This window comes from Mus musculus, chromosome 18 (assembly GCF_000001635.26).
Source record: "Mus musculus strain C57BL/6J chromosome 18, GRCm38.p6 C57BL/6J".
Taxonomy (NCBI): domain Eukaryota; kingdom Metazoa; phylum Chordata; class Mammalia; order Rodentia; family Muridae; genus Mus; species Mus musculus.
The window spans coordinates 44231493-44303581 of record NC_000084.6 but is presented as its reverse complement, the minus strand read 5'-3'; the positions used below and the strand labels follow the sequence as shown (position 1 = coordinate 44303581).

Below are 72089 nucleotides of genomic sequence, written 5' to 3'. Positions count from 1 at the left end.
ACTGCCCCCGATAAGTATACGTCTCACAGATATGGTATTCTCATAAAGCACCACGCAGGGTACCCAAGAGATTAAAAGATGATTTTTTGCTCTCAGACTGGTAAAGATTGTGAAATTCAAGCAACAAACCATAGCACATGATCTATTACAAGTGTTTGAATCTAAATACACAGTGTTATGGAACCAACACTCGAAGTGTGTGTTTGTGTGTGTGTGTGTGTGTGTGTGTGTGTGTGTGTGTGTGCATGCACATGCACATGTGTGTAGAGAAGGAAGGCAGGAGAGGTGGGGAGAGGAGAGACAGAATAGAATGAATTCAGGCTTAGAAGAATTGATATTTCACAATGTATTTGAGGACCTATCTTGAGAAGTTTGGAAGTTGTGATTGAGTTTGCACTTATTAAACACCCACACCCAAACCCACCCACTCACACCTATGCACATACATGTGCACACACATACACACACAAACACACACACACGTTTGAAGTGGTTCATTCTTTGCCTATCAGTACTCTTTTATTACTGTCACCCTGTGAAGAAATCCTTGCATCTAACAATCATTTATCTGCTGGATGGAGTATGCTTTCTGTACCAAACACTTAGTGTAACAGGCTTCTGAAGGCCTAATGGAGACATTAGCACAACTCATCCATGTCAGAGGCACCATCCTGACTTTAAAACCCTGCATGTAGGCCTCAACACCTGCCAAAATGAGAATAAAAAACCCAAACCATCAAAGACTTGATCTATGCTTCCAGAATCCAGCAAAGTCCCTAAATGTGCTAATCTTGCCTTTTGGTGTCTGTCATTGTGCTTCTTTCTAACTGTTCTTGCTAACAGAAGCATCTCAACTAGAATGTTGTTCTTTTGTACAAGGGACAAAGAACTATAAGGATTAGGGCTGTATAATTTGGGTGTAGCTACTAACATGCAATATAGACTTCCCATTTGAATTTAAGAGGTTCTTTGTGCGTTCTATGGTGGATTTAACTCATAACTTTCTGGTGGCCTCAAGGAGATTCCCAGAGACTGAAATGCTAGGATACTGGGGGTCTTGGATCCCTTTGGGATGGTAGTGCTGGGGAAATGGACAGTTCCTAAGAGGTGTGCACACTGAGATGTTCCAGGCCCTCAGAAACTTCTTCCACCTTTGCCTCTGTTGACCTAGAGGCTCCTGATGCCTCTTCACTAAACAGTAAACTACAGAAAGTTGTCTGGATTGTTCTCTTCAATAGGTGATTCTGTTTCCGGCACATTCAGCATAGTATAGTTAGGAAAGGCTGAATGTAACCCAAATTCCAGTGTCCAGGACCGACATGAGATATCACTAATCCTTGGTTTGTATCTGTGTGGTGTCCATGCCTGGTTTTCTGTTGTTACTTGACTGTGAGTCTCTGTGTCTCTGTCAGTTGGAAAAACAGATCTAAAATGATGGTGGGCAGGATGTCCAAGACACCAAGACAAGACACCATTGAGGTACATCTTAAATACTTCGAGGGGTTGTGCAGTCAAGGATGGATATTATGGCAAATGGCTTCCTTTGGTGTGAGGTCATCCTCCAGGATTTAAAACCCTTTTGTTGCAGACCTGAGTACTCTTGGCTGGTTCAAATTGCCCAGAGAATCCCAAACCTCACCCTTTCTCTTGGCCTCACCAAAGGAACTTGGTATTCCCTTCCATATTCCCTAGAGTGGCTCTCTAGAAAGAGGAAAATAGTTCTGCTGGATATACTCAGGGGAATGGAAGGTAGTGTCTTTTATCTTGGGCCCCCTTCCCCCACCACAACCATCCATGGCCAACCACAGCTATCCACGGCCAACCATGGCTGTCCATGACCACCACCAACTGTAAAGCTCTTCCATTTCCTTTGACAGTCTCAACATGCTTACTCCTGGCTATGTTTTGCTGCTTGAGGTCTCATTTCATCCCTTGCTTTTCTCCCTGGAACAGCATTGCTCTTCCTTGTCTCAACCCTGGGAGTGCCTCCTCCCATCCTTAGAGTGGGCGAATCACCTCTGTTCATCATGGCCTTGACCCCTTCCTAGTTTGGCCCCTCTCTGCATCCACAAGGACTCTCTTGCTGTCTGTCTTCTTGCATCCGTGTGCTTCTAAGTGGAGTACTCTGATGGAAGGGAAATAGTTTTCTTTATTGTGCTGGGGTTTAGGGAAGTAGTCTCCTCTATTTTGAGCCCTTTGCCCCCACCATACATATGGAGTGGCTCTGGTTATGGGGACTCCTGGAGAAATTTCTTTGTTGCACAGACAACCTCACAGTTTTTTTTTTTTTGTTTGCTTGTTTGTTTTTTTTTTAAGGGGAGCACTTTCAGCAGGCCCAAGACACAAAGGTCCTTCCTCTTCTTCTTTCATAGTTTTTATCTCCTTTTCAACCAGTGGTCTGTATAATTGGAAAACACTTAACCTACCTTTCTTTGAAAAAACCTCAGGCTTTCATTAGCCTCCTTGAGAATGCTTTTTAAATCCACCAGTGGACCTGGGATGATTGTCTGAAGTTCTTGGAAACTCCCTCTTCACAGCCGGGAAGTGGACAGGATCTGCTTGAGAGTAGAAAGCTGCTCTTGGACTGAGCAGGGGAATCACTGCCAAGCTGTGCACCCTGGATCCTTTGATTTTCTCCTTTGCCTAACCTGACTGGACCTTAACACCAACCAGGGTTAGGAGGCCCTCAACAGTTTTCACCAGAGGTTTTATCAGGATTGAAGGCAGGTGCTAGAGAACCCACCAATCTGTCTAAGGTGAATGAGGTAATCAAAGAGCCTCAAGAATCTCTCACTGGGGCTTACTGGGAATTCAACTATCAGAGATCCAGATGTTCCAGAAAACCAAAGAGCAACTAATATTGCTTTTGTTATTCCTTCAACCTCAGATATTAGAAAAAACATTTCAGATAGTATTAGGACTTGAATTGATCCCAATTATTGGATATTTCTCAAAAGGGTTACAACAACCATGACTCTCTAGATGAGAATTGGATCACAAGAATGACTAGACTAATAATGGTAGTGCTCAGGGAGACTGATAAAAACGATCTCAGAGATCTGGAGATCTGGAGTGGAAGAGGCTAGAGTAGGGCCAATGTGCTTATTGGGGGGGGGGTGGGGGGAAGACAGTGGAAAAATAAATGACCAAAGTGGAAGAGGAAAACAGATGTAGTATCCTCCATTTTGAAGAGGACTAATGGGGCCAGGGCTCTATTTCACTGAGCTCACAAGAACACAGGGTAACATCAAAGGTAGTGGAAAGTTTTCTGGTTGATGTCAAACTGCCAATATCCTCTAACTGGGAAAGTCCAGACATTAGGACCCTGAAAGGGATCAGTGGTCTAAAGACTTGATCCTGTTTCTTCCAGTTGGCTGGCTTGTTTATGGAAAGTGGCTGCTCCAGCCGTGATAGTAAAAGAAGCTGGTAAACTGACTTTGGTACAGATATTGTTGGCTCTGCTGCAGTTGGAACCTCAGCTCTAGTTAGAGGGGCTGGGGGAGCAAACTATTTAAGGAACTCCGTGCTATGTAGACACAGACCTGAGCAATCTGAAAATTCTGTTTCTTATCTGGAAACCCAGAAAGACTCCTTCGCTGAGGCTGTCCTTCAGAATCAAAGAATATGGAGATTCTCTTTATGAAGTAAGAAGGTCTCTATAGAGCACTGGGAGGAAGTGGGTGCTTCTATGCCAACCAGTCAGGGGTAATTGGAGAAAGTTTAGCCATGGTCAGGAGCAGAGCTGGGGGCAGGGGAAGGTTATAGGGACTTTCCGGATAGTATTTGAAATGTAAATGAAGAAAATATCTAATAAAAGAAAAAAGAAATAACCTTCAGGAAAGAGAAAGGAGACGCTGAGAATCTAAACAACTGGTATCCATCCTTGTTACCTTTCCCCCTTAGTTATCTACTTTACTTAGAGCCATGGTTGGGCCATTAACTCTTTTGCTTCTAGTCCTCACCATAGGACCCTGCTTAATTGCCTACTTAACAATGTAAATCCTAAAGTAAACTCTATTGAATTATTAGTGCATATAACATTCTGCCCCGTGATGAGTTCACTTGATTCATGCCTATAGAACCAGTGGGAAAATGTAACACCCTCCCAGACCTTAGCACAACGTATGCCAAGTTGGAAGCACCATTTTGTTCAAAACCCAGCCTATAGGCCATATCTGTCAAAGGAGAAGAAAGACCTAATCCATTAACCTGATCTGTACTTCCAGGGATTTAGGCAAGTCCCTAAATCAACTAATGTTACTCTTTTGGCTTCTGTACTTCTGCTTCTTGCTAAATGCTCTTGTTAAGTGAAGTGTGTGGGTTTTGTGCATACAAGACAAAGAAGTGTAAGGATTGGGGCGGCATGATTTGGGCAAGTTTTCCATGCAGCCTCCAGCTGGCAACAAAAACAAAAATATAATAAAAGTTAAAAACTTGTGGGGTTTTAAGGTGAAGAGGTGTAAAAGTGCTAGAGTTCAAGGCCAGCTTAGGCTCCGTAATGAACTCAAGCCAGCCTGACAAGTCCTGAAGCCCTGTCTCCAAAAGGGAGGAGGAGGGGCTAAAAGTGTAGCTCCATTGCTTAGTATTTGTAAGGCCCGAGTTGATGCCAAGCACAGAAAAACCAAAGCCGAAGTCCCCCTCTCACTCCTGGTCAAAGCAATCATCCTGAGTACTTTGCTAGGAGCATGAACTTCAAAAACAACTTTGCCTTGCTCCGAAAGAGTCCAGGTCTCAGGGTCCGATGAGAAGACTAACTCTTGCTCTAAAAAGAGTTACATACTGAGGGACCATTTTATTTGAGGCCACCCTGGAAAAGAACAGACTTGGCTGAGCTGTTTTTAGCCCTTGGGAGCAACCTCAGGATGTGTGGCATTCCAGGAGAGCAGCTGCATACTATACTACGAAAGTGACGCAAGCGGCGACTGTTTTTCCTACCCACAGCAGTGACTCTCTCTGGGAAGGGGAGCCAAGCTTTTTCTCGCCAGCTTGTGCTGTCAGGAGTGTTGGCCCATAGGTTTTTGGAGGGGAAGTTTCAGATTTTCTTGCTTTTTGGAAAACAACAAAAATGGATGGATGTGGTAGAAAAGGACAAGAGACAACACTGTGCACTGTAGAGAACTCTCGATTTCATCACATATGCAGTATCCATCTACTGGCATTTCTTAGTTACAGCTGGAGACAGGAATAATGATGATAGAAATGTTTATTGAGCCATTTGTGCAACATCCAGTATACAGATTTCAATATACAACTAATTTGACAAACACTACAATCTTAAGCGTAACACTAATTTCCTCTTTTTCCAGAGAAGGAAAATGAAACTGTAGTCTTGGGCACCTATAATCCCATCACTCAGGAGGAAGGAAGTCTGAGACCAGCCTGGATGACACAGACAAACTCTTAAAATAGCCAAAATTAGTTAACGTTCTTATGTTATACGGCTCATAAGTGAATGCCATGTAATGGAAAGGGTGTTAGAATGTGTTTGATATTTCATGTTTTATAGAGAAATGTGAGACCAAGGAAGAGATAATTATTTCATAGACTGGGAGCAGAGAAACGTCAGAACCAGACTGAGAACTCGTGTCTCAGTTTTATGACTCTTTAAAAAATTGTTACAATAAAAATTTTCAGGTATAAATATCTGTATTTTTATATACACACTGGCTTCTCAATTGCATATTCATGGCCAATTTATATCATTTGTACTTGTACATTTTTTACTCTCAATATATTATTTTGAAGCAAATAGTAACCATATATTATCTAACCTATACTAGTATGTTTCTCTTTTGGAAAAACATAATAACAGAAAAGTATAATAACAATAGTGCTGACATCTCACCTAAACAGGATAACTTCTTAATAGCATTAAATATAAAATATGAGTTGAAATCTCCATGGCATAATATTGTCTTGTATTTTGTTTGACTCAGGATCCAGAGAAGGTCTGCACATTTGAATAGATTTTCATATCTTTAAAAAAAGGTCTCTTCTAATCCATAGTCTTCCTGTCATTTTGTTAGCTTATAGTTTCATTATTGAGGAAACTGTTTATTTTTTAATATCTTTTAAAAATTTTAACGGATTTTCAAGATAGGGTTCCTCTGTGTAGCCGTGGCTGTCCTGGAACTCACTCTGCAGACCAGGCTGGCTCTGAACTCAGAGATTCACCTGCCTCTGCCTCCCAAGTGCTGGAACCAGGGTTGTGTGCTACCACCACCTGGAAACTAATTGTTTATTACATGGAGTTTGCTGCAGTATTGATTCTGTTTATTGCATCCTGTGGCACAATATGAGATATTCCTGTATGTTGACTACTGGGTTTAATTCATGGACCAGATTCAAGTTTGAATTTCTGTTCTCCTTTCCATGACTGCTTCACAGGCAGTATAATGTTGTCCCACTAGGAGGCAAGTGGTGGCTGGCTATCTTTTCGTGGTAACAATCAATGTTATGTAATGGATAAGGCATAAACTCTGATAGAGTATGCAGGGCCTTCCATTGCTATCTATAGGATATTAGGGACAGAGTTTATTATCTGACCTTAAACAATGAAAAACCCAAGAAATCTTACAAACCAATGCTTTTTATACCTTGGGCAACAAACATCACTGGCTTATTGACCTCATCGGAAGGAAGACAATATAAAGTCTGCCATCCAGGGAAGAGTTTGGAAACTCCAAAGAGGTAGGACCATGTAACCCACAGCATGAATAGAATTTAATAGAATTAATAGAGATAGAATTCAGGAGGGACACAGATTATAGTTAGGAGAAAATGGCATTGCGACATCAAACAGAAACATGCTTTCAAAAAGGCAAAACAGAATATGAGCTGAACAAGAGAAAAGGATGGGAGGTATACAAAAGCTAAAGCCATAATTTTAGAGATGAGAATATATCAAATGGAACATATGTTGGGTGGGATAAACATCAGATTAGAGACAGTAAAAGGCACGGTCAATACATATGAAGATGTAATAACAAACTACCCAGGATAAAGTTCTGAGAATGAAGACTGGGGACAAAAGTACACCATATCAGCAGGCTATGGGGCAATATCACGCCATGTGTGGGATGTGTCACTGGAGTTGTAAGTGGGCAGAGACACCAGGGAAACATTTGAGAAAATAATGGCTGGAAAAGTTGTAATTGTATTCCCAGGGCCTGAAAGTATCTTTTATATTGGATCGAACAACTCTGTAGACAATGAGTACAGTCTCATAATGAGCAGAGATGAAGCCTTCGTCCATACACCAACACTTTTTTTTTAAATTTTTTATTAGGTATTTAGCTCATTTACATTTCCAATGCTATACCAAAAGTCCCCATACCCACCCACCCGAACTCCCCTACCCACCCACTCCCCCTTTTTGGCCCTGGCGTTCCCCTGTACTGGGGCATATAAATTTTGCGTGTCCAATGGGCCTCTCTTTCCAGTGATGGCCGACTAGGCCATCTTTTGATACATATGCAGCTAGAGTCAAGAGCTCCGGGTTACTGGTTAGTTCATAATGTTGTTCCACCTATAGGGTTGCAGATCCCTTTAGCTCCTTGGGTACTTTCTTTAGCTCCTCCTTTGGGAGCCCTGTGATTCATCCATTAGCTGACTGTGAGCATCCACTTCTGTGTTTGCTAGGCCCCGGCATAGTCTCACAAGAGACAGCTACATCTAGGTCCTTTCGATAAAATCTTGCTAGTGTATGCAATGGTGTCAGCGTTTGGATGCTGATTATGGGGTGGATCCCTGGATATGGCAGTCTCTACATGGTCCATCCTTTCATCTCAGCTCCAAACTTTGTCTCTGTAACTCCTTCCAAGGGTGTTTTGTTCCCACTTCTAAGGAGGGGCATAGTGTCCACACTTCAGTCTTCATTTTTCTTGAGTTTCATGTGTTTCAGAAATTGTATTTTATATCTTGGGTATCCTAGGTTTTGGGCTAATATCCACTTATCAGTGAGTACATATTGTGTGAGTTCCTTTGTGAATGTGTTACCTCACTCAGGATGATGCCCTCCAGGTCCATCCATTTGGCTAGGAATTTCATAAATTCATTCTTTTTAATAGCTGAGTAGTACTCCATTGTGTAGATGTACCACATTTTCTGTATCCATTCCTCTGTTGAGGGGCATCTGGGTTCTTTCCAGCTTCTGGCTATTATAAATAAGGCTGCTATGAACATAGTGGAGCATGTGTCCTTCTTACCAGTTGGGGCATCTTCTGGATATATGCCCAGGAGAGGTATTGCTGGATCCTCCGGTAGTACTATGTCCAATTTTCTGAGGAGCCGCCAGACTGATTTCCAGAGTGGTTGTACAAGCCTGCAATCCCACCAACAATGGAGGAGTGTTCCTCTTTCTCCACATCCATGCCAGCATCTGCTGTCACCTGAATTTTTGATCTTAGCCATTCTGACTGGTGTGAGGTGGGATCTCAGGGTTGTTTTGATTTGCATTTCCCTGATGATTAAGGATGTTGAACATTTTTTCAGGTGCTTCTCTGCCATTCGGTATTCCTCAGGTGAGAATTCTTTGTTCAGTTCTGAGCCCCATTTTTTAATGGGGTTATTTGATTTTCTGAAGTCCACCTTCTTGAGTTCTTTATATATGTTGGATATTAGTCCCCTATCTGATTTAGGATAGGTAAAGATCCTTTCCCAATCTGTTGGTGGTCTTTTTGTCTTATTGACGGTGTCTTTTGCCTTGCAGAAACTTTGGAGTTTCATTAGGTCCCATTTGTCAATTCTCGATCTTACAGCACAAGCCATTGCTGTTCTGTTCAGGAATTTTTCCCCTGTGCCCATATCTTCAAGGCTTTTCCCCACTTTCTCCTCTATAAGTTTCAGTGTCTCTGGTTTTAAGTGAAGTTCCTTGATCCACTTAGATTTGACCTTAGTACAAGGAGATAAGTATGGATCGATTCCCATTCTTCTACATGATAACAACCAGTTGTGCCAGCACCAATTGTTGAAAATGCTGTCTTTCTTCCACTGGATGGTTTTAGCTCCCTTGTCGAAGATCAAGTGACCATAGGTGTGTGGGTTCATTTCTGGGTCTTCAATTCTATTCCATTGGTCTACTTGTCTGTCTCTATACCAGTACCATGCAGTTTTTATCACAATTGCTCTGTAGTAAAGCTTTAGGTCAGGCATGGTGATTCCACCAGAGGTTCTTTTATCCTTGAGAAGAGTTTTTGCTATCCTAGGTTTTTTGTTATTCCAGATGAATTTGCAAATTGCTCCTTCTAATTCGTTGAAGAATTGAGTTGGAATTTTGATGGGGATTGCATTGAATCTGTAGATTGCTTTTGGCAAGATAGCCATTTTTACAATGTTGATCCTGCCAATCCATGAGCATGGGAGATCCTTCCATCTTCTGAGATCTTCTGAGATCTTCTTTAATTTCTTTCTTCAGAGACTTGAAGATTTTATCATACAGATCTTTCACCTCCTTAGTCAGAGTCACGCCAAGATATTTTATATTATTTGTGACTATTGAGAAGGGTGTTGTTTCCCTAATTTCTTTCTCAGCCTGTTTATTCTTTGTATAGAGAAAGGCCATTGACTTGTTTGTGTTAATTTTATATCCAGCTACTTCACCGAAGCTGTTTATCAGGTTTAGGAGTTCTCTGATGGAATTTTTGGGGTCACTTATATATACTATCATATCATCTGCAAAAAGTGATATTTTGACTTCCTCTTTTCCAATTTGTATCCCCTTGATCTCCTTTTGTTGTCGAATTGCTCTGGCTAATACTTCAAGTACTATGTTGAAAAGGTAGGAAGAAAGTGGGCAGCCTTGTCTAGTCCCTGATCTTAGTGGGATTGCTTCCAGCTTCTCTCCATTTACTTTGATGTTGGATACTGGTTTGCTGTAGATTGCTTTTATCATGTTTAGGTATGGGCCTTGAATTCCTGATCTTTCCAACACTTTTATCATGAATGGGTGTTGGATCTTGTCAAATGCTTTTTCTGCATCTAACGAGATGATCATGTGGTTTTTGTCTTTGAGTTTGTTTATATAATGGATTACATTGATGGATTTTCGTATATTAAACCATCCCTGCATCCCTGGAATAAAACCTACTTGGTCAGGATGGATGATTGCTTTAATGTGTTCTTGGATTCGGTTAGCGAGAATTTTATTGAGGATTTTTGCATCGATATTCATAAGAGAAATTGGTCTGAAGTTCTCTATCTTTGTTGGGTCTTTCTGTGGTTTAGGTATCAGAGTAATAGTGGCTTCATAAAATGAGTTGGGTAGAGTACCTTCTACTTCTATCTTGTGAAAAAGTTTGTGCAGAACTGGAATTAGATCTTCTTTGAAGGTCTGATAGAACTCTGCACTAAACCCGTCTGGTCCTGGGCTTTTTTTGGCTGGGAGACTATTTATAACTGCTTCTATTTCTTTAGGGGATATGGGACTGTTTAGAAGGTCAACTTGATCCTGATTCAACTTTGGTACCTGGTATCTGTCCAGAAATTTGTCCATTTTGTCCAGGTTTTCCAGTTTTGTTGAGTATAGCCTTTTGTAGAAGGATCTGATGGTGTTTTGGATTTCTTCAGGATCTGTTGTTATGTCTCCCTTTTCAGTTCTGATTTTGTTAATTAGGATTTTGTCTCTGTGCCCTCTAGTGAGTCTAGCTAAGGGTTTATCTATCTTGTTGATTTTCTCAAAGAACCAACTCCTCGTTTGGTTAATTCTTTGAATAGTTCTTCTTGTTTCCACTTGGTTGATTTCACCCCTGAGTTTGATTATTTCCTGCTGTCTACTCCTCTTGGGTGAATTTGCTTCCTTTTTTCTAGAGCTTTTAGATGTGTTTTCAAGCTGCTAGTATGTGCTCTCTCCCGTTTCTTCTTGGAGGCACTCAGAGCTATGAGTTTCCCTCTTAGAAATGCTTTCATTGTGTCCCAAAGGTTTGGGTACGTTGTGGCTTCATTTTCATTAAACTCTAAAAAGTCTTTAATTTCTTTCTTTATTCCTTCCTTGACCAAGGTATCATTGAGAAGAGTATTGTTCAGTTTCCACGTGAGTGTTGGCTTTCTATTATTTTTTTTTGTTATTGAAGATCAGCCTTAGTGCATGGTGATCTGATAGGATACATGGGACAATTTCAATATTTTTGAATCTGTTGAGGCCTGTTTTGTGACCTATTATGTGGTCAATTTTGGAGAAGGTACCATGAGGTGCTGAGAAGAAGGTATATCCTTTTGTTTTAGGATAAAATATTCTGTAGATATCTGTCAGATCCATTTGTTTCATCACTTCTGTTAGTTTCAGTGTGTCCCTGTTTAGTTTCTGTTTCCATGATCTGTCCATTGGTGAAAGTGGTGTGTTGAAGTCTCCCACTATTATTGTGTGAAGTGCAATGTGTGGTTTGAGCTTTACTAAAGTTTCTTTAATGAATGTGGCTGCCCTTGCATTTGGAGCATAGATATTCAGGATTGAGAGTTCCTCTTGGAGGATTTTACCTTTGATGAGAACGAAGTGCCCCTCCTTATCTTTTTTGATGACTTTGGGTTGGAAGTCAATCTTATCAGATATTAGGATGGCTACTCCAGCTTGTTTCTTCATACCATTTGCTTGGAAAATTGTTTTCCAGCCTTTCATTCTGAGGTAGTGTCTATCTTTTTCTCTGAGATGTGTCTCCTGTAAGCAGCAAAATGTTGGGTCTTGTTTGTGTAGCCAGTTTGTTAGTCTATATCTTTTTATTGGGGAGTTGAGACCATTGATGTTAAGAGATATTAAGGAAAAGTAATTGTTGCTTCCTGTTATTTGCTGTTAAAGTTGGCATTCTGTTCTTGTGGCTGTCTTCTTTTAGGTTTGTTGAGGGATTACCTTCCTGTTTTTTCTAGGGTGTTGTTCCCGTTCTTGTATTGGTTTTTTTCTGTTATTATCCTTTGAAGGGCTGGATTTGTGGAGAGATAATGTGTGAATTTGGTTTTGTCGTGGAATACTTTGGTTTCTCCATCTATGGTAATTGAGAGTTTGGCTGGGTATAGTAGCCTGGGCTGGAATTTGTGTTCTCTTAGTGTCTGTATAACCTCTGTCCAGGCTCTTCTGGCTTTCATAGTCTCTGGTGAAAAATCTGGTGTAATTCTGATAGGCTTGCCTTTATATGTTACTTGACCTTTTTCCCTTACTGCTTTTAGTATTCTATCTTTATTTAGTGCATTTGGTGTTCTGATTATTATGTGTGGGGAGGAATTTCTTTTCTGGTCCAGTCTATTTGGAGTTCTGTAGGCTTCTTGTATGTTCATAGGTATCTCTTTCTTTATATTTGGGAAGTTTTCTTCAATAATTTTGTTGAAGATGTTTGCTGGTCCTTTGAGTTGAAAATCTTCATTCTCATCCACTCCTATTATCCGCAGGTTTGGTCTTCTCATTGTGTCCTGGATTTCCTGGATATTTTGAGTTAGGATCTTTTTGCATTTTCCATTTTCTTTGATTGTTGTGCCGATGTTCTCTATGGAATCTTCTGCACCTGAGATTCTCTCTTCCATCTCTTGTATTCTGTTGCTGATGCTCAAATCTATGGTTCCAGATTTCTTTCCTAGGGTTTCTATCTCCAGTGTTGCCTCACTTTGAGTTTTCTTTATTGTGTCTACTTCCCTTTTTAGGTCTTGTATGGTTTTGTTCATTTCCATCACCTGTTTCTATGTTTTTTCCTCTTTTTCTGTAAGGACTTCTACCTGTTTGATTGTGTTTTCCTGTTTTTCTTTAAGGACTTGTAACTCTTTAGCAGTGTTCTCCTGTATTTCTTTAAGTGATTTATTAAAGTCCTTCTTGATGTCCTCTACTATCATCATGAGATATGCTTTTAAATCTAGGTCTAGGTTTTCGGGTATGTTGGGGGTGTCCTGGACTGGACGAAGTGGGAGTGCTGGATTCTGATGATGGTGAGTGGTCTTGGTTCCTGTTAGTAAGATTCCTACGTTTACCTTTCGCCATCTGGTAATCTCTGGAGTTAGTAGTTATAGTTGACTCTGTTTAGAGATTGTTCTTCTGGTGATTCTGTTACCGTCTCTCAGCAGACCTGGGAGACAGATTCTCTCCTCTGAGTTTCAGTGCTCAGAGCACTCTCTGCTGGCAAGCTCTCTTACAGGGAAGGTGCGCAGATACCTTGTTTTTGGACCTCCTCCTGGCGGAAGAAGAAGGCCCAAAACAGGGCCTTTCCCAGAAGCTGTGTTGCTTTGGCAGTTCCCAGAAGCTGTCAGCTTCTGTGGTGCAGACTCTCACCTGTGCAGACTAAATTCCTAAGTTCCAGGGAGTCCCGTAACCAAGATGGCGACCGCTGCTGCTGAGGCTGAGGCTGCCTCCCAAGCCAGGCGGACACCTGTCCTCTGGTCCGGAAGGTGGCCGGCTGTCTGCGGCCCGCCAAGGGTGCTGCCCCAGCGGCTCTGTGCTTCCGCCTGTCCCAGAAGCTGTCTGGTTCCCGGGCGCACCCTCTCACCTGCTCAGACTAACTTCCTAAGTTCTGCTGAGTCCCAGAACCAGGATGGCGACCACTGCTCCTGAGGCTGAGGCCACCTCCCAAGCCAGGCGGACACCTGTCCTCTGGTCCGGACGGTGGCCGGCTGTCTGTGGCCCGCCAAGGGTGCTGCCTCAGTGGCTCTGTGCTTCCGCCTGTCCCAGAAGCTGTCCGGTTCTCCAGCGCACCCTCTCACCCGTTCAGACTAATTTCCTAAGTTCTGCTGTGTCCACACCAACACTTTTAAGTCTCTTGTGCATTTTAATACAATGTATAGTGTTCTTTCCCCTTTGGAACCACCCCTGAACATTTTAGATTTTTTTCTTTCTGTTTTCCCCTTCTTCTGTTTGGCCTTAAAGTAGTGTCCATTCTTCTTTTAATAAAACATTCATTTAATTTTTATTTTATGCATTTGGGTGTTTTGTCTGTATGCACACCTGCACCATTTGTTGGGTAGTACCTGTGGAGGCTGGAAGAGGGCACTGGATCGCCAGGAGCAGTCACAGACAGTTGTGAGCTGCCATATAGGTGTTGAGAATGGAACCTGGGTCCTCTGGGAGAGCAGTCACTGCTCTTAGCATCTGAGCCATCCATCCTTCCAGTCCCCTGGTGACCATTTTAAAGTGAATACATTTCCTACACCACATATATTCAACATGGCCCTGGCTGTTGGAGGAAGTCCTATACCAATTTCTGAGCTGCCTCAGAGCTCTAGGCTCCTATTTGTATGCATATCTACCCCCTAGTTACCAACAGTTACAAGACTGTCTGTAGTCTTGTAACTCAATTCATCCTTTTCAATGGATTCTACAGGAGTCAATGGATTAATGGACAATATTACCAGGTTAGCATTTATGTTAAAAAGGTTTTTAGAATCATGTTGTATTTTCGTTCCCCACCTCCTCAGGCCCAGTTACAATTTTATTCCTTAACCAATCACTTCTCTATTGGTACTTCAAATCATTTTGTGCTAAGTAGTAGGGCAGAATGAATACGTTGTATCTCTTGCCTTGCCTGAAGCACAGCAAAGCAGAGCAGAGTGGAAACTTACAGAGAAATACAAATTGCTAAGTCACAGGGCAGCATGGGGTATGTGAACAGAGGTAATGATGCCCAGTGAGGGATTTGGCACTAGGATGGACAGAAATTTAAAAGTGGAACACAGGGAGGAGGTGAAGGAGACAGCAGGCAAGTGGAGAATGGGTGAACCACAGGGATAACAAGATAAAGTGCCATTTGATCGCCTTTAGTATCTTTCAACGTACGTATAACTCTGTGCATCCTGTTTCACTGGATTCACACATATGCATAAACCTTTTATTTTATTTTTATTTTATTTTATTTTATTTTATTTTATTTTATTTTATTTTATTTTCAGACAGGGTTTCTCTGTGTAGCCCTGGCTGTCCTGGAACTCACTCTGTAGACCAGGCTGGCCTCGAACTCAGAAATCTGTCTGCCTCTGTCTCTGCCTCCCAAGTGCTGGGATTAAAGGAGTGCGCCACCACTGCCCGGCGGCATAAACCTTTTAATATGAATATTCTGAGTTTTTTTGGTGTGGTCACAGGATATCTCATGGGAATTGTAGCTTAACCATATAGGTCCAAGGAATTGAACTCAAGTCTTTAGGTTTGGCAGCCATCACTTCTAATCACTGAGAAATCTCATGAGTTCTAAATGAATGTTTTTATAAGGCCTTATTTATAGGTCTAGTAACTGAGGCTGGTGTGTGTGTGTGTGTGTGTATCCATAACTTTCTCATGTTGTCTAAAATATCAGAGATTGGATTTGGAGCAAGGCCTACATATTTCAAAGCCCATTCTCTCTTTTAAATTCTTGGAAAAAACCTTACATTTAGAGTGAGATGAAGAAGGAATTGGAGGAGGACCTGTAAAGGCGTGACTTCGGAGGGGACTTAATGTGCTAACTGCATAAGGACTCTTCTTTATCTACCTTCAAGACCTGAACCCTAACCACCAAACCAGAGGGATCCTCGCTCTCTTCTCAGCCACTTAACACCCAATTTACACCTTACATGTGTTTATATTTTGTCTTTCCCTTAACCAAAGGATTTTAAAAAAACTATCTACAACTTAATTATTTCATATACATGCACCATACTGGCTGGTTTTGTGTCAACTTGACACAAGCTGGAGTTATCACAGAGAAAGGAACCTCCCTTGAGGAAACGCCTCCATGAGATCCAGCTGTAAGGCATTTTCTCAATTAGTGATCAAGGGAGGAGGGTCCCTTATGGGTGGTACCATCTTTGGGCTGGTAGTTTTGGGTTTTGTAAGAAAGCAAGCTGAGCAAGCCAGGAGAAGCAAGCCAGTAAGTAACATCCCTCCATGGCCTCTGCATCAGCTCCTGCTTCCTGACCTGCTTGAGTTCCAGCCTGACATCCTTTGGTGATCAACAGCAATGTGGAAAGTGTAAGCTGAATAAACCCTTTCCTCCCCAATTTTCTTCTTGGTCATGATGTTTGTGCAGGAATAGAAACCTGACTAAGACATGCACACTGTGAAATAGTCACCATGATCAAGGTTCTGGAAGTATAAGCTGAAATTACCCCTTTCCTCTCGAAGGGTTGCTTTTGGCCATGGTGTTTTTATCACAGCAATAGAAATTGTAACTGAGATGGTAGATTAAAGTAGGGAATCTCTGCTATTGGTCTTGTACATCTCTGATGATACTCTTAGCTATGCGATTGGTGAGGGGAAGGTGTCTACATATTTCAAAGAATTTACCTAATGTCACAAAGATGTTAGCTCACATACAAAAAGGGCTATTAAGAGGGATTGAGGTTATCCAAATAATTTGGTTCTGGACTTGTAACCTTCCAAAGTTTCTGCAGTCACTGAGGTGCTAACCAGTTAACCAGCCTTATAGAAGGTTCAATGGAAGGCACAGATATTTTCAGAGAACTTTTGTTCACAGTATTCTTTCTGAGCTTTGGTTTCTTCTACAACATTAAATTGTTAAGAAAGTAAAATGAAAGAATAAAGTTAAGAGTGTGCTATGAGTTACAGAGCCCAGTGCCAAAGTAGTACAGGGATGAGTTTGATGAGTTTGATTCCCACAGAGCCATTTAGGTTGTCCAGCTATGGTTCTTTCAATGCTTCTCAATTCTGTCACCAGGTGGCAGCAGAGTCCCATCTTTGCTCTTGTCTTTAGTGGTGGCTTGAAAGCAAAGACACTGGAAAAGGGTTGTTAGGTACCTTAATTCCTGACTTACAACTTCTTCTTCTTCTTCTTCTTCTTCTTCTTCTTCTTCTTCTTCTTCTTCTTCTTCTTCTTCTTCTTCTTCTTCTTCTTCTTCTTCTTCTTCTTCTTCCTCCTCCTCCTCCTCCTCCTCCTCCTCCTCCTCCTCCTCCTCCTCCTCCTCCTCCTTCTTTTTTATTAGGTATTTATTTCATTTGCATTTCCAATGCTATCCCAAAAGTCCTACACACCCTCCCCCATCCACTCCCCCACCCACCCACTCCCACTTCTTGACCCTGGCATTCCCCTGTACTGAGGCATATAAAGTTTGCACAACCAATGGGCCTCTCTTTCCACTGATGGCCGACTAGGCCATCTTCTGATACATATGCAGCTAGAGACATGAGCTCTGGGGGGTACTGGGTAGTTCATATCGTTGTTCCACCTATAGGGTTGCAGATCTCTTTAGCTCCTTGGGTACTTTCTCTAGCTCCTCCATTGGGGGCCCAGTGATCCATCCAATAGCTGACTGTGAGCATCCACTTCTGTGTCCATATTCTCTACCTAGACTCAGAATACTTTCTCTACTATTAAAATGTAAAAACTTGGAATTAATTCTTCCAAGTTTAAGTAATCAGTTCACTCAATAGTTAAGGCTTTGTTGGGCATGGTAGCACATGTCACCCTGAAGGCTGAGACTGCAACTCCATGTTCTACGCCTGCTTGGGCTACATAGTGAGCTCTAGGTCAGTTCAGGATGCACAGTGATATTTATCTTTAAACTAACCAACTAACCAACTAACTAAAATTCTAACCAGATTCTTTCTTGAGGAACTGCTCATTTAAATTATGCTTTTTAAGGTAGTTTAGGAGAGGGTATGTTGAAGTAGTTTTGATTTTTTCCACTGAAGATGATTTTGAGGACTGTGTGAGCCATAAGAAAATGGGAGAGGCCTCTGTCATTGGTTAGATAAGAGGGGTCATTTCGCTAGTTAAGGAGGTACTAAGTGTCTGAAAGGCAAATAAGGAATAAATAAGACCATTGCAGTGGGAAGAGCGCAGCAGCTGCCCCAGGAAAGTGTGTGCTGCTTCAGAACTCCAGGATTCGGTGTTCACCTGTCCATTCTGATGCCTTCCCTTTGAAGGCACCTGCTCAGATAAAGCCATTGTCAGAATACAAAAGGGGGTAAAAATGAAGGAACTGACTGTGAATATTTGCTATTGACAATTCATGCCAAGATTGAATAAGACTCAAATAAATGAATATACTTCAGAATCCAACAGATGCGGACTTAAAGTCAAACCCACTTACTTCTAGTCATCTTTCATGGGTTTAATTGTCTGGTTTATGTAATGGAGATGACAAAATCCACCCTTGGAGCTGGCAATCTCTGAACAGGTTAGTTAGCCTTTCTGAACCTCAGTTATACTGTCTGTGTAATGTCAGTAAAAATAAGTAAAAGGTGCTATTGTTAAGGACTAGGTGAAATATTAGGACCTATTTGTAATGTTAAGACCAAGGTAAAATGTTAAGGCCTGGGTAACATTGGCTAGACTGACATTATAAGGAAACCTTTTCATATATTTCTGCTGTTATCAGGAAACCTTGTAATGCCAAAATTGATTATATTCTGTTACGTTCTGTACTCTTGGAAACCAATCATGATAGAAGTCAGCAGAACTGTTTTGTATAGATACCCATAGTAAGCTTGGACACGAACCAACTATCCACTGCTTAGTTTGATCCCCCTTTCAAAACCAGCTAAGTGTAGGAGCATGGATAATTTGTGAAAGTTCTCAATTCTATTCCTTTGATCAATGTGTCTGTTTTTATACAAGTACCATTCTGTTTTGATTACCATGGCACTATATTATAATTTAAAATCCAGAATGGCGATACTATCAACAGTGTTTTCCTTGTTCAGGATAATTTTGGTTATTGCATATCTTTGGGTATTTTATATGATTTTTCCCTATTTCCGTGAAGCATTGAATTGGGATTTTGATGAGGACTGTGGTCAATCTTTAGGTTACTCTTGGCATGATATTTATTTTCCCAGAGTTAATCTCGACAATCCATGAGGATGGAAGGTCTTCCCATCAGTATCTTCTGCAAAGTCTTTCCTTCGTGTCTTAAGGTTTTCATTGCATAGGTTTTTACTTCATTAGCCAGAGGTATTGCAAGATATATTTGCTTTGAGGCTATTGTGAATGAGGTTGCTTCTCTAATTTTTTCTCGCTTCATTTGTCACTGATATATATGAAGGGACTTGCTGATTTTTGCTTGTTAATTTTGTTTCTGCTACTTTGCTGAGTATGTTCATCAGTTGCAGGAGTTTTCTGATTGCTTTTAAAAAACCTTTTATATAGAGAATCATGTCACCTTCAAATAATGATTATTTGACCCCCCTTTTCCTATTTACACCCTCTTTACCTTTCTCATTTGTTTTATTTCTCTAGCTAAGTCTTTAAGCACAATAGTGAACAGAAGTGGAGAGAGTAAATAACCTTGTCTTATTTCTGACTTGGTGAGAAATACTTCAAATTTCTTTCAATTTAACATGATGTTGGCTATATGTTTGTTTTATATTGCCTTTGCTATGATGAGATATGCCCACTGCACTCTTGGAATCTCCAGGACTTTTATCATGAAGGAATGTTGGATTCTGTAGTTTCTGTCCTGGAGTCAATTTATGTGGTCAATTACATTGATTGATTTTCACGTGTTAAAACATCCCTGCAATTTTGGGATGAAGGTGACTTGCATGTGCCAAATACTCTTGTGTATGTGTTCTTGATTTCAATCTGCAAGGGTTTTAGTGTCTCTGTTCACTATGGAAATTGGCCTCAATTATTCCTTTTATTGTCTCTTTATTTGTTTTTGGTAATGCTTTTTATCTGGTTTTGGGTAATTCTTGCTTTGCCTTACCCAATTTGAAAAGTGTTTCTTTCTTTTCTGTTATGGAATAATTGAGGGGTGTTGGTGTTAGTTCTGCTTTGAAGATTATGTATATGTGTTTTTGATGGCGTGTTTTATGTTTTTTTCTCCACTCTTAGAAGCAACACCACAAAAAATTCTATTCCATGGACAAAGACAAGGGTGTGGGTGTGGGTATTAAATGTCCTGCTTAGGGCTCCAAAACAAGTCTATGAAGAATTCCGATAAAAATGACAGATTCATGGATTCAAAAGGATTTTTTTTTCAAAAGGATCTTAATAGTTCCCATTCCTGTCAACAATAGATACAATTACACTGTAGTTCTGAAATAATAAGATTATTAGTTACTTTTCTCATTGCTGTGATTAATAGCTGACAAAAACATTTAAAGAAAAGATGATTTATTTTGTCTCCTAGATTGAGTGTAAAGTTTGTCATGGTGAAGAAGTACACACACACACACACACACACACACACACACACACACACACACACAAGCACATGTGCACCCACCTGCACATGCAGAGAAAGTGTGTGAGAAAGAGACAGAGAAACAGAAACACACAGACACACAGAGTGTAAGAAAGAGATTGAGTCAGAGACAGACACACATCCACATGTACACACACAGTGTGTATATGAGAGACAGACACACAGAGAGAAATACACATCCCATATTCAGTATGTGTTTTCTCATTCAGTTAAACCTTTCCAGAAATGCCCTCATAAACACACACTGATGTATGTTTTCATTTCAATTCTCAATCTAAACAAGTTGGTGATATTAACAACAGTGGGCAAGTTAATATTTCATGTGGCTTCTCAGAAGGATGAGAAAGTCTGTGAGATCCATCCAGTGCTTTCTGTTCCTTGCTACATGAGAAACGAAGGTCTCTTTACAATTATTGTAGGACTAGGTCCTGCTGAATTTTTGTCTTATAAGCCATATTTCAAATTCTTCCACTAATCCAGGTATCCAACATTTCTCTTAGGCTCTAAACCCACACCCACTATTTAATTCTGAAAGACCTGGGTTCATAATTTCCAGCAGGAGTGCAGAAGTCCAGTTTTTTTTTTCTAACTTTAGGGACTGTGGACATGCTTTCTAGAAGATGTATGGATGAGGAGTGGCTTTGCCTAGAAATGGTCCTCAAGTGTTCCATGGATCTCTGAGGCTTGACTTCACTTAAATGTGTCTGGCTAAACGTTCAGGAGCTTGGTGCTGACATTCTTCTCATTTGTATAAAAAGCATGGCCATTTTACTGTAAGAGTAATGTGTACCATCTGGACATCAATTCCCCTTGAAGTTATTTATCTGAACAGACTGGCAGGTCACATGTACCCCGTGTTACTATTGCTAGCAGACAGGAATGCTGGTCAGGACCAGTCAGGATACTAGGTTTTAATCCCATTTTTTGCAAATTTATCCAAATGCATAATTGTTCTGAATGACCATTGGTTTCCTGTAGGATCTGAAGATGTAGGTTCTAGTGAGAAGACTTTATCCTACTTTCCCTTTTAATTCCTACCCTTGTAATTGTCTGGATTATGGGCATTCTTCTTTTATATAGCTTATTCTTCCAAATCAGATGCTAGATTTACCTCTGCCTGACTCAGGGAGACATGCCTAACCAGCAGTTTCCTTATTTCTGAAGTGGAGTGGGTTCATTTACCTTCAATATCCTTGTTAGGATTGATTGAGATACGAGTCGAGAGATAAGATGTGTGTTGTCCCTTTGCTCTCTGGAATTCACAAAGCAGCTAAGAGAACTCTAGCCCCACATCATTCCAGCTTAACTTCTATTCATCCTCTGCATCTTCCAGAAAGACTCTCCACTTCTTAGATAAAGATAATTGAAGTGGAAAATTTTGGTTTCTTTGGAGAGTCACTTGTATCATATGATGCTTTTCTGGAAATTGTCTTATGAGAGGATATTTTTGTTGAAGCAGATTTGTGGGAGGATGTTTTTCTGAAAACAGACACATGATGGTTTTCTGGAAGCTACCTTAAAAAAAAAAGACATGTACTGTTTTGCTTGAGTGGATGCTTGAGAGAACACATGATGTTTAAAAAGAGTAAATATAACCCAACAGATAATAGATGTTGCTGTGTGGTATTGGTTCGCCTTGCCACTCTTTGCAGGTCATTTTTTTGTGACCTTGTACAAAACAAAACAAAAAACTTCTGGTGATGTCTTGGTGGCTTCTTGCCACTTCTGCAGATTAGGGCCAATTGGCAGAGCCTCATAGTTTCTTCTGGATTAAACTGCTGTTGCTGACTCATATGGTGTTTGCGAGTGGATGGAGCTACTGTTGCTGATTCATGCAAACTAAACTACTGATATCCTGATAATGCAGATTGGATTCGACTGAAAGAACTATTTCTAAACGAGTCCACATCCTCCTTTGCCTTATTACCCTTTTCTTTCCAGTACCACTGGTGGGTGGAGGGCTAGAAGGGAGGTTAAAGCCTTTAAGTACACTTATTAAAGTAGGTTTAAAAATATAAGCCTACAGAAAATTCTTGATAAATATATTTGTGATATACTTTTTCTATTATATCTTTGTTCACTTTACTACTGTTCTACTCTGTTTCCTCCTCCTCTGCCATTGTTTCATCTCCCCCACCTTCTCTACTCTTTCTTCCCTTCTTCTCCTCAAAGTCCTTCTTCTGCTTCTTATTCTGCAGTACCAGGGATTAAGCCTTAAATATTCTAAACAGCTATTCTACCACTGAGCTATAACCCCCAATTTTCAGTTTATTTTTTCCATATTTTTTAAAAAAGCTATAATTTATGATAGACCTTAAATCAATGAGAACATAGTTTATGCCTCCCTTGCTGCCTGTTGCATTTCAGCACATAGTAGATGATTATTAAGCATTTTATTTGATTGAATGGGTGGATAGATGATTTGCCCAAATCTCAAGCTAAATTTCTGATTTGCCTCTGTATGCCAAAACTTCTTATAGGCTTTGGATTCTTTGGTCTTAACTCCAGAACTTTTGTTTTTAGCATCATTGTTTCCTTGTTAAAGAAGAATTTCATTCTCCGAAAGAATAGAGCTCTCTTGTTTTTCACATTATAGAAAATCTAGTTTCTCTCACAGAACACTAATTGTATTGTGAGACCCCGACTTAGAGCATTTCTCCCTGGAAGGTAAAGCCCCTGGATGTTCCCCAAGCTTGTTTTCCCTGATCTTTAAAAATACAGCTAAAAAGAAGCTCTTTGTTTTCTATAGCCAGCAAAAGCCTTTTTGTTTCTATACTGTACAACCAGAGATGCCTGCCTTCCTGTGCCGAGGACATGGAGATAAAAATTCAGAAAGAACTCACTCCCCACTCCTGCCTTGTAAATTTCACCAAGGATGCCTGGAAGAGATGAACTCTTCCCAACTCCTCCCAACTCTCCTCCCAACTCCTCCCAACTCTCCTCCCAACTCCTCCCAACCCCTCAGCTAGCTGTTAAAAGCCCCCTACTGTCACTGCTTGGGGACGAACTCCCCTGCCCTGCATGGCGGAGGGACTTTGTCCACAGCTAGCTGATAATAAAACCTCTTGCAGTTTGCATCAGGTGTGGTTTTCTCTTGAGATGTTGGGGTGTTGGCCAGCTCATCCCGGGACATGAGCAGAGGCCCAGCATCAGGGGTCTTACAGTATCATTCTTCTAGAGACCAGGTGTCCTGGAAGTCTTTTTATTTTAAAAGCTTTTTGCTTCAGGAATCTTCCAGTACAGCAAAATAGGTGCTTCTAGAGGATTTCTACTAAGTTCCAAGACATGTCAGTTAGCTATCTCTCATTACCAAATGGCATTCGAGCCATTGTGGTGGTTTGGATGAGAATGATTGATCCCCACAGGCAAGAATACTTTCATGTGTAGTTGCTAGTTGGTGAACTGTTTGGAAGGATCAAGGGGCATGGTCTTGTTGAAGGAGGCATGTCACAGGGGGTGAGCTTTAAAGTTTCAAAAGCCCTTGCTAGGCCCAGTGTCTCTATTGCTGATCAGGATGTAACATTCTCTGCTACTGCAGCACCTGCTATGTGTTGCCACACTTTCCACCATGATGATCCTGAACTAACTTTCTGAAATTGTAAGCAAGCTTTTTTCTTTTTAAATTAAATTTAGAGTTGCCCTGGTCATGGTGTCTGTTCATAGCAATACAACAGAGACTAAGACAGCCAAAAAAGTCTACTTTGTTCTTAAATCCTCCTAGGAGGTAGAGTGGTTTTGTTTGTATTCCTGTCATCAAAAATGTTATAAGTGTTGATATTTCAATAGCTTTTTAGCATCTACTCTGCCAGACACTAAGTCTTTATATTTAGGTCTATATACCACTTTCAAGCAAAGATTTGTTATTATCATGTATGTATGTATTTATAAATATGTATAAACATAAAAGGATTTATTGGATTGATTTATAGGACTGGATATAATTCCAAATTATTTTGAGAAACTAATATCAAGATATTCTTCAGTTTCCAAAGCACTTTTTCTTTGCCTAGTTCTATCTTATATTCATGGGTGGGGATGGTAAGAAGCTTCTATAGAAAGAATTAAAAACAAGGTCTTCAAAAGTTTGGAGGCTAGCCTGAAAGAACATTTTTAGCTATGTACAATAGAGAAAAACACAGAATAGTCTATCACCAAGTTTTAGAGGTCCTGTTACCACTATCTACCATTTAGCTTTTCTCTCAGGAGAAACATCAACTTCAACTACAAGTTTGATTTGAAGAGCACATAAATGGGGGAAAGAGATCTTCAGACCACAAGAAACATTTACCTTCTGTCTCCCCCTTTATTTCATTCTTGACTTCATGCAGGAATTCCTGGACATAGCTATTCTGAAACACTAAATTTTTTTGTCTCTTCTGTAGTATCCTTGTTTGTGCATAAGTGCAAATTAACTCCACCTTTGGTATTAACTCTGCATTTACACGGTCTGAATTTTCTCGTAGGCAGCTTTCAGTCTGGCCAAAAGGAAGGGAAGCTTTCAGAATTCTTGGTTAATCTTATAAGTGAATACAGCCATTGTAGTATATAATATAATATATATATACAGTGTATATGTTTCTCTGAATGTCAGAGCCGGGTCTCATGGCATAGTCCTTAATCTCAGCCTGGCACCCACTTCTCAGTGGCCAAAAAAAGGGAAATATTTACTGACAGGAAGGAAAATACCAAACAATCAAACTTTCTCCTTAGCAACTGGGACAGTCCCCAGCAACAGAGCTTGAGGTAAACTTAGCCACAAGCTCAGAGTTCCAGATGTCACTCACTGACTCCTTTGACCCTACGCTAATCCAAACTAGGAAGTACCAGTAAAGTTCAGAACTTTCTCTATACTCCATTCCATGGTCGTGTGAAGGGACAGATCAGAGCAGGACTCTCTAGGGTTTTGGCAGGCTTTCTGCTTTCCTTGCTCAAACTTGGCAGCTCTCCTGATGGATTCTTATTGTTAGCCTTCTTTGCACACACCCAGACATTCAGGGCCTGCCAGAGCCAGTGTGAACCTAGGATACCCTGGTCTAGCTCTCAGATGGCCCTTCTCTTGCTGTCTTAATGGAGGGCCCTTTGAAAAATTTAAGAGCATGGTGTGGTGGCTAAGGACAAAACTGAAGCAGGTCTATTGCCATGAGTTAGAGGACAGCTTGATTACAGGATGAGCTCTTGTCTCCCAAGCTTTCTTTTTCTTTACTCCTTAAAAGATAAACACCAGACAGTCATAAAGTTATAACATTAGTAACTTCTGTTTTATGAAAGTTAATGGCACATTTTAAAGAAAAGTAAAGGAAGCAGATGAAAAACCACTCTTACTGTGGAACTAGGGGGAGTCAGGTTGAGGAGACAGTAGGAGTGTGGGTCACACAAGGGAACATTGGTGTTTGTTTGGGGTATTCCCTGCTTTTAGTAAGTTGAGTAGTGTTGGGTAACAATGAAACTAGGGTTGGTATTTCTTTACTATGCAAGTAAGGGATTACATTGGATATTAATTACAGAACTCAGTGGGGAGAGGTAGAATGGGAGCGACTCAACCATTTGTTTGCTAAGGTGTCAGACTCTTGTGCTTTCAGGATTCTAACCTGCCAACCCATATTATGAGGCCATCACATTTTACTTACCTTGGGTGCCTTGTAGTGCTTTCATGGTTTATTCACCCCGAAATAGCAGAGAATAGACATTCTGATGAGAATTGGAAAAGAATGAAAGGAAAGAGGAAGGGAGAAGGCCATGATAGAGTCCAAGAAGGGAAATAAATAATCACAGGTATTAGGAGAATATTTATTGAAAAGAAGACATGCTTACATTTGTATATGACACACATAGGCTGCAGTCAAATTTAATAAGTATCAGGGAGGTTTACCCTAGGAAATGGTAAAGCTTGTGTGAATTAGTAGAAGTCTCTGAGCTAACAGATGTTTAAACAAAAGGTCAATTATCTTGTTGTAAATAATCTAGCCGATGGTCTTATTTAGTGAATATTCTTGAATAATGTTTAAGTACTGAGATAGATGATAATTTTCTGGAATGCTGGAGTTAATTATAATGCTACTGTTGATAATAATCTCCCAGTTTACAAAGTTATAACGAACCCCTGCTTAATATACATAAAGACATCAGGATAAAAGGCCGTTTTGTAATGAAATCTCTATCGACACAGAACATTCATTAGATAAAATGATCTCTGCTATAATTGGAGTGCTATTGAATGAATGACTAGTTTTCCTAGTCTTAATAGCATTGTAAGTAAAAGAAATGGAGCATTATAACAACTTCAGAGTCAGATACAGACAGGGAAATTAATTATAACTATAGTGTTCAGTATACATGTTAAAACAAGCTTTCAATTATAATCCAGATATAATTAATTAATAATTTATGGTAGTATGCTTTTTGATTTATCTAATTAATTGAATAGTTATGTGATTGCAAGTTATAGTCTCATATGCGAAAGTTGAATTTCTTTGATGCAAAGGAGGCATAGTATGGGTTTTTCCTGCCTGCAGCACAACTAATAACTTTCTAGCTATTCCAGCGAATAACGTGAATTTTGTACCCCAGACATCTCTGCTGTCCTTGTATGCTCTCTCATTTTTGTTCTCTTCCTCAGTAATGATGTCTAGGTTGTTTAAGTTATTATTCTTCCAAAGGAAAAAAAGAAAGGGTAGGGATAAATCTCTGTGTGTTCTATGGCTGAATGGAGTAGACATGCTTAACTTAAAGCAAAACTGGGCCCAAAGATATTATGTGTTTAAGTCTGGCTTCCTCTGCACCTTGCCCTATTCCATACTATTTCTTCTCTTTCTTTCATAACAGAAGGGCTTTGATTTTGCTTACCAGTTTCTATATGCCTGTTGGTATGTGAGCCAGTTTTAATGATCCCTTGGATTCATCTGTGTGCATAGTAGACATGGCAATATTTTCATAACTTTCCTGAGGTTCACCACACCAACAGTGGTGAATAAGCATCATTAGATCCTTCTGGAAGTTTTTGTTGAGAAATCCATAAAAGAGAGGATTTATGCAAGTAGAAACCATAGCAATCAAGTGGCAAACTACAAATACCAGGTCGTGGTGGCAGCTCATCAGCATCTCATGATACCAGTCGAAGATGACATTGAAAATGTTCAAGGGCAACCAGCAGGCTCCAAAAGTCACTACGATGGAAATCAACATCACATTTACCCTCTTGTTCTCATTGAGACGGCTCTTATTTTCCTTTCTCCTGTCCACCTGCCTAGTTCTTTTTCGGAGGCAGAGAACGATCTTCAGGTAGCAGATAAGAATGAAACCCAGAGGGACAAAATACTGGAGCATAAATAATGATGTAGAAAAGAGGAGTTGGTTCAGTTTAGAAGGCCAAATCTCCACACAAGCTACCTGGTGGGTGTAGATGTCAGTAGGGAGAGAGAGATTATGAAAGGGCTCATTGGTGAGGTGGTAGGACAGGAATAAGGGAATAGACAATGTCAGAGAAATGAGCCAAATCAAGATGATCCCCCAATAGGCATGAGCTACTCTGGGTTTCCAGCCACGGGGGTTCACAATCAGCTGATATCGTTCAATAGCAATCAACACAAGGGAGAATATGGACACAGAAACTGAGACACTTTGCACGTAGGAAGTGAGTTTACACATAGTGTTCCCAAATACCCAGTGGTCCATCAGAGTGTAGATGACCGTAAAAGGGATGCACATGACACACACCAAGATGTCAGAGAGGGACAGGTTGGCAATCAGTATGTTGGTAACATTTTGAGCTTCTCTCTGTTTCTTAAAGATGATGATGATAAGAGAGAGGTTTCCAAAAATGCCCATGATTAGGATCACAGTATATGCTATGAGTAGCAAGAGTATGGCTAGAAAAGGGGGTTGGCAGGATTCAAAGTAGAAAAATGCCGAGTTGTTGCTCTTGCCACTGGTTTTATTAGGTGTTGGCTGGTTTGTGAGCACTTCCATTATGTCAGGATTTTAATTAGAGATTTTCTAAGCTTCCGTGTATCCTCAGTGGATGTTTGGCCATTGGTTCTTGAGGGACAACTCTCAACATATAATCAATGAGTTAAATGTTTATGATCTCTGTCTGTATCTGATGGAAACACATAAATGACGTCAGCATGCTCTTGAGATCCTAAAAATCAAACAGAATCCAGAATATTAGTAGAAGGTTTTGTTTTGTTTTGTTTTGTTTTTGAGAGAGAGAGAGTTCCATGTAACCTCAGCTTTCCTCAAACTCACTATGTACAAAATGATGTCCTTAAGCTTCTGATCCTCCTTGTCTCTCCTTGCTGCGTACTGGGATTACAGGCATTCATCACAACACAAGGTTTTATGTAGCCTTGGGAATAGAACCTAGGACTTCATGCATGTTAGGCAAGCACTTTATCAACAGAGCTGGATCTCCAGCCCACAAAATCTTAACAATGGAGATGATTCTTAACAATATAGATAATTCTACAAATAGGACAATGCTCTTGAGAGAATGTGGACATAAGTTAAGCAGATGGCTTACCTTGTTTTCTTCTCTTCTCTCTCTCTCTCTCTCTCTCTCTCTCTCTCTCTCTCTCTCTCTCTCCCCCTCTCTCTCTCTGTCCCTCTCTCTCTCTCTCAGTATTTTATTAATTCTATCAGTATAGGCTTCAGAAGCAGTAAACGAAGACTGTAACAACATCCTGGTGACTATCTAAGGCAGTACAAGTATATATTTCCATCCCCTTTAATTTCTGCCTACTTTAAGAATTATATGAATATGTACACTCTTCATCCAATAGACTGCAGATCACTAAGGTATAGATTGTACAATGAGGGCCAGAAGGTTATGTTTGGATTTGTATCTGTCAATGTTAGTGCTTATGTCCATTCCAAAAACGCCTGGTTCTTATTCATGGTAACAATACAAAGAGATAAGACTTTTAGGAAATAAGCAGGCTAAACAATCTTTCCAGTCATGAATTAGGGCCACATGAAGAGGGATGAGTGCTTTTGGATGCAGCTTAGTGGTAGAGTACTTACTTAACACAAGCAAGGCTTTGTGTCTCATCTCTTTCAAAGATCTGTACACCTCTTAACTTAAGCATCCATCAAGGATTTTGCTGCTTCTATCTCCTTTGCATGTAAGGACTTAGTACTTGTTTCCTCTACAAAAGCATCATCTTGTAAAGCAGGCAGTGGTCCTCACTATGCCTGAAGTTGCCAGCACAGTGATTTTGGACTTACTAGTGAGCAAAACTATGAGAAATTAATATTTGTTGCTTATAAACTATCTAACATATTGTATTTCTAGCAGCATAATGGAATTGGATTAATTCAGGTTCAAAGCAGTTGTACCCGAATTTTTGACACTGGAATACAACACTGTCTCCTACAAAGTTCATGCGTGAGAACCATGTGGTTAAGTTACAAAAAAAATTTTAAAAAGTTTTATAATTTTTAAAGTGTGCTCATGAATTTGTGTTCTGACACTCTCATATCTACCATCACCCACTTCTATGTAGCTTGCAGGCTGTAGATTGGAAATACCCAATGAAAGCATTACTGGAAATGATTTAAGCCAGATTCCTATGTTAAGAATGGAGGTAAATAATGCCTACCTGCTTGAGTTGTGACAATTAAGTAACAATGTACAACTGAATTATTCTCTCATCCTCAACATATGGGAGAGAGTAGATGTTTAGTGTATGTGCTGTTAAAAACTGTCCCCTCCACTGCCCTGAGCTAGGTTAACGTCTTCAAGATGGGAGCTAGGATTACAGAACACAGGTGTTGTGGACTAGTGTATGCATTCTCTTTTTGTGTCTTCCTTTTCTGGGATGAAGTAAATGTTTGGTTTCCTCTTCAGCTTTTGGGGATATCAAAGAAGGAATTAAATGCATAGACATCTACTATTTAGAATTAATTTTGTTTATAATCTGTTCCACCAATTCTTTCTTCCTCCAGATTTCTTCTAATGTCCAGTGGATAAGGAGCCCTGGACCCATGGCTCAGCATAGTTTAGAGTGGTCATATTCAGAGAAATTATTTATATCAGAAGACACCACAAAGCTAATGAATAAAGAATTAATGGTGAGATTTCTATCCTAAAGAGGACACATGGAAGGAGGGCAGAGAGGGAAGGATGGAAAAAAAAACCCTCCTCATATTGGTTTATTCTTTAGGAATCTTGGGGGGAAGAAACACAAATAACACTGATAAAGGAGACTGAGCAATAGGAATGGAGGGCATGAACTTTTCTTTAGAGTGTGAAATTACTTTGGCTTGCTCTTCCCCGAGTCCAAAGGCCTAGAAGATTGTTACTGGAAAGAAATAACCTCAAGAATGCTTTTTGCTTGTACAATAAACACCACAATGAAGAACACCATAAAAATACCGTGGATGAATAGAACCACTGATAAACACAGTATACTTTATAAAGACAGCCAAAAGAACTTATCAATGATGTGGTGACAAGGAAAAATAGCCATGTTTAAAAACATCAGGATTTCTACACACCTGAAGTTCACAGATACTGGCTGAAGGGACATTTCAAAGTATATTCAAGCTTTTTATGTCACTTGATAGACCAGAACTACAGATGAGAAATAGAAAGCGTCGATTTCTAACTAAAGGCTTTCTACCAAGCAAAATTCACTTAGATAGGAAAAAGAAAGAAAAGAAGATGGGCATTAACTGTGTATGCAGTCTGGTGTGCTAGCATGGTATGGGGCTTCCTCACAGAGCTCATAGCTGCTGCTAGCTCATGCTCAACTTCTTCATCAGTCAAATTAAATTTAAAAATGGCTTTTTTATTACTTCATAATGGCCAATGAAATGGTATCTTAAGAACATTTCATAAACTGCTAAACAGTGTTCATTATTGTATTGTCTGCCACTTGGGTAGAATTTTTGTGGGAAGGGGTGGGAATGTTCTAGTTCTCTCTAATTTACAGAAAAATCAAGTCTCAGAAAATCCAAGAAATTAGCTGGAGCTAAAGCTCTCTCTCTCTCTCTCTCTCTCTCTCTCTCTCTCTCTCTCTCTCTCTCTCTCTCGTGTGTGTGTATAACTGATTTTCTCTACAGTTTTTGATGTCTGTTAGAAAAACACACTTCCTATGAATCCTGGGAATACAGCTGATAATAGCTTTCTCTTTACAGATGTGAAAATGCATAGAACTTTACAGAGTCCCTAGCAAGCAAGAAAGGAGTAAACATCAGCAGCCTTTATCTGTTCTTTCTTGTTAATGTGCTCACAGAGGATGGGGTACTTGCCATCCAGCAACAGCAAGTACAAGGCTGTGAAGAAACCTCCCTTCCTTTGTAGGTTGATTACTATTCAAGGGAAAGAATGGCTCTCAAGTCTATAAATTCCAAGAGAGGCTCAGAGCTCAGAAAAGTCAGAAAAGTGTTGGATGGACTTTATCTGGGAGGGACTCAGAGATGAATGCAAGAGGTGTATTACCCAAATGCTCTCTGCACAGCTCAAAGATTAGCAGGGAAATCCCTAAATATGGGCCTTAGATTGCACTGTGGGCTTTGCACTTTACTTAATTGGTAACTCTGAAGTTTCAGTCTGTAAATCCTTCTTATCTGGAACTGAAGTCATAAAAAGATTCTTAGGATACAATTCTATTTTAGGAATGTTCATCTTGAATTGCTTGGTAGAAATGCTGCAGATGTAAGATCTCAAATGAAGAGTGACTATTGGTTAAATCTATGGGTAGCACATGACAGAGGTAGGTAATCTCTAACCTTCAATTTGATTATATCTTACTTATGAAGTGTCTACCTTGATGTGTTTTATTTATGTATTGTGGTATAATAATTTCATGTTAAATTAACTTAAAAATATTTTGGATTTATATATTTTAAGGTGAACAAAATACGATAATTACCCTATGAAATCTTCAATGAGATTTTATTTACTTATTTTGATGTCTTTTTGTTATGTTGTGTTCTTTTTTAATTAACACAATTCTTATTGGAGGGAAGAAAGGTGAAGTAGGGTACAGACTTGGATTGTATTTGTCCCTGATCATTCTTTTTTCTCATCACTAACACCTTCATTTTCTGTTCATCTGCCCATTTCTAATTTCTGTTTCCTCTTTCTTTAACTCTAGATACATTTTAGGAAAACAAAAAAACATATTTTACATTATTGAGAAATATATATTAAAAAAAACCCCTCTAAACTCTTTGCCTTGAAAGTAATCCTTCTGTACTGCCCTCATTTGACCAACGTCACCATGAGCACAGTTCAAATCTCTTGGCCTTCAGAGTTCTATATGCTTGCCACTATTTTCTTGTTATACTTTTCATTAAAATGTTCTATGTTTTCTATTCTTAGTTGTTCAAAATTGGCAGGAACATTCTGTAGCACACACACACACACACACACACACACACACACACACACACACTCCTGAACTCACACTTTCTCCTTAAATTTCAAAGATCAAACCCCTCAAATTCTATCATCATGTTAATGCAAATAAAATCTTTAGTTGTTAGAGCATTAATGGTTTTTAAAGTACTGCACATTTATTAGTTTATTCACCAAGCAGTCAGTCATGCATGGACAAGGCAGGCTGTCTTAACCTGATCTTTACATTGTCTCACGCTTTCACTAGGAAAGGCACTTAATTTTTTATTTATGAACTATGATCCACTGACTTGTTCATGATCAATTAGAATTGTATATTCCATACCATATTATCAAGCCATATTTTTGTATATGTAGTCATTTAAATAAAAAAAACAGTGAAATGAATAGTTCAACAAAGACAAATAAAATTAGAATCTTGTACACCCCTAAGAATGAAGATCTGCAGTGAGTACCCACAGTAAGTATCAAGAAACATGTTGTACTATTTCCTAGCCTTAATAAAAAGTACAATTGGCCTGACTAACATTATAAACCTCTTTATTCCACTCCATTATTTGCTCAATAAAACTCAATTGTATACCTACTATGGTGCATTCTAGAGCTATGGATTTGATTTTAAGATCACAGAAACAAGAAATCCATTGGTGTTATTAAACTTGGAAACAGAAGAATTCTAGTTTCTAATGATTTTATAATACTGAATATCTTAGCACAAAATGCATATCCGAAAACCGTATTTACAAGATTTATTTTTGACAAGTTTGTTTCTCAGTTTCTTACCTGTTAGAAATTTTCAGTCTGTAACTCTGCTTTCATCTTCTACATGCTTGCTTTCTTCAGTGGTGCTATTCTTAAAGATTACTTCCTTGCAGAAAGATGTCACAATAACCATCCCTCCAAGTTCCAATACTTCTTTTTCCTGCCCTGATGTATTTATCGTAGCTTCACTTCAGAAGCTATTCCCTGGAGTTGGAGTCACTATCTAGGCAGAGAAGTTGGAATTCTGTGATCCAGTGGGTGCTGAAGGCCACTGCGGAGCATGAAGGGAGGAGTCAGGACCTTGGCAGCAGTGAAGCATAGCTACAGCTGCTTAAGCAATGTGAAAAAAATGTCACAAATGCCACTTTCTAGTGTCTGCAGAGATGATAAAAATGCGTCTGGGAAACTAGCATTTTCTGGCATATATAGTGACGCTTTTCAAACAAGAGTAGCTTTGTAAAATTCTTAAAGTTAATTTATAAGTCCCTGGAAAATTATTAGTATACATTAGTAGCTAGTTGTAGACATTTTTCTTTTACTCAATAGATGGATTTTATCTATATTGTGCCATAATTTATAACTAATAAAATGTTCTAAGAATTGAAATTAACATTGAATTTCTTAGAAAAAGATAAATTAAAAGGGTTTTTTTTTGAGCATCATGTAGCCTTGGCTGGCCTTGAAGTTGTGTAATCGTGGATGAGTTTCGAATCATGATCCTGCTTCCACCTGCTAAAGACCGAGATTACAGGTGTGTACCACTATGCCAGATAGAAATGCAATTTTTAAACATGACTTTGAAAGTAACAATTGATTGCCTATTGCTCTAAATGAAAGTAGGCACTGAAAATGGTTTATACTTGAAATATCATTAGGAGACTATTCCTTATTCAAATTTTGGTTATTTAAAACACATGTCCCCTTCATCTGTTCACTTTGTTAGGTCAAACTGTGCTATTGATTATTTTAAGTCTAGGTTTAGTAGTCCTATTAAATGTCACAAGTAAATGTTATATCACTACAGAGGGCATAAGAAAAAATAAGTTAGATCTGGACTATAATGGCTAATAGGTTTTATGACTCACAAATTTCTTTCTTAATTTTTTATCAGATATTCTTTCCTGAAGATTGGCATTCTGTTCAAGATTCAGTCTAATCTACATCAGATCCTAACAATGAACCTTTTTAGCTACTAGGGAACTTACAGTATTTCACAAATAATACGTGGCCACTAGTATGCACAAAATATGATGCTCTGTTGATAGGTGAAGCTACCAGTGAGAATTCTTGAAAAGAAGGTGCGCCTGAAAGATTGATTGACTAGAACTCCAGTGATATGGAGAAGTTGGAATGTTGCAGATCCATATCCTAGTTACCTTATGTTGGGTTAATTCTAGCTTCCTGAATCCTTTGCTCACCTCTATGTCATAGCTAACTTCCTGTGACTAATAATTAACAACTATTTGTAATCTATTGACTTAAAAGTCCACTGGTTTCTATCAACCCAGAAGCTAAGAGTATCATAAGAGAGCATCCAAGACTTATCAAACAAACAAACAAACAAACAAACAAAACCCCTCCTTTTTGTAACTGACTCTCTGATGTACCCATTAATGTGTTTTAAACTTGCCTTGATTTATGAATTTCTTTGTTCTGCCACTAAAAGACCTCATGAGACATATTCCACATGGAAACATGAAACCAGGATAACCTAGTTCCATGTTTTATGGGTCACAGTACTCAAATTTGGCTCTGGAGTAAACTACCTCTTTTTTTTTTTTTTGAGGTGAGTGCCATCCCCCCTTTCTCTCTGTGTGTGAATGTTTATGTACAATGAGTAAACTAGGCAATAAGGAAGATGAGATGAATTTGCTGGCATTCTGTTCTTTGTAGCTTTAGGAACTACAGAGAGAGCCCAAGGTAGATCTGTGTTGAAGAGCCCCTCCTAGAACCCAAGAGCTCAGAAATCTTGGGAATAGTTGGACAATGATGGGGAAGAAACCGAGGTAGAAATAATGGAAGATACTCCTTAGATATAGTTGATACTGAGGAAGGGAGAACCCATCATTTGCCAGGTAGGAGAGGCTTAATAATGGCTAGTATCGAGTAACCATCATAATCAGGGAGTACACCATTTATAAACTGTTTGAGTTAGGAGGTAGTTTTAAGCAAATTGGCTAGAGAATATGGAGGAAAATGGAATCAGTCCTAGCTCAGTGGAAGTAGAGAAATGGAACAATGAAACTACTCAGCTATCCTCAAGACAAAGACTTAAATTTTGACTCAATAGGAGAGAAATTAATTTTCTTAACAGGTGAATATTTCATTGTGTAAATGTTCCACATCTCTATTATCTATTCTTCAGGAGTCAGAAATCTAGGTTCTTTCTGTTTTTGTTTTTGTTTTTGTTTGTTTGGGTTTTTTTTTTTTTTGGCTTTTATGAATAGAGATCAATGAACATGATGAGCAAGCATCTCTGTATTCAGATATAGTGTCCTTTGAGGATATGTCGAGGGTGGTATAGCTGGATCTTGCCGAAGATTGATTTTCATCTTTTTAACGAATTCCTACATTGATTTCTGTAGTGGCTATATAAGTTTTTACTTCCACCAGCAATGAATAAGTATTCCTCTTCTCTCATATCCTCACCATCACAAGTGAGAATTTGCTTTGTTGATCTGGGCTGTTCTGATTCCAGATGCCTTAAACAGGGCAATATCTGGGTCACTGCCTAATCTCCATGCTGTTAGAATCTACCTCCCGCTGATAATCGCTGATAATCCTGGGTTATCACTTACTAAATTCTATATTTTTCCTTGGCTGCCCTGGACCCAGTTGGGCAGCCCTTTGGGCCTCTCTTTCCTGGCACCTTCACATGATGGCTATGTGTATCTGTCCTCCACTCTCCTCTGGCATGGTGTCTTCTTTCCTCCAAACTCTCCCTGCAGATCTCTCTCTTTCTCCTTTCTCTCTGTCCCCAGCCTGGTAATTCTAAAAGTTCCACCTCTGCCTGCTCTGCCCAGCCATTGGCTGCTGGAGTCTTTATTTACCAATCAGAACCAACTGGGGGCAGGGCCCCTCAGTGTCTTACATGCAGACACTTGCAGTTTTGGGAACTAGATTTAACATTATAACACAAGCAGCATTAGGCCAAACCCACTACATATGTGCAGTTCTAAGTGATAAATTTATTCCTGAGAATAGAAAGGATGAAAGCAGACTGATTTCTAAGCAGGAATTGAGAACACAGGGCTACATGAACATTTTAAAAATCATTTGGAAGGGACAAATTTGAAAAACTTCTCAGACACATCAGACCAAGGAAATAGTGTAACTTGCTAATATTCAATATTAAAAATTCCCTTGGATACCTACTTTTCCTTTAAGTAACAGAAATTCCATATCTTTCTTATAGTACCAAAAGTTTACACTTCTTTTGCCATTCTTGTATGAACTTTTCTTCCATCTACCACTTTGTTTAAATAGTTATAGGGAAATTTTGATAAAAGTATAGGATTCCTGCCCCTAACTTACTCTCACCATAATTTCTCAATATTTCTTTGTCTCTCTCTATCTCTTTCTTCCCCCTGCTTCCCTTTTTTGCTCCCCTCCCCTGCCCACCCTCCACTTTAGGCTCTCTGTTTTATGTCCAGGACAGGTGTCTCTCTTATTTATTTACTCTGTGCAATCTCTTTTAGTGAAGCTCCTTTCTGAAAATTAAATGGAAACATCTATTTTCTTTAAAGGTCCTTCATGTTGTCACTCATAGGATGCTCTAACCCTGGTAATTGCTGTTTAATTGCTGTCCACTTCAAAGTCCAACTATAACTTCCATGGCCACCAGGCTCTCTCCTAGTAATCTCTGTCTGAAGGGCAGTCAAAGCCAGCTTTCTTCTTGGCCAACTGATTTTATAGTGCCCCCCTCCATTAACCTGCTGATATTACTTCTGAACAAGAGAATTTAATCACACCCCCCACAAGACAAACAGAGTGGATTCCGGTGTGTCTGGCCTCCAAACCATTCCTTCTAGACCTCTCTGCTGTGAAAAGTAGGTTTATTGACATCAGCACCCTGGTTCATGCCACTTATCTTTACAAAACAAATCCAATGGGACAAATCTTACCACAGAACAAAACTACCAAAAGTGAATCAGCAAAGTCTTCAGAAATATTGTTGACACCAGGGGAGTGGGGGTGCTGGTTTTCAGACTGGAAATGATGAAGAGTGTCGTGACACTTTCCTATAATCCCAGGGAAGCTCAAGCAGGAAGATTATAAGTTTGAATCCAGCCAATTACATCTTTAAAATATTTGACTTGTATGTAAAAAAATCTTCACTCAGTATTATTTATTATGTATAATTTTATTATATCTTATTTATTTATTTATTTACTTATTTATTTGTTTATTTTGCATATGTGTGTATGCTTGTATCACAGCTCATGTGTGGCAGTCAGAGAGTAACTTGCTAGAGTGAGTGCTTTGCTTCTGTCCTGTGAGTATAGAATATGCAAGTTAGATCATCAGACTTGATGGTACATCCTTTTACCCATTGGTCCATCTCACTGGCTGTCTAGTGTGTATACTTTGCAAGAGGTAAGTATGTTAAATGAAGGCTTATGATATGTTAGACTCTATCTAATACCAATGACAAGATAGTAGGCAGGAGTGAATTTTTCATCGCTCTTGAGAAACTTAAGTCTACTACTTAAATTACTATGCTCTAATGAATGTAAATTCTCCAACATTTTGTGACTGATCTCCACAAAATCTTTTTAAAAAGAATTTCTGTGGGGAGCCGCCCTCACATTCACCATTACAAGATGGCGCTGACATCCTGTGTTCTAAGTGGTAAACAAATAATCTGCGCATGTGCCAAGGGTAGTTCTCCACCCCATGTGCTCTGCCTTCCCCGTGACGACAACTCGGCCGATGGGCTGCAGCCAATCAGGGAGTGACACGTCCTAGGCGGAGGATAATTCTCCTTAAAAAAGGGACGGGGTTTCGCCGTTCTCTCTCTTGCTCTCTTGCTCTCTGGCTCCTGAAGATGTAAGAATAAAGCTTTTGCTGCAGAAGATTCCGGTTTGTTGCGTCTTTCCTGGCCGGTCGAGAACGCGTGTAAGAGTTGGTGCCGAAATCCGGGACGAGAAGACCTGGGACGAGAAAACCCGGGACAAGAAAACCCGGGACGGTTACTATCACTGGCCCAAGAAAGATCCCTCATTCCGGAACCAGAACTGCGGGTCATGGTAAGGAAGTGTTCCCGTAAAACAGACTGTTGAGAAGGATCCAGCCTGGATTCAGAACTCCTCAGCTGGGGAACGGTGGTAATGAAGTGTTCCCGCAACACAGACTGTTGAGAAGGATTCAACTGCGTGAATTCAGAACTCTTCAGCTGGGGAACAGAGTACCCGTAAGTATAGCTTTACAAGGTAAGTCTGGTCTTGAACTTTCTAACGAAATTCAAGACAGTCTATCAGAAGTAAAGTGGGAAATAGCTTTACAAGGTATGTTTGGCCTTGAACTTTCTCTAGTGTTAGGAGCCTTTTTGTTCCTTTTCACATGTTATCAAGCGGTTAAGGCAGGGCTGAAAATTCTGGATGAAATTCAGGGCAATCTATCAGAAGTAAAGCAGGGAGAGAGTGTAGGAACAAAGAGGAAATATGGTACACAAAATAAGTATACAGGCCTTTCCACGGGTCTTGAACCCGAGGAAAAGTTTAGGTCAGGTAAGAATACCTGGGGAGAGATTAGAAGGAAGGAAAAGAAAAAAGAAAAGAAAAAAGATCAATTAGCGGAGGTCTCTAGGAGAAGGAGCCTATACTCATCACTAGATGAGCTCAAGGAGCCAGCTCTTAGTAGCTCTGAATCAGATGAAGAATTCTCCTCTGAAGAAACAGACTTGGAGGAGGAAGCAGCTCATTATGAGAGAAAAGGGTACCAGCCAGATAAAATGCTAGCTAATCAGTTAAGGAAAAAGCCAAAAGCGGCTGGCGAAGGCCAGCATGCTGCTCAGCCTCCGGGCAGTCGGCTTCAAGGTCATAGTGCACTTCCGCCCTATGCGGAGCCCCCGCCCTGCGTAGTGCGTCAGCCCTGTGCAGAAAGACAATGGACAGAGAGGCAATGCACAGACTCGTTCATTCCAAAAGAGGAACAAAGGAAAATACAACAGGCATTTCCGGTCTTTGAAGGAGCCGAGGGTGGGCGTGTCCATGCTCCGGTAGAATATGTGCAGATTAAAGAGCTTGCCGAGTCGGTCCGTAAATATGGAACCAATGCTAATTTTACCTTGGTGCAGTTAGACAGGCTTGCCGGCATGGCACTAACTCCTGCCGACTGGCAAATGATTGCAAAAGCCGCTCTCCCTAGTATGGGCAAATATATGGAATGGAGAGCTCTATGGCAAGAGGCTGCACAAGCGCAGGCCCGAGCAAACGCTGCTGCTTTGACTCCAGAGCAGAGAGATTGGACTTTTGACTTAACGGGTCAGGGAGCTTATACTGCTGATCAAACAAACTACCACTGGGGAGCTTATGCCCAAATTTCCTCCACGGCTATTAGGGCCTGGAAGGCGCTCTCCCGAGCAGGTGAGGCCACTGGACAACTAACAAAGATCGTCCAGAGACCACAGGAGTCATTCTCAGATTTTGTGGCCAGAATGACAGAGGCAGCAGAGCGTATTTTTGGAGATTCAGAGCAAGCCGCACCTCTGGTAGAACAGCTCATTTATGAGCAAGCCACACAGGAGTGCCGAGCGGCCATAGCCCCAAGAAAGAACAAAGGTTTACAAGACTGGCTCAGGGTTTGTTGGGAGCTTGGGGGACCTCTCACCAATGCAGGCTTAGCGGCCGCCATCCTCCAATCCCAAAAACGCTCCATGGGCAGAAATGATCAGAGGACATGTTTTAACTGCGGGAAGCCTGGGCATCTTAAGAAAGATTGCAGAGCTCCAGATAAACAGGGGGGGACTCTCTTTGCTCTAAGTGTGGCAAGGGTTATCATAGAGCCGACCAGTGTCGCTCTGTGAGGAATATAAAGGGCAGACTCCTTCCCCCACCTGATAACCAATCAGCTGATGTGTCAAAAAAACGGGCCATCGGGCCCTCGGTCCCAGGGCCCTCAAAGATATGGGAACCAGTTTGTCAGGACCCAGGAAACAGTCAGAGAGACGACCCAGGAAGACCCACAAGGGTGGACCTGCATGCCGCCTCTGACTTCCTACTAATGCCTCAAATGAGTATTCAGCCATGTGCCAGTGGAGCCTATACCATCCTTGCCCCCGGGAACCATGGGCCTTATTCTCGGCCGGGGTTCACTCACCTTGCAGGGCTTAGTAGTCCACCCTGGAGTTATGGATTGTCAACATTCCCCTGAAATACAGGTCCTGTGCTCAAGCCCTAAGGGCGTTTTTTCTATTAGTAAAGGAGATAGGATAGCTCAGCTGCTGCTCCTCCCTGATAATACCAGGGAGAAATCTCCAGGACCTGAGATAAAGAAAATGGGCTCCTCGGAAAATGATTCTGCCTATTTGGTTGTATCTTTGAATGATAGACCTAAGCTCCGCCTTAAGATCAACGGAAAAGAGTTTGAAGACATCCTTGATACCGGAGCAGATAAAAGTATAATCTCTACACATTGGTGGCCCAAAGCATGGCCCACCACAGAGTCATCTCATTCATTACAGGGCCTAGGATATCAATCATGTCCCACTATAAGCTCCGTTGCCTTGACGTGGGAATCCTCTGAAGGGCAGCAAGGGAAATTCATACCTTATGTGCTCCCACTCCCGGTTAACCTCTGGGGAAGGGATCTTATGCAGCATTTGGGCCTTGTTTTGTCCAATGAAAATGCCCCATCGAGAGGGTATTCAGCTAAAGCAAAAAATATCATGGCAAAGATGGGTTATAAAGAAGGGAAAGGGTTAGGACATCAAGAACAGGGAAGGATAGAGCCCATCTCACCTAATGGAAACCAAGACAGACAGGGTCTGGGTTTTCCCTAGGGGCCATTGGGACAGCACGACCCATACCATGGAAAACAGGGGATCCAGTGTGGGTTCCTCAATGGCCCCTATCCTCTAGAAAACTGGAAGCTGTGATTCAACTGGTAGAGGAACAATTAAAACTAGGCCATATTGAACCATCTACCTCACCTTGGAATACTCCAATTTTTGTAATTAAGAAAAAGTCAGGAAAGTGGAGACTGCTCCATGACCTCAGAGACATTAATGAGCAAATGAACTTATTTGGCCCGGTACAGAGGGGTCTCCCTGTACTTTCCGCCTTACCACGTGGCTGGAATTTAATTATTATAGATATTAAAGATTGTTTCTTTTCTATACCTTTGTGTCCAAGGGATAGGCCCAGATTTGCCTTTACCATCCCCTCTATTAATCACATGGAACCTGATAAGAGGTATCAATGGAAGGTCTTACCACAGGGAATGTCCAATAGTCCTACAATGTGCCAACTTTATGTGCAAGAAGCTCTTTTGCCAGTGAGGGAACAATTCCCCTCTTTAATTTTGCTCCTTTACATGGATGACATCCTCCTGTGCCATAAAAACCTTACCATGCTACAAAAGGCATATCCTTTTCTACTTAAAACTTTAAGTCAGTGGGGTTTACAGATAGCCACAGAAAAAGTCCAAATTTCTGATACAGGACAATTCTTGGGCTCTGTGGTGTCCCCAGATAAGATTGTGCCCCAAAAGGTAGAGATAAGAAGAGATCACCTCCATACCTTAAATGATTTTCAAAAGCTGTTGGGAGATATTAATTGGCTCAGACCTTTTTTGAAGATTCCTTCCGCTGAGTTAAGGCCTTTGTTTGGTATTTTAGAAGGAGATCCTCATATCTCCTCCCCTAGGGCTCTTACTCTAGCTGCTAACCAGGCCTTACAAAAAGTGGAAAATGCCTTACAGAATGCACAATTACAACGTATTGAGGATTCGCAGCCTTTCAGTTTGTGTGTCTTTAAGACAGCACAATTGCCAACCGCAGTTTTATGGCAGAATGGGCCATTGTTGTGGATCCATCCAAATGTATCCCCAGCTAAAATAATAGATTGGTATCCTGATGCAATTACACAGCTTGCCCTTAAAGGCCTAAAAGCAGCAATCACCCACTTTGAACGAAGTCCATATCTTTTAATTGTACCTTATACCGCTGCACAGGTTCAAACCTTGGCAGCCACATCTAATGATTGGGCAGTTTTAGTTACCTCCTTTTCAGAACAAATAGATAACCATTATCCAAAACATCCAATTTTACAGTTTGCCCAAAATCAATCTGTTGTGTTTCCACAAATAACGGTAAGAAACCCACTTAAAAATGAGATTGTGGTATATACTGATGGATTAAAAACTGGCATAGGTGCCTATGTGGCTAATGGTAAAGTGGTATCCAAACAATATAATGAAAATTCACCTCAAGTGGTAGAATTTTTACTGGTTTTAGAAGTTTTAAAAACCTTTTTAGAACCCCTTAATATTGTGTCAGATTCCTGTTATGTGGTTAATGCAGTAAATCTTTTAGAAGTGGCTGGAGTGATTAAGCCTTCCAGTAAAGTTGCCAATATTTTCCAGCAGATACAATTAGTTTTGTTATCTAGAAGATTTCCTGTTTATATTACTCATGTTAGAGCCCATTCAGGCCTACCTGGCCCCATGGCTCTGGGAAATGATTTGACAGATAAGGCCACTAAAGTGGTGGCTGCTGCCCTATCATCCCCGGTAGAGGCTGCAAGAAATTTTCATAACAATTTTCATGTGACTGCTAAAACATTACGCAGTCGTTTCTCCTTGACAAGAAAAGAAGCCCGTGACATTGTTACTCAATGTCAAAGCTGCTGTGAGTTCTTGCCAGTTCCTCATGTGGGAATTAACCCACGCGGTATTCGACCTCTACAGGTCTGGCAAATGGATGTTACACATGTTTCTTCCTTTGGAAAACTTCAATATCTCCATGTGTCCTTTGACACATGTTCTGGCATCATGTTTGCCTCTCCGTTAACTGGAGAAAAGGCCTCACATGTGATTCAACATTGCCTTGAGGCATGGAGTGCTTGGGGGAAACCCAAACTCCTTAAAACTGATAATGGACCAGCTTATACATCTCAAAAATTCCAGCAGTTCTGCCGTCAGATGGACATGACCCACCTGACTGGACTTCCATACAACCCTCAAGGACAGGGTATTGTTGAGCGTGCGCATCGCACCTTCAAATCCTATCTAATAAAACAGAAAAGAGGAGTCGAGGCTCTACCCCGAGTACCAAGAGTGTCTGTGTCTATGGCACTCTTTACACTCAATTTTTAAATCTTGATGCTCATGGCCATACTGCGGCTGAACGTCATTGTTCAGAGCCAGATAGGCCCAATGAGATGGTTAAATGGAAAAATGTCCTTGATAATAAATGGTATGGCCCGGATCCTATTTTGATAAGATCCAGGGGAGCTGTTTGTGTTTTTCCACAGAATGAAGACAATCCATTTTGGATACCAGAAAGACTCACCCGAAAAATCCAGACTGACCAAGGGAATACTGATGTCCCTCGTCTTGGTGATGTCCAGGGCGACAATAACAAAGAGAGAGCAGCGTTGGGAGATAATGTCGACATTTCCACTCCCAATGCCGGTGATGTATAATGCTCAAGTATTCCCCTGCTTTTTTACCAGTAACAAGGAACTGGGTTTGGGCTTGATTCAGACAGCCTTGGCTCTGTCTGGACAGGTCCAGATGACTGACACCATTAACACATTGTCAGCCTCGGTGACCACAGTCATAGATAAACAGGCCTCAGCTAATGTCAAGATACAGGGAGGTCTCATGCTGGTTAATCAACGCATAGATCTTGTCCAGGAACAACTAGATGTATTATGGCAAATAGCTCAGCTGGGATGTGAACAAAAGTTTCCGGGATTATACGTTACTTCCATTCAGTATGAGAAATTTACTAGGGCAGCTAATTTGTCAAAAAGTCTTTCTCAGTATATGTTACAGAATTGGATGGCTGAATTTGAACAGACCCTTCGGGAATTGAGACTTGCCATCATTCAGGTCAACTCCACGCGCTTGGACCTGTCCCTGACCAATGGATTACCCAATTGGATCTCCTCAGCATTTTCCTTCTTTAAAGAATGGGTATGGGTGGGATTATTTGGAGATACACTTTGCTGTGGATTAGTGTTGCTTCTTTGGTTGGTCTGTAAGCTTAAGGCCCAAACTAGGAGAGACAAGGTGGTTATTGCCCAGGCACTTGCAGTACTAGAACATGGTGCTTCCCCTGATATATCTATGCTTAAGCAATAGGTCGCTGGCCATTCAGCTCTTGCACCCCACGAGGCTAGTCTCATTGCAAGGGATAGAGTGAGTGTGCTTCAGCAGCCCGAGAGAGTTGCACGGCTAAGCACTGCAGTAGAAGGGCTCTGCGGCATATATGAGCCTATTCTAGGGAGACATGTCATCTTTCAAGAAGGTTGAGTGTTCAAGTGTCCTTCTCCCCAGGAAAAACGACACGGGACCAGACCAGGACCCCTCTGGGTGATGAGCCTGAGAGGAGGTTATGTGTACGGCTCCTTTACCTGCACACTGGGGATTTGACCTCTATCTCCACTCTCATTAATATGGGTGGCCTATTGCTCTTATTAAAAGAAAAGGGGGATCTGTGGGGAGCCGCCCTCACATTCACCATTACAAGATGGCGCTGACATCCTGTGTTCTAAGTGGTAAACAAATAATCTGCGCATGTGCCAAGGGTAGTTCTCCACCCCATGTGCTCTGCCTTCCCCGTGACGACAACTCGGCCGATGGGCTGCAGCCAATCAGGGAGTGACACGTCCTAGGTGGAGGATAATTCTCCTTAAAAACGGATGGGGTTTCGCCATTCTCTCTCTTGCTCTCTTGCTCTCTGGCTCCTGAAGATGTAAGAATAAAGCTTTTGCTGCAGAATATTCCAGTTTGTTGCGTCTTTCCTGGCTGGTCGAGAACGCGTGTAAGAAATTTCTAAATGCCTACTTAGTTTGTATGAGCAGAATCTCATTAGCCATTAACTCCATATTTAGGTAAAATGAAAAAAGAAAAGAATTTTGTTGGTATTTTAAATATGAGATTCTAATAATATTCTATAATGTAAATAGAAATCTTGACACTTTATTCTCTTTAAGGATCAGCCTACTGGAGAGAATTTTAATGCCAAATGTCAGTGTTTTTTGGCGTAGTAGAAATGTACTTTGAAAGAACTACAGAGAAAATCAACCTCTAGTACCACTTCATGTTAGAATTCTTGCATAATGCAGAAAAGATCTGTAAGTCTAGGGGGAGACTGGATGGCTCACAGGGTACCTGCATGCTGAAATTCTGGAGAACCCAGCAAACAGGTTGTAAATGCAACTGTACCAGGTGGGGTTCCCCTGGATAAGAATACAATAGTATGCATTTCAATATGAGAGAAAATTTATTAGATTTATCAACAATGGTTTAAAATTATAGATCCTTTAAAAATTCTAATGTTGCTGTGAAAGCCGTGAGATAGATATTCTCACATTTGAAGTTGCAGAATGTGAAGGGTGGATAGTCTGTAAAGGTCATTTTTTCTTAGATAGGATTTGAACTGTGGGCTTCAGTCCCAATGTATTTTTCAGGAGGTCAGACTCTGAAAAGCTTTTTAGTGAGAAGTCTTAATGAGTTACTCCTTCAAACACCAAAGTGTCTCCTACCCAACTCTAAGACATAAGCCAACCTATTAGCATAAACCTTAGGCCTTCCCCCACCCCCCTTAGCTTTCTTCCCTTCTTTCTGCTATTTCTATCCTGCTCTCATTCTCTAGTCAGGATTTTCTGTTGCTGATCACCAGAAACACATCTGGCAGAGTTCAAATAAACTATTGCCCAGGATTTCCCTGAGAGAAACAATACATTTACCATTTTGGTAGTAAATGGGCCTTTTTGAAAATGATTTCTCATTAATTTTTATTCTTGGCTGCAAATTTTTACTGTCGGTTTATAAATACCCCACTTGGGAAACTGATTGAAGTGATCACTCTGCTTAGATACTTAAAATGTCATGAGAATCTTCAGGCACCTAAAACAAAATGTCAATAAACATCAAATTTCCAATTAAATCTAATGTGTCTTAAGTGTTGAAGACCACCAGGATTGTAAACTTATAATTCTTTTTTTTAAAATCTTTTTTAAAAAATTATTAGGTATTTTTCTCGTTTACATTTTCAATGCTATCCCAAAGGTCCCCCATACCCACCCCCCCAATCCCCTACCCACCCACTCCCCCTTTTTGGCCCTGGCGTTCCCCTGTACTGGGGCATATAAAGTTTGCAAGTCCAATGGGCCTCTCTTTCCAGTGATGGCCGACTAGGCCATCTTTTGATACATATGCAGCTAAAGACAAGAGCTCCCGGGTACTGGTTAGTTCATATTGTTGTTCCACCTATAGGGTTGCAGATCCCTTTAGCTCCTTGGGTAATTTCTCTAGCTCCTCCATTGGGGGCCGTGTGATCCATCCAATAGCTGACTGTGAGCATCCACTTCTGTGTTTGCTAGGCCCCGTCATAGTATCTCAAGAGAGAGCTATATCTGGGTCCTTTCAGCAAAATCTTGCTAGTGTATGCAATGGTGTCAGCATTTGGAAGCTGATTATGGGATGGATCCCTGCATATGGCAATCACTAGATGGTCCATCCTTTCATCACAGCTCCAAATTTTGTCTCTGTAACTCCTTCCATGGGTGTTTTCTTCCCATTTCTAAGAAAGGGTAAAGTGTCCACACTTTGGTCTTCGTTCTTCTTGAATTTCATGAGTTTGGCAAGTTGTATCTTATATCTTGGGTATCCTAAGTTTGTGCGCTAATATCCACTTATCAGTGAGTACATATTGTGCAAGTTCCTTTGTGATTGGGTTACCTCACTCAGGATGATACCCTCCAGGTCCATCGATTTGCCTAGGAATTTCATAAATTCATTTTTTAAATAGCTGAGTAGTATTCCATTGTGTCAATGTACCACATTTTCTGTATCCATTCCTCTGTTGAGGGGCATATGGGTTCTTTCCAGCTTCTGGCTATTATAAACAAGGCTGCTATGAACATAGTGGAGCATGTGTAGTACCGGTTAGGACATCTTATGGAATGATCTATTTTCCCTTTTAATCTCTTATACTTTCCAGTCCAATGTCTTTGAAAACTATCACATCATTTCATCTTGGGATATCTCAGTATTCACTGCCTTCTTTTTTCTTTTCTTTTCTTTTCTTTTCTTTTCTTTTCTTTTCTTTTCTTTTCTCTTCTCTTCTTTTCTTTTCTTTTCTTTTTTTTTTTACATTCATCTAAGAAACGTGACTCATTGTTTTGAAGTGTCCTGGATAAGTGAGTGTTCTTTATCTATGCTTGGATATTGGTCTTATCCCCAACCATGGTTTTGACCCAAAGGCCAATACTGAATCTTGAACTAGAGCCAGTGGTTGATAAGACAGCTTATTAAAGAGCACTTTGAGAGCTTTCAATGTTTCAATCTCTAGACCTATTTTCAGGTAGATGGGGGGGGGGGCACTCTGCTATATTGCCCAGGTATTTTCTTTTGTAAATAACAATATCATTTTATTTTTATAAGAGAAACCCAGAGATCTCGTTTGATATGGGTATTTCCTTCAAGTTTGCCATGCTTCTGCTGGGCCAAGCCATAGGTTGGGAGGAAATAAGTCCCCCAATGTGTATGGAAGGGCACTTCAAGTCTTCAGAAGGCTTTCTGTGTTCATGTTGTACCTTATCAATTCTAAGACTAAAGAGAGAAGAAAGTTTATAATTTGGAATCTGGACAAGTGATGTGGGGTCGTTCCTACTTTGGTCTCAGGACAAGAAGCTTCCCTTCAGAAATGTTATAAACTCCATTAAATAATGTTTCCTCTACAGACCTAGTACAATGTCTTCCTCTTCCTTGTGGGTCAAAATCATTTTCATTCTGGCCTTGGCATTTCATCTTGGTGAGTAAATTTTCTACCCTTACCCTTCCAGGGCTAGGGAATTCTGGATTTATATATTGTTCTTTGGTAATGGATGACCTTAAAATTTTTTTCTGTCATTCTTTACTGCATAATTCAAGTCTTCTTTTTCATCACCTAGCAATTCTGACCTCCACATGACATTATACTGGTAGCGAGGGAGCCCCACTACTTACCTTTTGATTTGACTGGTTCAGTCTTTTATTTGCAATCTTTTATTTTGTTATTTCTTTTGAGCTATTATATTTTTATTGAATATGTTTATTTTTATATATGATTTCTTATCTCATTCAGCTGTTTGTATAGTTCTCTTGGATTCAATTTTACACACTGTTCTTGTTCTTTTTAAATTCAGTGAACATTTTTTAACTGCTTGTTTGAATTCTTTGAAATTTCTTCCCAGTGGCCCTCCTCGGGGACCATTTATATGGGATTGGTAATTTTAGAGGGAGATATATTATTGCCTTGGGTTTCTTTTTCTTACGTTTTTTTTCTAGTCTGTAGTTTGTATTTGTATGTGGAGTTAGTTGAACTCCATCTCAAGTATGAATATGTAGTTCACTTTTGGTCAGAGAGCATTTGGGACTCTAATTAGTCTTACCATGACTTAGGGTAGTTAGACTCTTCTGGGTGACTGTTGGAGTTCAGTCAGGGCTAATTAACAGGTTGAGTAGTTAGGATGATTCTGTTCTTGAATAATGACTTGCTGGCAAAACGTAGCTGGGTCACAACAAGTGCATTAGAAAAACTAATTATTTATGTTCACATCCTGTTGAAGCTTCTCCTTCTTCCTCTCCTCTTATTCCCTCCCTTTCACCTTCCCTCTTGCCCACCCTCCAGAGCCTGAGAACTTGACCTGCAGCTGAACCCAAGCTACACCCAGGTTCCAGGAAGAACCACATAGATTGTCTCTGGCCTGTACCTCAGAGTTACTCCCTAGCTACTATCTAGCAACAGACAATCAGGATTAGTTTGGTAGTTCTAGATGTACTTTCAGACCATTTGTGATTGTTCATGGTTTTGCTTCATAGCACCCATCTTTCAGTTTAAAGGACAGCATATGTCATAATAGTTATCCAACTAGATGCTTGCCAGCCTATAAACCCCCTCACTTCTTAGCTATTTTAAGGATGTTAAGACTAGGGTTCAGAATTTATGTCATCATTAGGAAAGATAAACTAACCTACATTTTGCAAGCCAGAATGGCCTACCTTCAACACTGCTTGACCCCCAGAGGGATCCTTTGATCTAAGATTGGTCCAAGAGATTGAGGAGTTTTTTTTTTTCAAACCCAAACTTGGTCATCCGGACCAAGTACCTGCACCTTATGTAGTGGTCTAGCTAGACCTAGACCTGACCCACCCTCTTGGGTTAAACCTTTTTCCCCAGTCCACCCCCACCCTCTCATCAGGCAGAACTGCAGCCAAACAGGAGGCAGGGGCAGGGCCTGCTGCAAGGACACAGAGCCACTGAAGAGGGACTTCTGAGAATTTCTTGACCAAGTATCTATTCATACTGGCTTACCCTTATCTCACCCAGATTGGGTCTTCAACACTGCTAAAGGTAAGGGGGTGGGGAATCTTAGTCTACTGCCAGGCTCTTTTGGCAGGTCTCAATGTATCTGCATGGCAACCCACTAATTTGGCCAAAGTATTTATTAGTCAGGGAGACAATGAGAGCCCTACAGCCTTCTTAGAGAGTCTTGTGGAGATACACCTTCATGGACCCTGAATCACCAGAAGTGAAAGCAGAGGTAGCTCTAACCTTTATCAGTAAGATAAAGATATCAGGCAGCATCAGATATTAAGAGAAAACTCCAGAGGGTTGAGAGATATAGTGCTAGTGCCAAAAAAAGTAAAGAAAGGTTAAAGAGTGGAAGCAACAGACTCTAGATCTGACAAGGATTCTGTTGACAGTCACAGCTGAACCAGAGGACCATAGGAGGTGGATGAAACAGGTGGCTTCCAGAAAGGAGGTAAAAGGGTCCCCAAGGGTAGAGAGAACCCCTACTTATAGACCCCTAATAATAGAGAGGAAAGTCACCAGCTTCCCTGTTGATAGCAGAGCTCAATAATCTGTCTTATTAAAACGTGAAGATAAAGTTCCTTCAAAAAGGTCTTGAGTCCAAGGGGCAACAGAAATTAAACAATATTGAGAGTTTAGGATTAGTGAAAAGTTGATTTAGACCCATCTGCCCCAAGGATTTAAGATCTTACCTACCATCTTTGATGAGGCTCTTCATGAAGACCTGAATGAGTACAACAGCCAGCATCCTAGCCTGACTCTTACAGTATATGAGTGAAGTCCTAGTGGTAACAGAGACCAAACAGAAATGCCTGGAGCTCGTAGAGGCCTTGGAAAATTGGGGCTACCTAGCCTCTACTAAAAAAGGGCCCAGCTCTGTCAACCACAGGTGACCTATCTAGGTTACATACTAAAGAAAGGTCACAGATGGCTCTTTGAGGCCAGGAAGGAAACTGCTCTGTGCCTTTCAACAACCAAGATTCCCTGCCAGGTAAGGAAATTCTTAGGGTCTGATAAATTGTGCAGAAAATGAATAGCAGGCTTTGTAGCCACTATATGAGGCCACCAAAGGGCCTCCTGAGAGCTTTGTTGGGATGAGGGACATCAGAAATCCTTTGACATCTTAAAGAAGGCCTTAATTTCTGCACTGGCCTTGGGTTGCCAGATGTGACTACATCCTTTCATCTCTCCGTGGATAAGTGACCTAGAATAGCAAAAGGGGTACTGACTCAGACTTTCAGCCCTGATGCTGACCAATGGCCTATCTGTCAAAGAAATTAGATCCAGTTATGGAACTCTCCATCCCAAATGGGACTTTGAGATAATGTTCAGTTCCCCACTCCCATCATTTCTAACCTTCAGACAGAAGTCACTGCCGAGACAGATGACTGCCAACTATTGGATGAACTTGGGAGTGTCCAGTGGGTCCACAAACATATCAGGCTTAAACTTCATGCCCTCTAGGAAACAGGTCTTAACATCTCCAGAGCCTCACTGATTCTAGTCCAGAGACTGTGTCCTAATAAAGAGACACCACCAGAGGTCACTACAGCCTCATTGGAAAGGTCCCTATATCATCATCCTGAGGACACCTACCACCCTGAGACATGATTGCAGACCGAATCCACCATCCCCAGGGATACCATGAGGACTAGGTGATGACAACACTGACCCCCTCTGAGAGATAATAGTCCAGTCCTTTCAGGTCACCAATACATCCAGGCCTGAATTAACTGAGTCATGATGGTTAGGTTATGAGATAAAAACCACCCTATTTTAAGAACATAGCCCTAATTGGGAAGTTCGTTGAGACTGAGAACCCTAAAGAGTACAGGTGACAACAAGGCGGGCTATGTTTTTATGTCGACTACTCTAGAGTAGTCAAAGAATTGATGGCCAAAGTTAAAAATAGCCTAGCCAAAACCACCACAAACAAACAAACAAACAAACAAACAAAAAACAGACACAAGGTTGGTTTGAATCATGGTTCAACAGCTCCCTGTGGCTGATCATCCTGATATCCACCCTACTGGGCCCCCTGCTCATTTTACTTCTGCTCCTCACCTTTGGCCCCTATATTTTAAACAAAGTGCTTCAGTTCATGAAAGAAAGACTTGGGAATATTCAGCTTATGGTAATAAAATGTCAGTACTAGGATTCGTCTGGTAGTTCCAGATGTACTTTTAGACCGTTTGTGATCGTTCATGGTTGTGCTTCATAGCACCCACCTGTTGGCTTAAAGGACAAAATAAGTCATAACAGTCATCCAGTTAGATGCTTGCCAGGCTGAAAACCCCCTTGCTTGCTTGCCATTTCCTAAATAACCTTGTCCTCCTGAGGGCTCGGGGTTTCACTCTCCCATCTTACTGTGTTAGTGTCAGAGGTGAGCCCAAGCTCAAGCTTGAATAAAGACCCAAGTGCGATTGCATAGGAATCAGGAATCTGCTTGTTGGTGGTCTTATGGGTTTCATGATGTTTTTTGAATGGGTACAACAGTTTTTCCATTTAACAAAAGTAGGCTTCATTGGGTTGTTAAATATCCCTTGTTTTAAAAGCTAAGATGCACAGCTAGAGAATAGATGCCCAACAGTAATCTCCAGCCACTTCCTCATAACTTTTTTCTTTTTTTTATTAGATATTTTCTTTATTTACATTCTTCTCTGAAACCCCCTATTCCATCCCCCCTCCCCCTGCTCACCAATCCACACACTCCCACTTCCCTGTCCTGGGAGTCCCCTACACTGGGGCATCAAGCCTTCTCAGGACAAAGGGCCTCTCCTCCCATTGATGTCCAACAAGGCTAGAGCCATGGGTCCCTCCATGTATACTCTTTGGTTGGTAGTTTAGTCCCTGGGAGCTCTGGAGGTTCAGGTTGGTTCATATTGTTGTTTCTCCTATGCGGCTGCAAGCTCCTTCAGCTCCTTCAGTCCTTTCTCTAGCTCCTTCGTTGGGGATCTTGTGCTCAGTTCAGTGGTTGGCTGCAAGCATATGCCTCTGCATTTGCACTGGCAGAGCCTCTCAGGAGACAGCTATATCAGGCTCCTGTCAGCAAGCACTTTTTGGCATTCACAATAGTGTCTGGGTTAGGTGACTGTATATGGGATGGATCCCCAGGAGGGGTATCTCTGAATGGTCTTTCCTTCAGTCTCTGCTTCACACTTTGTCTCTATATCTCCTCCCATGGGTATTTTGTTCCCTCTTCTAAGAAGGACCAAAGTATCCACACTTTGGTCTTCTTCTTAAGCTTCATTTAGTGTGTGAATTGTATCTTGGGTATTCTGACTTTCTGGGCTAATATCCACTTATTGGTGAGTGTATACCATGTATGTTCTTTTGTGATTGGGTTACCTCACTCAGGATAATATTTTATAGTTCCATCCATTTGCCTAAGAATTTCATGAATTCTTTGTTTTTAATAGCTAAGTAGTATTCCATTGTGCAAATGTACCACATTTTCTGTATTAATTTCTCTGTGGAGGGATATTTGGGTTCTTTACAACTTCTGGCTATTATAAATAAGGTTGCTATGAACATAGTGGAGCATGTGTTATTATTACATGTTGGAGCAACTTCTGGATATATGCGTAGGAGTAGTATAGCTGGGTCCTACAGGAGTAGTATGTCCAATTTTCTGAGGACTTCCTCATAATTTTAAAGAACTACTGACTACTGTTACAGTTCAATACAGTATTTCTCATTTGAGACCTCTTAATCATTCTGCATCTGCCTGTGTATCATCTGATTAGTTATAGGTCCCTTTTTTCTTCTTTCTTTTCAAAACACATGTCTAAAAGACTTAGTTTTTAATGCATTATAAAATTACATTAACTAACTGGAAAAAATTGACTTTGCTGGAAGAAATGCTGAGTAGCTATTGGATAATACCTTTCAATCTGCTACAACTTTTACTGATCATATTTTCTTTTTTAGTAAATATATGAATGATTCTGAATGAGTACTATGTGGGGCTTGATTATTCATGTATGCATGCACATGAACTCATAATGGAATTGTCTGTTAGAATTAAGGCCCACAATCCCAGATTTTGAAAGATTTATGGAAGAGAAAGCCATTCAAAGTCATCTTTAGCTACATAGTGAGTTGGAGATCAACCTTGAAAACATGATATTCCTTCTTAATTGAGGAGAGAGAGAGGGAAGGGGAGGAATGGGGGAGGGAGGGGAGATCATAGATGAAATGGACATAATAGATATCTACAGAAAATACCATTCAAACACCGGAGACTACCTCTTTGTGATGGCTATTCCTGGTTGTCAACATAACTATATCTGGAATGAACTACAATCCAGAAATGGAGGACGCACCTGTTGCCTGAGAGGCCAAACCTACTCCATCTTGAGACTGGCCTTTATAATAAACAAACAAACAAACAAACAAACAAACAAACAAACAAACAAATAAATAAATAAATAAGACTGAGAGCTTGACCTATAGCAGAACCCAAGCCATGCCTATATATCAGGAAGGACCCATGGCTTCTGCTGGGCTAGAGTTACTCCCTAGCTACTTCCTAGAAACATTTTTTTCATTCTTTACAAAATTTAATTTTTTTTATTTTTAATGTTATAAGTAACCTGTGATTATTTTTGTTCCCCTTTCTTTTTTTACATTTTGCATAGTATGTCTTATTTTTTATTAGTTCTCAAATGTGCATCAATTTCTTCTTCATATTTTCCATTTTAATTAGATATTTTCTTTATTTACATTTCAAATGTTATTCTCTTTCCTACTTTTCTCTCTGAAAATCCCCTATCCCCTCCCCTCTCCCCCTGCTCCCCAACCCACTCATTCCTGCCTCCTGATCCTGGCATTCCCCTGTGCTGGGGCATAGAACCTTCACAAGACCAAGGGTCTCTCCTGTCGTTGATGGCCGACTTGGCTATCCTCTGCTACATATGCAGCTAGAGACACAAGTCCCGCCATGTGATTTCTTTGATTGGTGGTTTAGTTCCAGGGAGCTCAGAGGGTGCTGGTTAGCTCATATTGTTGTTCTTCCCAGTGAGCTGCAAACCCCTTTAGCTCCTTGGGTACTTTCTCTAGCTCCTTCATTGGGGACCCTGTGCTCTGTCCAATGGATGACTGACTGTGTGCATCCACTTCTGTATTAGTTAGGCACTGGCAGAGCCTCTCAGGAGACCTCTATATCAGGCTCCTGTCAGCAAAACCTTGTTGGCATTTGCAATAATGTCTGGGTTTGGTGGTTGATTATGGGATGGATCCTCAAGTGGGGCAGTCTCTGGATGGTCATTCCTTCAGTATCTGCTCTGAACTTTGTCTCTGTAACTCCTTCTGTGGGTATTTTGTTCCCCCTTCTAAGAAGGATGGAAGTATCCACACTTTGGTCTTCCTTGCTCTTGAGTTTCAAGTGGTTTGCAAATTGTATCTTAGGTATTCTGAGTTTCTGGGCTAATATCCACTTTTAGTGAGTGCATATCATGTGTGTTCTTTTGTTTTTTTTTTTTCCACTTTTTATTAGGTATTTAGCTCATTTACATTTCCAATGCTATACCAAAAGTCCCCCATACCCACCCACCCCCACTCCCCTACACACCCACTCCCCCTTTTTGGCACTGGTGTTCCCCTGTTCTGGGGCATATAAAGTTTGTGTGTCCAATGGGCCTCTCTTTCCAGTGATGGCCGACTAGGCCATCTTTTGATACATATGCAGCTAGAGTCAAGAGCTCCGGGGTACTGGTTAGTTCATAATGTTGATCCATCTATAGGGTTGCAGATCCATTTAGCTCCTTGGGTACTTTCTCTAGCTCCTCCATTGGGAGCCCTGTGATCCATCCATTAGCTGACTGTGAGCATCCACTTCTGTGTTTGCTAGGCCCCGGCATAGTCTCACAAGAGACAGCTACATCTGGGTCCTTTCGATAAAATCTTGCTAGTGTATACAATGGTGTCAGCGTTTGGATGCTGATTATGGGGTGGATCCCTGGATAAGGCAGTCTCTACATGGTCCATCCTTTCATCTCAGCTCCAAACTTTGTCTCTGTAACTCCTTCCAAGGGTGTTTTGTTCCCACTTCTAAGGAGGGGCATAGTGTCCACACTTCAGTCTTCATTTTTCTTGAGTTTCATGTGTTTAGGAAATTGTATCTTATATCTTGGGTATCCTAGGTTTTGGGCTAATATCCACTTATCAGTGAGTACATATTGTGTGAGTTCCTTTGTGAATGTGTTACCTCACTCAGGATGATGCCCTCCAGGTCCATCCATTTGGCTAGGAATTTCATAAATTCATTCTTTTTAATAGCTGAGTAGTACTCCATTGTGTAGATGTACCACATTTTCTGTATCCATTCCTCTGTTGAGGGGCATCTGGGTTCTTTCCAGCTTCTGGCTATTATAAATAAGGCTGCTATGAACATAGTGGAGCATGTGTCCTTCTTACCAGTTGGGGCATCTTCTGGATATATGCCCAGGAGAGGTATTGCTGGATCCTCCGGTAGTACTGTGTCCAATTTTCTGAGGAACCGCCAGACGGATTTCCAGAGTGGTTGTACAAGCCTGCAATCCCACCAACAATGGAGGAGTGTTCCTCTTTCTCCACATCCTCGCCAGCATCTGCTGTCACCTGAATTTTTGAACTTAGACATTCTGACTGGTGTGAGGTGGAATCTCAGGGTTGTTTTGATTTGCATTTCCCTGATGATTAAGGATGTTGAACATTTTTTCAGGTGCTTCTCTGCCATTCGGTATTCCTCAGGTGAGAATTCTTTGTTCAGTTCTGAGCTCCATTTTTTAATGGGGTTATTTGATTTTCTGAAGTCCACCTTCTTGAGTTCTTTATATATGTTGGATATTAGTCCCCTATCTGATTTAGGATAGGTAAAGATCCTTTCCCAATCTGTTGGTGGTCTCTTTGTCTTATTGACGGTGTCTTTTGCCTTGCAGAAACTTTGGAGTTTCATTAGGTCCCATTTGTCAATTCTCGATCTTACAGCACAAGCCATTGCTGTTCTGTTCAGGAATTTTCCCCCTGTGCCCATATCTTCAAGGCTTTTCCCCACTTTCTCCTCTATAAGTTTCAGTGTCTCTGGTTTTATGTGAAGTTCTTTGATCCATTTAGATTTGACCTTAGTACAAGGAGATAAGTATGGATTGATTCGCATTCTTCTACATGATAACAACCAGTTGTGCCAGCACCAATTGTTGAAAATGCTGTCTTTCTTCCACTGGATGGTTTTAGCTCCCTTGTCGAAGATCAAGTGACCATAGGTGTGTGGGTTCATTTCTGGGTCTTCAATTCTATTCCATTGGTCTACTTGTCTGTCTCTATACCAGTACCATGCAGTTTTTACCATAATTGCTCTGTAGTAAAGCTTTAGGTCAGGCATGGTGATTCCACCAGAGGTTCTTTTATCCTTGAGAAGAGTTTTTGATATCCTAGGTTTTTTGTTATTCCAGATGAATTTGCAAATTTCTCCTTCTAATTCGTTGAAGAATTGAGTTGGAATTTTGATGGGGATTGCATTGAATCTGTAGATTGCTTTTGGCAAGATAGCCATTTTTACAATGTTGATCTTGCCAATCCATGAGCATGGGAGATCTTTCCATCTTCTGAGATCTTCTTTAATTTCTTTCTTCAGAGACTTGAAGTTTTTATCATACAGATCTTTCACTTCCTTAGTTAGAGTCACGCCAAGATATTTTATATTATTTGTGACTATTGAGAAGGGTGTTGTTTCCCTAATTTCTTTCTCAGCCTGTTTATTCTTTGTGTAGAGAAATGCCATTGACTTGTTTGAGTTAATTTTATATCCAGCTTCTTCACCGAAGCTGTTTTTCAGGTTTAGGAGTTCTCTGGTGGAATTTTTAGGGTCACTTATATATACTATCATATCATCTGCAAAAAGTGATATTTTGACTTCCTCCTTTCCAATTTGTATCCCCTTGATCTCCTTTTGTTGTCGAATTGCTCTGGCTAATACTTCAAGTACTATGTTGAAAAGGTAGGGAGAAAGTGGGCAGCCTTGTCTAGTCCCTGATTTTAGTGGGATTGCTTCCAGCTTCTCTCCATTTACTTTGATGTTGGCTACTGGTTTGCTGTATATTGCTTTTATCATGTTTAGGTATGGGCCTTGAATTCCTGATCTTTCCAGAACTTTTATCATGAATGGGTGTTGGATCTTGTCAAATGCTTTTTCTGCATCTAACGAGATGATCATGTGGTTTTTGTCTTTGAGTTTGTTTATATAGTGGATTACATTGATGGATTTTCGTATATTAAACCATCCCTGCAACCCTGGAATAAAACCTACTTGGTCAGGATGGATGATTGCTTTAATGTGTTCTTGGATTCGGTTAGTGAGAATTTTATTGAGGATTTTTGCATCGATATTCATAAGAGAAATTGGTCTGAAGTTCTCTATCTTTGTTGGATCTTTCTGTGGTTTAGGTATCAGAGTAATAGTGGCTTCATAAAATGAGTTGGGTAGAGTACTTTCTACTTTTATCTTGTGAAAAAGTTTGTGCAGAACTGGAATTAGATCTTTGAAGGTCTGATAGAACTCTGCACTAAACCCATCTGGTCCTGGGCTTTTTTTGGCTGGGAGACTATTTATAACTGCTTCTATTTCTTTAGGGGATATGGGACTGTTTAGAAGGTCAACTTGATCCTGATTCAACTTTGGTACCTGGTATCTGTCCAGAAATTTGTCCATTTCGTCCAGGTTTTCCAGTTTTGTTGAGTATAGCCTTTTGTAGAAGGATCTGATGGTGTTTTGGATTTCTTCAGGATCTGTTGTTATGTCTCCCTTTTCAGTTCTGATTTTGTTAATTAGGATTTTGTCTCTGTGCCCTCTAGTGTGTCTAGCTAAGGGTTTATCTATCTTGTTGATTTTCTCAAAGAACCAACTCCTCGTTTGGTTAATTCTTTGAATAGTTCTTCTTGTTTCCACTTGGTTAATTTCACCCCTGAGTTTGATTATTTCCTGCCGTCTACTCCTCTGGGTGAATTTGCTTCCTTTTTTTCTAGAGCTTTTAGATGTGTTGTCAAGCTGGTAGTATGTGCTCTCTCCCGTTTCTTCTTGGAGGCACTCAGAGCTATGAGTTTCCCTCTTAGAAATGCTTTCATTGTGTCCCAAAGGTTTGGGTACGTTGTGGCTTCATTTTCATTAAACTCTAAAAAGTCTTTAATTTCTTTCTTTATTCCTTCCTTGACCAAGGTATCATTGAGAAGAGTGTTGTTCAGTTTCCACGTGAGTGTTGGCTTTCTGTTATTTTTTTTGTTATTGAAGATCAGCCTTAGTGCATGGTGATCTGATAGGATACATGGGACAATTTCAATATTTTTGAATCTGTTGAGGCCTGTTTTGTGACCTATTATGTGCTCAATTTTGGAGAAGGTACCATGAGGTGCTGAGAAGAAGGTATATCCTTTTGTTTTAGGATAAAATGTTCTGTAGATATCTGTCAGATCCATTTGTTTCATCACTTCTGTTAGTTTCAGTGTGTCCCTGTTTAGTTTCTGTTTCCATGATCTGTCCATTGGTGAAAGTGGTGTGTTGAAGTCTCCCACTATTATTGTGTGAGGTGCAATGTGTGCTTTGAGCTTTACTAAAGTTTCTTTAATGAATGTGGCTGCCCTTGTATTTGGAGCATAGATATTCAGAATTGAGAGTTCCTCTTGGAGGATTTTACCTTTGATGAGGACGAAGTGCCCCTCCTTGTCTTTTTTGATGACTTTGGGTTGGAAGTCAATCTTATCAGATATTAGGATGGCTACTCCAGCTTGTTTCTTCATACCATTTGCTTGGAAAATTGTTTTCCAGCCTTTTATTCTGAGGTAGTGTCTATCTTTTTCTCTGAGATGTGTCTCTTGTAAGCAGCAAAATGTTGGGTCTTGTTTGTGTAGCCAGTTTGTTAGTCTATGTCTTTTTATTGGGGAGTTGAGACCATTGATGTTAAGAGATATTAAGGAAAAGTAATTGTTGCTTCCTGTTATTTTTGTTGTTAAAGTTGGCATTCTGTTCTTGTGGCTGTCTTCTTTTAGGTTTGTTGAGGGATTACCTTCTTGTTTTTTCTAGGGCATTGTTCCCGTTCTTGTATTGGTTTTTTTCTGTTATTAACCTTTGAAGGGCTGGATTTGTGGAGAGATAATGTGTGAATTTGGTTTTGTCGTGGAATACTTTGGTTTCTCCATCTATGGTAATTGAGAGTTTGGCTGGGTACAGTAGCCTGGGCTGGAATTTGTGTTCTCTTAGTGTTTGTATAACATCTGTCCAGGCTCTTCTGGCTTTCATAGTCTCTGGTGAAAAATCTGGTGTAATTCTGATAGGCTTGCCTTTGTATGTTACTTGACCTTTTTCCCTTTCTGCTTTTAGTATTCTATCTTTATTTAGTGCATTTGTTGTTCTGATTATTATGTGTCGGGAGGAATTTCTTTTCTGGTCCAGTCTATTTGGAGTTCTGTAGGCTTCTTGTATGTTCATAGGTATCTCTTTCTTTATATTTGGGAAGTTTTCTTCAATAATTTTGTTGAAGATGTTTGCTGGTCCTTTGAGTTGAAAATCTTCATTCTCATCCACTCCTATTATCCGCAGGTTTGGTCTTCTCATTGTGTCCTGGATTTCCTGGATATTTTGAGTTAGGATCTTTTTGCATTTTCCATTTTCTTTGATTGTTGTGCCGATGTTCTCTATGGAATCTTCTGCACCTGAGATTCTCTCTTCCATCTCTTGTATTCTGTTGCTGATGCTCAAATCTATGGTTCCAGATTTCTTTCCTAGGTTTTCTATCTCCAGTGTTGCCTCACTTTGAGTTTTCTTTATTGTTTCTACTTCCCTTTTTAGGTCTAGTATGGTTTTGTTCATTTCCATCACCTGTTTGTATGTTTTTTCCTCTTTTTCTGTAAGGACTTCTACTTGTTTGATTGTGTTTTCCTGTTTTTCTTTAAGGACTTGTAACTCTTTAGCAGTGTTCTCCTGTATTTCTTTAAGTGATTTATTAAAGTCCTTCTTGATGTCCTCTACCATCATCATGAGATATGCTTTTAAATCTAGGTCTAGTTTTTCGGGTGTGTTGGGGTGCCCTGGACTGGGCGAAGTGGGAGTGCTGGGTTCTGATGATGGTGAGTGGTCTTGGTTCCTGTTAGTAGGGTTCCTACGTTTACCTTTCGCCATCTGGTAATCTCTGGAGTTAGTAGTTATAGTTGACTCTGTTTAGAGATTGTTCTTCTGGTGATTCTGTTACCGTCTCTCAGCAGACCTGGGAGACAGATTCTCTCCTCTGAGTTTCAGTGCTCAGAGCACTCTCTGCTGGCAAGCTCTCTTACAGGGAAGGTGCGCAGATATCTTGTTTTTGGACCTCCTCCTGGTCGAAGAAGAAGGCCCAAAACAGGGCCTCTCTCAGAAGCTGTTTTGTTTTGGCAGTTCCCAGAAGCTGTCAGCTTCTGTGGTGCAGACTCTCACCTGTGCAGACTAAATTCCTAAGTTCCAGGGAGTCCTGAAACCAAGATGGCGACCGCTGCTCCTGAGGCTGAGGCTGCCTCCCGAGCCAGGCGGACACCTGTCCTCTGGCCCGGATGGTGGCTGGCTGTCTGTAGCCTGCAATGGGTACTGCCTCAGCGGCTCTGTGCTTCCGCCTGTCCCAGAAGCTGTCTGTTTCTCTGGCGCACCCTCTAACCTGTTCAGACTAATTTCCTAAGTTCTGCTGAGTCCTGGAACCAAGATGGCGACCCATGTGTGTTCTTTTGTGATTGGGTTACCTAACTCAGGGTGATATCCTCTAGAGCCATCAGTAAATTCATTTTTAATCACTGTGTAGTACTCCATTGTGTGAATGTACCACATTTTTTGTATCCATTCCTCTGTTGAGGGACATCTGGGTTCTTTTCAGCTTTTGGCTATTCTAAATAAGGCTGCTATGAACATAGTGGAGTATGTGTCTTTATTACAAGTTGATCCAGTATTGCTGGATCCTCCAGTAGTACTACATCCAATTTTCTGAATGGAAGTGTCCATTTCAGGATTTAAGTCTTTCTGGGTCTCCAACCAGTTGGTAGATTTAGAATATTATCACTTTTACTCATAGTAATAGTTCGGTTCTGGAAGGCACAGGTTAAATTATTAGACTTAGGGCTTAGGGATAGGGTTAATAGTAAGTGAATTGTACCTATTTGCCCTGTTATTTCTCATAGTCTACTTCCTATGGATCAAAAAAGATAGCTTACCCACTACTCAACATATGTCAGAACTTAGATTTGATCACCCCTTAATCATCTTCGTACATTTTTGCGAAAGGCCAACTTTGATACCACAAGGTAAAGGAGGAGGGTTGAGTGTGGAATCTGTGGTTGGGGTGGGTGTTGATAGCAACTGACAGAGGTTGCTGTTGCTGGCAGCCAGTGATGAGAGAAAAGAAAGGAGGAAATCTCTCTCTCTCTCTCTCTCTCTCTCTCTCTCTCTCTCTCTCTCTGTGTCACATGTGCACGCGCACATACACACACACACACTGAGTGAATGAAGCAAGACAAACTCCAACAACTTTACACATATACATACATACATACATACATACATGCATACATACATACATACATACATTGGATGGATGGAGCAAAGCTCCAACACTTTCTTTTTTTCTCATTGACTTTTTATACCATCTAAGACAAAGTCTCTATGGAGAAAAACAGATTATCTCATAGCTATAAGTTATATATTTTCTAAAATAATCACAATGAAAACATACTCTTCAAAAACAGATAACAATCATTACACAAATGAAAATTACAAGATTATTGATTATGTCTTCTTCTTTTGAAATAGATATCTAACTAAACATTCCCCATCTGTTTTTTTTCCACAAGTTCAACACAACCCCAAAATAATAATTCTTTTTTCATTGGTTAACACAGCTTAAGCAAGCCAGGGTATAGTAGCAAGTTTTTTCTATTCTGAGCTGATGACAATTTGTATTTACCAAGAAACAGATTATCATCTATCTTAGTTTTCAAGTCTTTTTCAGTTAAACTGGTTAATAATCAATTCTCTTTTCTTATACTCAAAATAGAATTGTTTAATCTTTATTCATAACCCTGTCTTTTCATGGCACACTTGAAACCCATGGCTACATTCACAAATCACTAGGTGTAGGAACTCAAACCCAACCTAGAACAAAATTTCTTTTCCCAAGCCCATTTTTCTCTACCAAATACAATTATGTGCTTGTAACACATAAAATCTCACTGTACTCCTTTTCTAACCTATGCAGCTCTCATCACTGCGCAAGGGAGGGGGCACATTCTGTTCTTAATTCTAATTTTATTATATGTTTTTGGCAAAACAACTTAAGCCATCTCTTTAAGCTTTCTATCAATTCTCTAATTTGCTAAAACTATTTTGAATCAAATCAGGAATTCTGTAAAATCATTAATTCATCCAAGCAACATTACTTTATGAATGTTCATATGCATATTGATCCATAGTAAAATTGCCCATTATTGTGGGTTGTTTCCCAAGAAGCTCACATGTCTTGCATGGTGCCCACCACATTTAAAAATATTTCCCAATGTTTTGTAAGTTATACATCTAGAAGTACCATATATAATTAAATACTTCATAACCCTACCTGCCAGGGGTGCCAATGTTGTGGGGGTATCCACCAGAGAAGTCTACTGGCACATACATGAAAGTCAATAGAAAGTCTTTAGCCAGAGGGTGAGTACACTGGGTATTCCTGATCCCAATATAGCATGAAGCCTTTCTCAGGATGAGCTTTTGAGCATAAAAACCATGTTCTGGGTTGACATGCCTCAGTTAACAAGAACAGCCCGAAGCAGAACTACAGAGGCTGAAAATCAAGATTAGTACATTCAGTGACTTTCTCAAAACTAAGATCTTTGATGGACTAGGCCTTTGTTTTGGTTTTACTAGATAGTGTTGTCTATGTGTGGAGTTTTACAGCCTGGATAGTGCTTCCATTATGGAGTCAGTTCTGGGGGCCTACTCATGTCTGGAGCCATGTTACACAAATGTTATTGAAAATCATCTGAAGGATCATTTGTACAAGTCTGTCAAGGCTTGGTTGTACCCCAAACACAAATTGAATGCCCCTCCCTAGTGCTTGCTGTAACACCAACATTTCTGATTATTATTTCTAAATTTAAAACTCTTGTATGTAGAACAAGGCGTGAAGCTCAGTCATGATCATTCTAATACTGGAAGCTCAGTTTGTAGTCCACTAAAGAATATTTGGGTGTACTGGTGTCATCTCTCTCTTTTTGATAGGAAGGTGAGGAAAGATGTCATGTTAGTAATACACCTATATAATATTTATATAAGGACTATATAATATAGTTTTGAAATTTTACTTAGAAGATTTAGAAAGTAGACACAGTACTATATTGGCCTTGTCATCTATGGGGCAGGATAGATAATACTATTATTCCATATAAGGAGAAGTCTACAGGGTCTTGTAGTTTTGTAATAGTTGTTCAGCTGCTATATCTATATATAGTCATAAAACATTTCTATGGAAGTTCTGAGGTGAGGAGAGATTTTCTGTTTTGGATAGTCCCATAGAAATAGTCATTTTTAAACCAAATTGTGATCTATGCATACTGTGAAGAGACTGGGAAGCCATTTTTCTGTAATATTTTTATTCATACAACACCCCAAATTCCAGCCTTCCCTCCCTCGTCTCCTCCCAGTCCCATCCTTGGAAATCTCTCTCCTTATCACCTCCTCCCTTTCTCCTCAGAAGGGGGGAAGCCCTGACTTGGATAGCAACCTAACCTGGGACATCTAGTCCCATCAGGACTAAGTACCTGGAAGGCCATTTGTTGGGGGGGGGGGTTGATATACATTAAAAGATTGAATTGTTAAAAAGTGGTTTGAGTAGCATTTACTGTGATTTTATGGCAAGGAAAAATCTATTTGGAGAGATATGTGTAAAAATCTTGCTTCCAGTACTACTGGTTAACAGTATTTACGAAGGAAATAATTAAGTGCACAATGACACAAAACAGGGAGTCACCGGTAGCATCTTTGTGAATGGCTAGTCCCACAGTGGAAATAAACTCAACTCCCCCCCCCCCCCCACCCCAAGTAGTCCTTTGCTTAAATACATCACCTGAAGAAAAACTGTGCCAGTTTGGGTAATTGAGTTGTTCTCAACTGACTTTTGATCATTTCATTGTACAGGTTACATGTAAAGCCTGGGTATAAGGTTTTAGTGAGTGCCATGTCTTATTTACCCATTAAGGGTCCTCTAAGGGAAAGATGTTCCTGATGAAGGTTTTGCTAATTAAGGCAAAACTCAAAGAAATTGCTGAAATCATTCACTGTGTTTCAAATAGGAAACAGTGAATGCCTTGTTTCTGAAGAAAGGGGAAGAAAAAAAACCCTAAAGAATTGATTTATTTTTATTTTGCAGTGAGTGTACAAACTCATATACTGCTACAGTTCTTAAACAAGAGGGCCATCTTCATGATTTGATATGTAGTTTTTCTGAAAAATATACTAAACCCTCCATTCTGTCTATTCATGGGTTAATATACTAAGGTCAAGCCCTTGTTTTTCTGAAACAAATGAATGAAAGGGCTTCAGGGGATTGTGCGTTTACTTTCTGTGCCAGTCTTCAAAACCTGATGTATTTAACGAGTGGCTTGTTTCAAATGGCTATCCCAGTTCAGGGTTTCATGGTCTAGGACCTGAGATAGTCCATAGATCTGGGACTTTAGACAGACAAGATTTGGCCATCCACCAAAATGATTGAAGTTGTTCCTTTTTGCTCGGTAGAATTGCTTTAATTATGGATCGAAATTGATGTGGGGGAGGGGAAATGTTCTACACCAGGAGTTAAAAATGTTTCCTAAACAATTCTGAATTACACAGTCTTTTTCTGGGAGACTCAGCAGCATCAAGAGAATAGAAAGTTGAGGAATGTGGCAATATTTTGGTCTGTACTTTTCATGATAGCACTACATGTCAAAATATCTTCTATATATTGTAGAATGGCTTCCACTGAAAACCAGTTTTCTTAGATCTTTTACTAGGGTGCTAGACAAAGGCGAGTTCTGTCACTGAGGCTTTGCCTGAGGAATGTCCGAGTGTGTGGTTGGTGAAGTCCAGGGATTTGGTCTTCCCATTCAAAATGCAACAAGTGTCAAGATTAGCATGGAGAGGAATCCAAAATGAAAATCTTTTAGATCAACACTGTGTAATGGTTTGTATATGCTCAGTTCAGGGAGTGGCACAATTATGAGGTGTGGCCTTGTTGGAGCAGGTGTGTCACTGTAGGCATGGGATTAAGACCCCCACTCTAGCTGCCTGGAAGTCAGTAATCTGCTAGCAGCCTTCAGATGGAGATGTAGAACTCTCAGCTCCTCCTGCACCTTGCCTGCCTGGATGCTGTCATGCCTTAATGATAATGGGCTGAACCTCTGAACCTGTAAACCAGCCCCAGTTATATGTTGTTTTTATAAGAGTTGTCTTGGTCACGATATCTGTTCACAGCAGTAAAACCCTAACTAAGACATACTGCATGCCCTTTAGTAGACTTTGTCTCTGAGATGGAAGAGTACATGCATTAGCCATCAGATGATGTAGCAGGATTACTGCATTATAGATAAACTCAAGGTCCAGCAGCACCTCGTGGTTTTCTTCATTTGGTGAAGCTATTGAAATGTGTGTGAATTTGAGAAGACAAGTTTTGAGATTTCTTTCTCTTTTTCCAAAGTTTTGGCTCCAGGAATGAAACTCAGGTTCTCAAGGTTAGTGGTAGCCTCTTTGTTTAGGTTGTTAGTAACAAAACTATCCCAACTGCTGAGGTTATGCCATAATGATTAGTCAAAGGACACTGAAGGGGAGTTTCCAGATTAGAAAAGTGCATCCCCTCTCTGCCTTCTCCAGGCCTTCAAAGAAACCAGGTAGTTAGTCAGTCTACCCTCCTTTCTGTTTCAGGACCACCAAGTACAAAAATCATTGGAAATACTGGTTTGTACTTTAAATATGTTTTAGGCTAGTGTTCACTCAGCTAGTGTTTAAACAAACAATCACCACTGTATGTCCTCTACAAGTCTGCTGCTCACAAAAGTGGTTTAGCAAGAACATTAGGGCAGGAACTATGCTAGGTTTTTATCTTGAGTTGATGACTGTAAGTTTCTACTTGGATGGAAAGGATTCCTGGGAGTTGGAAGCCCAGAAACAATACAACTCTGAGGGAGAAGTTATCCCAATGGAACAGCATTGTGAAACATGGGAACCAAGGAACCACACAGCTCTGAGGTGGGACAGTGTCCTAAGGGAAGGTCATTCTCAGACACTAAAGTCCAGGAATCACAGAGCTGTAAGGTGGAACAATGTCCCAAGGGAAGGGCACCTGAAGACATGGGAGTTCAGGAACCGTACAGCTCTGAAAACCTCATCCCCACTCTACATTTCTACTTTTTTTCTCTTTTCTTCATTGCTTTTTGGATTCTTCCAATAAGACAGTCATATTAGGCAGCAAATATCATAAAGGATTTATTGGAAGGTCCAGGGAGTGGAGGGACAAATGCAGGAGTGACTGCCTCTGCAAACAGGAGCCAACAGCAGGGAACTGAATAAAGGGCAGGGCTTAAATTGGGTTTCTTAGGGGGTGCTAAGCTTGTCAGGGCAGAGATTTCTAGATTGTGGATTGGTGGGATTTCAAATCCTGAGCTTGGTGGCTTTTTTTTCCCTGCTCAGGGATTGGAGCCTCTTTTCATCCCCCTATTTTCCCCCACATTGGGCCCTTGGGTTAAGATGGTAAGTCCTTCCTTGTGCAGGTGGCTTTGTCTGAGCTAACATCTCCATGGAGATGTTCAGGAAGGCTGGAGAGAATGTGCTGGCATTGTGGACAGCTCCTGTGGGATGGCTTCTGCTGTGGTATTTCATGAAGGCCATAGGCTGAGATAGGAAAGGAGATGCACCGATGTGGACAGCTCCTGCCCTTGCTGCAGTCTGAGGAGGTGTAGTGGTGCCACCATTTTGACAGGAGCTGCCATTTTGATAGCTCCTGTGGGATATCTGATAGCCTCAGTAGGCTGTAGTGGGAAGCAGTGTCCTGTTTAGGTTCTACAGTGACTGTGGGTGTTGCTCACAGTCTTTTTTTTTTTTTTTGCAATTGGTTAATTATAAAAGAATGGTTACAAAGGAAGTGAGGGAAAGTGGGAAGGACTTAATGAAGTCATTCATGTATGGAGAAGGCAGAGGGCCTTTGTGTGAATAGAAATTTTACCCATGTAGGAAGGATTAAAGCTTTTCCATTCAGATTTATCAAAGTGGAGTAGGTAAAACGATTTTTATAGAAGTCTTACAAGATGGAGAGGGGGTGGTATTAAATGATCTGAATTCCTTGTCCTAAATAATAGTTTTACACTCTTTGACAGAAAATACTAATATTTATTATGTAGGTTTCGAAGGTACCAGTTATGGGTTTAATCAGTGAAGACTAGATTGCACCTTTAACAAAAGGTGCCGCTCAAATGAGCTAAAGCTACATGCAAAAGAATGAGCCTTGATCCTTTTGTCTCACCCTGCAGGAAACACCAGATGGATTGAAGATCTCACCATAAGGCCTGAGAGTATGTAAGTATGTACCCAATATTCAAATTTGTTTTGGCCCTCTTGTTAGTGTTTTAGTGAAATGTTGTAACTAAAGACTATGAACATTCAGTAAAAGCATTTTTCTCTGGTCTGTCTAAAACTGTAGTGTTAGATCACAAGCCTGGCATTTTAAGACATTGGTTATGTCTAGAGAAATCAGTCCACATCTCTTCAGTTCTGGTCTCTGACTCCTGGGGAGAGAATAATGGCTTGTATAAAAATGTCCTCCATTATCTTTGAATGTTCCTGCAGAGAAAACAGGAGCTTGGACAGAACCCTACTTCCTTATCTCTATAAACAAATAGAGATCCAAATAAAAAGGATGCTTACCAAAAAACTGGTTTTGAGATTTGGCTTGGCTTCTCAAGTTCTGTATGAAACTGATGAAAGTGTGAGATATCTGGCTCTCATTCTCTAACTTTGATAATCTCACACTCTCTTCCTACTCCTCTCCAACCAAAGGCTCCCTTGCTATGCTGACCATGGCATCTGTCTCTCGTACTTCTTGATCACACCCATCAATTATGGATTTCGTTCCTTCTGTTTAAAACTTATCTTTATTTTAGGAAAAAGGGGGTTTCCTAGATCTTTGTCCTTCTTCCCAATGTGGTATATTGAATAAATAGAATAGTCTTTCTCAGCCTTTTACTGTTGCTCCCTTAATTAACTGGCTTAGTAAACACTCCTGGTTATACTTGGTTTATTGACACTTTTAAGGTCCAGTCTCTGTTCATTAGTAACAATTTAAACACTGAATGTGTTAATGGAAATGTTCCTGGACTGTTGGAAATATAACTTGATACTTTTAGATTATCAAATAACAGGAATGTTATTTTCAACTACTATTTTTACTTGTAAATAACAATGGGCCTGGAGGCTATTTACATTATCATCTCTAATATCTCAAGAAAATAGAATATTAATTAGTAAAATATTATTTTACAATGTATTGAATTAAATATATCTTTAAAAATTTCACATATGGTATATAAATATATTGAACAATGATAAATGTATTATGTAGTTTCTATTACACGCTGCTTGTTTATTTATTATGCCTGTGTGTATTTGCATCACAGCATATGTATGGAGCTCAGAGGACAGTTTGTTTGAGTCAGTTCTTTGCTTGCATCCTGTGATTACACATTCTGGATGTCAGATCATCAGGCTTGGTGGTATAACCCTTTGCCCTCTGTGCCTTCTTACTAGCCCTCCAGTATAAACACTCTGAGAGGCAAATATAGTAAATATAATAATATGTTAAGAATGTGTGTAATGATATGTTAAGATAATGATATTTTAGGCTCTGTGTCTAGTGCCAAACATAAGAGAGAAAACAGAAATGAGTTTGCCATTGCTCTCTATGAACTTAAGTCTACTGGTGAAATTATTGTGCTTTTTTTTTTTTTCCATTTTTTATTAGGTATTTCGCTCATTTACATTTGCAATGCTATACCAAAAGTCCCCCATAGCCACCCACCCCCTCTCCCCTACCCACCCACTCCACTTTTATGGCCCTGGCGTTCCCCTGTACTGGGGCATATAAAGTTTGCATGTCCAATGGGCCTCTCTTTCCAGTGATGGCCGACTAGGCCATCTTTTGATGCATATGCAGCTAGAGTCAAGAGCTCCGGGGTACTGGTTAGTTCATAATGTTGTTCCACCTATAGGGTTGCAGATCCCTTTAGCTAATTTGGTACTTTCTCTAGCTCCTTCATTGGGGGCCATGTGATCCATCCAATAGCCGACTGTGAGCATCCACTTCTATGTTTGCTAGGCCCAGGCATACTCTGACAAGAGACAGCTATATCAGGGTCCTTTCAGCATAATCTTGCTAGTGTATGCAATGGTGTCAGCATTTGGAAGCTGATTATGGGATGGATCCCCGGATATGGTAGTGTCTACATGGTCCATCCTTTTATCTCAGCTCCAAACTTTGTCTCTGTAACTCCTTCCAAGGGTGTTTTGTTCCCACTTCTAAGGAGGGGCATAGTGTTCACACTTCAGTCTTCATTTTTCTTGGGTTTCATGTGTTTAGGAAATTGTATCTTATATCTTGGGTATCTTAGGTTTTGGGCTAATATCCACTTATCAGTGAGTACATATTGTGTGAGTTCCTTTGTGATTGTGTTACCTCACTCAGGATGATGCCCTCCAGGTCCATCCATTTGGCTAGGAATTTCATAAATTCATTCTTTTTAATAGCTGAGTAGTACTCCATTGTGTAGATGTACCACATTTTCTGTATCCATTCCTCTGTTGAGGGGCATCTGGGTTCCTTCCAGCTTCTGGCTATTATAAATAAGGCTGCTATGAACATAGTGGAGCATGTGTCCTTCTTACCAGTTGGGGCATCTTCTGGATATATGCCCAGGAGAGGTATTGCTGGATCCTCTGGTAGTACTATATCCAGTTTTCTGAGGAGCCGCCAGACTGATTTCCAGAGTGGTTGTACAAGCCTGCAATCCCACCAACAATGGAGGAGTGTTCCTCTTTTTCCACATCCACGCCAGCATCTGCTGTCACCTGAATTTTTGAACTTAGACATTCTGACTGGTGTGAGGTGGGATCTCAGGGTTGTTTTGATTTGCATTTCCCTGATGATTAAGGATGTTGAACATTTTTTCAGGTGCTTCTCTGCCATTCGATATTCCTCAGGTGAGAATTCTTTGTTCAGTTCTGAGCCCCATTTTTTAATGGGGTTATTTGATTTTCTGAAGTCCACCTTCTTGAGTTCTTTATATATGTTGGATATTAGTCCCCTATCTGATTTAGGATAGGTAAAGATCCTTTCCCAATCTGTTGGTGGTCTTTTTGTCTTATTGACGGTGTCTTTTGCCTTGCAGAAACTTTGGAGTTTCATTAGGTCCCATTTGTCAATTCTCGATCTTACAGAGCAAGCCATTGCTGTTCTGTTCAGGAATTTTTCCCCTGTACCCATATCTTCAAGGCTTTTCCCCACTTTCTCCTCTATAAGTTTCAGTGTCTCTGGTTTTATGTGAAGTTCCTTGATCCACTTAGATTTGACCTTAGTACAAGGAGATAAGTATGGATTGATTCGCATTCTTCTACATGATAACAACCAGTTGTGCCAGCACCAATTGTTGAAAATGCTGTCTTTCTTCCACTGGATGGTTTTAGCTCCCTTGTCGAAGATCAAGTGACCACAGGTGTGTGGGTTCATTTCTGGGTCTTCAATTCTATTCCATTGGTCTACTTGTCTGTCTCTATACCAGTACCATGCAGTTTTTATCACAATTGCCCTGTAGTAAAGCTTTAGGTCAGGCATGGTGATTCCACCAGAGGTTCTTTTATCCTTGAGAAGAGTTTTTGCTATCCTAGGTTTTTTGTTATTCCAGATGAATTTGCAAATTGCTCCTTCTAATTCGTTGAAGAATTGAGTTGGAATTTTGATGGGGATTGCATTGAATCTGTAGATTGCTTTTGGCAAGATAGCCATTTTTACAATGTTGATCCTGCCAATCCATGAGCATGGGAGATCTTTCCATCTTCTGAGATCTTCTTTAATTTCTTTATTCAGAGACTTGAAGTTTTTATCATACAGATCTTTTACTTCCTTAGTTAGAGTCACGCCGAGATATTTTATATTATTTGTGACTATTGAGAAGGGTGTTGTTTCCCTAATTTCTTTCTCAGCCTGTTTATTCTTTGTGTAGAGAAAGGCCATTGACTTGTTTGAGTTAATTTTATATCCAGCTACTTCACCAAAGCTGTTT

The 72089-nt window shown here is 40.4% G+C and overlaps 1 protein-coding gene and 1 long non-coding RNA gene across 2 annotated transcripts; one reads left to right on the top strand and one right to left on the bottom strand.

Annotated features, from left to right (window-relative positions):
* Positions 1-25881: 25881 nt before the first annotated feature.
* On the bottom strand, positions 25882-33474 carry Npy6r (neuropeptide Y receptor Y6). The gene is made up of 2 exons (NM_010935.4): positions 33248-33474; positions 25882-28240 (listed from the first exon to the last, which is right to left on the bottom strand). Exon 2 carries the CDS (start codon positions 28066-28068, stop codon positions 26953-26955), a length of 1116 nt encoding a protein of 371 aa, NP_035065.1. The 5' UTR covers positions 28069-28240; positions 33248-33474; the 3' UTR covers positions 25882-26952.
* Positions 31746-35569, top strand: Gm41716. The gene is made up of 3 exons (XR_877371.2): positions 31746-31817; positions 33894-33977; positions 34338-35569. It is a non-coding gene; the product is annotated as a predicted gene, 41716 (long non-coding RNA).
* Positions 35570-72089: the final 36520 nt, after the last annotated feature.

Bases quoted from the DNA above. Each gene is read 5' to 3' on its own strand.
- Npy6r (NM_010935.4), bottom strand. From the start codon at position 28,068: ATGGAAGTGCTCACAAACCAGCCAACACCTAATAAAACCAGTGGCAAG.